Below are 72,089 nucleotides of genomic sequence, written 5' to 3' on the forward strand. Positions count from 1 at the left end.
TCTCTCTCTCTCTCTGTCTCTCTCTCTCTCTCTCTCTGTCTCTCTCTCTCTCTCTCTCACACACACACACACACACACACACACATTGTGATTTAAAGCACAGATTTTGGCATTATGAAATCTAAGGTTCAATTTCCAGTTGTGTAGTTTCTGGGCCACTTCACTTTAGGCAAGTAACCTAATGTCTCTGAACCTTGTTATTTTCATCTGTAAAATAGAAATTACAATTATATCAGACAATCCTCAAAACATCCGTAATGATTTTAGAGTTTCAGAGTCAGGTAAAAGCAGGCACTCAGTAAATGGCTAGTGCTTTTATTACTTTATTATTATTTAGGTCTTGGTTTTCCTTGAGTGTGTGAGTCCCCATGATGAAATGTAATTTCCAGTAGATTGAGTAACACCTGTTTTCACCAAAAATTTTAACTGAGTTCATTACTTTCTGTGCAACCCAGATTAGTTTTCTGCCTCCTTTTCTGTGCCGTATGTAGGTGTTCAGTAGATTTATTTAATAAATGTATGAATGCATGAACGCGTAGATGAATTTTTAAATGCTTCTTTTTGAGAAGGTAGAACAAATGTGACACAGTAGAACAGATAAGAAAATAATCCATGGAAAAAATGGCAAAGTCATGTATGTGTCCAGGGCCAGCCTAAGAGGAATTACTTTTTTTTTTTTTTTTTTTTAGGAAAAATGTGTTGAATAGCTTATTTTAATTATTTTTAAAAGTTAAGTACAGGGACTTCCCTGGCGGTCCAGTGGTTAAGACTTCGCCTTCCAATGCAGGGGGGTGTGGGTTCAATCCCTAGTCGGGGAGCTATGGTCCCACATGCCTCGCAGCCAAAAAACCAGAACATAAAACAGAAGCAGTATTGTAACAAATTCAATGAAGACTTTAACAAATGGTCCACATCCAAAAAAAAAGTTAAGTACAAAACTTTGCTGATGATTTACATATTTAGGACCAATAAAATAATGTGAGATTAGCTGTACTAAAACAGAATGTTGAGCTACATTCACATTAAGTGACATTATATAGTCTGAGTTTATGGAAAACTTCTGAGATGGTGAGTGACCTTTGAGCAGAAAAAGACAGAAGGAGAAATGGCCTTTTCTACATTCTATTGTGCCTCTAAGTAAAATGCTTGGTAATCTAGCTACAAAGCTCTATGTCATTGGCCTTAGGCACGTACTGTGATGTACCTTGTGAAGATCAGATTTTGCCATGGAGAGGATTTGTAAAAGTATCACACATTCCAGTACCGTTGGCAACCACAGCTACCAAAAACTCCAATTTAAATTGATGAGCCTAATATCAGATGATAGTATCATTTCCTTGTGGGTGTTCTGGGAAAAGGTGGGTAGGAAATGTATAAAAGTGAATACTTTATTGACTGAAATAACACTTGATCATTTTGAAAACATAAAATACATTAAAGTTGTTATAGCATCATACATGAATATTTCACTGTATTTTAGACCTTGCCTACAAGCAATGTTTTCTGCCCTTTGAAAGAGAACCATGCTTGTGGTATGCATTAATCATAGAAAAGATTAAACACTGAAAAGAAATTCAGCCTTTAAAGACAATTAGCTTTGATTTATTCAGTGGGTTCTCCTAAAAAGTTAATACCCAGAATTATTGCTTGTTAAATTGGAGTTACAAATTCTTTCAGAGTTACTTAGTATTTTCTTTAATATCAGTATCAAGGAAGGCAAAGCAAATTTACATATTTATTAGGAAATACAGGCACATAATCATAAAACAAGAAAACACAACGTTTTTATAGACTTTATTTTTTAGAAGTGTTTTAATTTTCCAGAAAAATTGAGAAGATAGTATAAAGTGTTTCCATATACACTATACCCATTTCCCTCTGTGACGATCAACTTATATTAGTATGTTACATTGTTACAATCAGTGAACAAATATTGATACATTATTGTTTACTATAGTCCATACATTAGTCCAGTTCCTTAGTTTTTACCTAATGTCCTTTTTCTATTCCAGGATTTCATCCAAAACATCACATTACATTTAGTTGCCATGTTTCCTTAGGCTCCTCTTGGGTTTGATAGCTTCTCAGATTTTCCTTGCATGACCTTGGCAATTTTGAGTAGTTAGGCTTGTGTAGGATGCCCGCTACTAGAATTTGTTTGATGCATGTTTCATTGATAATATTGGGATTATGTGTTTGGGGGAGGAAGACCACAAGAGTAGAAGGGTTATTTTGTCAGATCACATCAAGTGTACAAAGTATCAATATGCATTATGAATGCTGAGGTCGACCTTGATCACCAGGCTGAGGTAGTGTTTTTCAGGTTTCTCCATTGTAAAATTACTGTTTTCCCTTCTCCATATTGTACTTTTTGGAAGGAAGTCAATATGCTCAGCCCACAACTAAGGAATAGAGAGTTATGCTTACGATGGAGTACTACATAAACTATTTGGAATTCTTTTGCACTGGAGATTTATCTATTCTCCCGCATTTATTTATGTATCCAATTATTTATTTATATCAGAAGAACTCACGGATTTTTATTTTATACTTTGGGTCATAATCTAATTCTACGTTAGTTACTTTGTTCCTCAAATTGCTCTAGTCCTGACCCTTGTGAACTCTTTTCAGTTCAGTGGCTCGTGTGCCACTCTGAGGTATCCCCATCCTATATATTTTTTTGGAACTTCCTTACTTTCTGACACTATAAGATGGCCTTGTATATAAATCTTGTATATTTACTGCCCCAGTCCTAGAATCAGCTATTTCTTCAAGGATAACTAGGTCTTTTTAGTGGAGAACAGCATTAGACAGCAGGATCTGGGTGTGGGGTGTGCTAATTGCTGCCCGGATGTCATTGCTTCTAGATCTTCTCAGCTGACAGAGCAAAGAGATAACATGTGTGTACATTCCCCACGTATATGGACATATCTATAAGTATCTCTCTACATAACCATGTGTGTTAAGGTAATATGAAGCAATATTAAGCTAAGCATGAATGTATATTGATGTTTCCAACTTTAATCTGTTACCACATAGATCATCTTAGCCTCATCTCTTGCTTATCTTTAAATTTCAACTGCGGCAAAACACTTGACTTTTAGAAGTATGAAAATCAAATTGTAGCTACTTTGGGAAGCCACATCATCTAGCAGAAGAATTCTTAAAGGGCAAGGTGTATATCATCAAATTTTAATTTACAGTCAGCAGTACTTTGTAACATCCATAGGCCTCCAGACCTCTGCTTCCAAGAAGGTGAAGTAGCCCATTTCTCCCAGGTTCTTCCACTTAAAACTAAAACCCTGAACATAACAACAGACAAACATAGGAAGACACTGAAAGGTGGAAATGAGAAGGCAGACTTAACTAGGGACTTTGGGACTTGAGGAATAACATGGTGATGAGTCCCCTGTGTTTCCTGTTGCTTCCCATACATCCTGGAGAGGGTATTACAGGAACCCCCAATCAATAACCACCAACAGAACAACAGACAAAAAAGCTTCAAAAAAGAAAACACAAAACCCCCGTTCCCCCTAGCCAAGGTATGAGGAAAGGGGTTGTCAAAGACAGAAAACCATTTGGGCAATAATATACACACTACTCGAGCCAAGTGCCAGTGGAATATTGCACCCATCCCCTATGTCCTGTGGTTTCAGTTGGGCCAAGCTACGATTTGATCTTCCACACCACCCCACTCCTGCCCTCCAGAAGAGGCAGCGCTCTGATTCGCCACCAGGGCTGTTTCAGTGTGGTGCAGTGGTGAGCTGAGCCTCCACCCCTTTGCATTAGCAAAGAGACTTTCAAAGGTGGTGCCTGACAGGCTAGTTAACACTGGGCTGCCCTCACACAGTCGTGGGGTCCAATGGTGGGACCTAGCCTCCGTCTCTCCCTGACATCGATAAGAATAGGATGTTACAGGTTGGAGGGAGTAGGCACCCCACTAACCCCCAACACATGGTGTCCGTGAGACCCAATGGGGTGCTGAATCCCCATAACCGTCCTGAGGCAGTAAGACAGAATGAGATGGCACAAGCAGGGCTAGTTGGCAGTTCTCTTCCTCTTACCCTGGTGTCAGTGGGGCCAGCAGGTAGCTGACCCTCTACCCACACCCGGCATCAACAAGAAGGAATGAAGTGGGAGGAAGGACAGCAAACACAGCAAACACTTCACCTCTCCCCTCCCCTGGTGTCAAGAAATCTACTGGGGAGATGAACTTCCACTCCTACTAAAAGGCAACAGAATGATATTAATGTTCCCACTTTTGGGGGGAAGGTGTCAGAAGGGCCAGTAGGATAGCTGAACTTCTACTTGATCTGTCTGCAGTGAGAGAATGTAAGTGCCCACTTTTGCTGGGGTTTTGACAGTAGGGCCCAGTGGAAATCTGTACGTAACCCCCCAGTCCTCATACTCCACCTCCAATAGGATGACTTCCTTCTAAAAAGTAATAATAAAATTAAATGGGATACAGAGTCATATAATAACTCACAATGTTTAGAATCCAATTGAAAAATACTCATGGCACCAAGAAGCAGGAAATCACAGAATAAATGAGAAAAGACAATAGACCTACACCAGCACTGAGATAAAACATCTATTGAAATTATCAGACAGGGGTTTTAAATAAGCTGTCACATAAATGCTTCAATTAGCAATTATGTGTTCCTTGACGGAAATGGGAAAAATAGAAAATGTGAACAAAGAACTAGAAGTTATAAGAATAAAAACAAATGAGAACAGTAGAACTGAAAAATACAACAATCAAAAAACTTTGCTCAAGAGTAGAGTGGAGATTACAAAGCACAGAATCATGAACTTAGAAGAGATCAATACAATGTACCACATGTACAGAGAAAAATAGGCTGAGGGGTAGAGATGGGAGAAAGAACAGGATCTCAAGAACCTGTAAACAGTAACAAAAGCACTAACATTCATATCATCAAGGTTCCAGAATGAAAACAGAGAGCACGTAGGACTGACAAAGTATTCAGAGAAATAATGACTGAAACGTTCCCAATTTTTTAGAAGACATAAGCACACATCCAAGGATCTGAGCAAATCCAAAGAGGAAAAACACAAAGGTATCCTTGTCAAGACGCGTCATAATTAAACTTCTGAAAAGTAGAGACAAAACAAATCTCGAAAGTGGACAGGCAGAAACGATGCATCACTTATTGAGAAACCAATTCCAATGACAGCATATTTCTTGTCTAAAATTATGGAGTCAGAAGCATTGACATAACATTTTTCAAGTAGTAAAAGAAAAGAACTCTCAGCCACAAATTCACACTTTTTATATCCACTTTCTTGTTTGACTTATATTAATGGACTACCAACTCATCTTTCTATATCCGGGCCTGCCATCACACTTCTCCAAAAATCTAGTCACAGTATTTCCAGAGTGATCTTTCTGAAAAAGAAACAAATTTTTCTTATAAAAGTACCTGATTGTGTTATGAAACTTTTCTCTCTTCTAAGTTACCAGGTAAAATCCTTCAATGGATTCCCATCTTTCTTGGAGGAAAATCTCACATCCAAACTCTCTTTGTCCTTTTGGGCTGCTGTAAGATTATACTGCAGGTTGGGTGGCTCATAAACACCAGGAATTTTTTTTCTCACGGCTCCGGAGGCTGTGAGTTCAAGAATAGGTTGCCAGTATGGTCAGATGAGGGCCCTCTTCTGAATCACAGACTTCTCATTGTATCCTCACATGGCAGAAGAGCTTAGGGAGCTCTGTGGGGTCTCTTTTATAAGAGCACTAATACCATAATCATTTCCCAAAGGCCCCACCTACTAATACTATCAGCTACGGAAAGTAAGATTTCAACGTATGAATTTGGAGGGGAACACAAAGACTAGACCATAGCACTTACTATACATACATGGACCATGCATGATCTGGCTTCTACGCCCCTCTCCATTGTCTTCTTTTCCTACACGCCAGTGAGCATTTCTCTTTTTTTTTTTTTTTTTTTCTTTTTTTTTGCAGTACGCGGGCCTCTCACTGTTGTGGCCTCTCCCGTTGCGGAGCACAGGCTCCGGACGCGCAGGCTCAGTGTCCATGGCTCACGGGGCCTAGCCGCTCCGCGGCATGTGGGATCTTCCCGGACCGGGACACGAACCCGTGTCCCCTGCATCGGCAGGTGGACTCTCAACCACTGCGCCACCAGGGAAGCCCCAGTGAGCATTTCTTATACTGATTATGAATGGAACTCCTTTCTGGACTGATCCTTAACCATTCATTTTCTGGTAAGTGTGAATTTATCTTCTCTTTTCTTCAAAACTTCACCCTTCCTTCATGTTACATATCCATTTCAATTGCCTTCTACAGGAAGCCCTACTGATATCGCCCATATACTACTGTCCACAGCATGAATTAAGGTCTTACTGTGTCTTCCTATAGCACTCTGTAATATCTTTTACGGTAACTGTGGATTTTCTTACTTGAGTGTCACAATACATTGAATTCTAGGTGGCACTATAATGATTTTAGTAACAGTAACACTGGTGCCTACTTTATCCCATGACATACTTTAGGTGTTCAATAAATGTGTGTTGAATGAGTGAATGAATGAATGGTCAATTTGAAATCTTAATCATGTTACTTTTCAAAAATCTGTTACAAGATACCACAGTTTTCCAGAAGATTAGGGAGTTAGGACCTTAAACTTGATTTAACAGAGGAAATTTTTACTCATACATCCTGCTTAAATACCTCAAAGTAAAACCATAAACCCAGGAATTTAAGGTTATCCATTTGGACTTTCAAGCCAATAATTAATATCTCCTGCCCCGACTGTATTAGATGGTTTCGATGCTCCACTCATATCTCCCCAGCACTCATCATTCCAGTATATGCTGATAGAATCATGCTGCCGCCTGCAATTATCCACCTTAGGGCAGGCCAGAAGTGTACAGGAGTTAATGTATCTGGGTGTAGCTTTCAACCAAGGACAGAGGGGACTGGAAGATAAGTACTTCAAGTTTCTCACCGATTCTTGGGATAACTCTGAGACATGTTCTGTAGAGTTTCACAGAACTCGCCTGAAGTACTGGCAGCAGTTCCCTGCAGGAGTAATTTATTCGGTAATACACCTCTGTTGGCTTCCTTCCATGCCTCCATTCTCAATTCCCACTCCACTTCTGAGTTTTCTGGAAGCACCTCCCAGATGAGCAGTTTGCACTCAAATTATCGCCTCAAGTTCTGCTTCTAGGGGAACTCAGTTGATAGCCTCCTAACAACCCAGTGCTCCTTACAGAGCCGTCACTGGTACAAGTACCAAGGCACGGCACATTACGTATCACTCCTCCTAAATCCTAATATTTTTAAACAGATAGGAAAGAGCATGACCTTGAAGAGAAAAAGAGTTCATATGAGGATGGCCAATGGATAAAGGGAAGGAGGGACAGTGCCATTTGTTTTCCATTAATGATAGTGTGAAATGTATGGGCAGATGGTCTAACAGGTGTGACTATAATTTGAGGAGCCTGCTCCCTTGGTTACAGAAAACTGCTATTGTTATTATTTTGGAACCACAACCTCATGACTTTATAGTTTCACTTGATGTAACCTTCTCCTTTACCTTTAAATCTTCGTACATCACTGAATTGCAGCCAATAGATTTATTTTCTCCCTATGGCTCCATCACAGAAAAAGACACACACGTGCGCACACACACACACGCGCACACACACACACACACACACAGAGTTTTGTGTATGCCAGTGCTAGAAAAGACAAGCTCATGGTGCATGTATGCAATGGATATTGTACATTACAGGTCTCTGTGAAATAGTCTTCTGCAGGTTCCTATGTTTATTTTATGAATAATTAACTTTAGTAAAGTTAATTTCCTGAAGATCTTGTTGAAGACTGAAGAAAGGAAGTAAATTGTAAAGAAAAAGACTTCGAAACTTGCCCTTTTCGCCCTCTCTTTGTGTCTTAATGAACAAAGGATAACTGGGCCTTTTTTGAAGCCTTTGCTTGAGTTGAAGACACAAAATGCAACCTGTACTCTTATCATAATATGTTCAGTTTATGAGTACCCAAACTTATAAACCGTGAATTTCCCTAAATTTATTATACCATCTAGAAGATGTTTGCTTGGACGTTTACTTAAAACCAAACAATTGAGGTCTATGTGTCCAAATAATTTCCTTCTCTCTTGCTGTCTCCATTTCAGTTTCCTGAGTTTCTGGGAAGGCCTGGTTTCCCCAAAGGAAGGATTTCTGGTAGAAGTCTGAAGGTCTGACCCAAGAAGAAAAAAATCCAGTACAGCCAATGAATTGAGGACAAGAAGTTTTCCGATCAGGTAGGAACATTTAATCTCATACATTACGATCGCCTTAAGTAAGGTGTGCTGATAGCTGGATATGATTTAACTGCTTGGAAAAAGATGCATATATATTATATGACCTACCCCACAAGGAAGCTGTTCTCAATTCTCTTAGAGGTTGTGGTGTTTATCAGAGAGCGCCTTGGGGGAAAATGAATACAATAACAGTATGATGCTTTTTTTTATTATTAGCTCATTGTTGCCAAGTACACTTGGTGACCTTGGTGCCTGTGGTTTAATCCAGGGGGTTAGACATGTGGAACAGCACATTAACCCTCTTTAGTATTTTCTCCCAAGACAAATCATTTTTATAGGTTGTCTCCATGGTCTTCTAGTTGCTTATCAAAATTAAGCATCAAGCCTTCTAAGTGTGCAATAGCCCCAGTCAGTGTGAGGAAATCAGCTTGGTTCTTATTGGGGCACAGCTTCTTGGCCTTGGCACAAAGTGACTTCACATAGGGAGTTAGAAGGAGGAGAACGGGACATGAGAAAGGGGAGTTCTGTGTTCTCATTTACCTATGCATGTTGAAACTCCACTAACAGCTTTATTTTCATTAGCAATTTGTGATAAAAACTTAGGGTAAAGGGAATAATGAAGCTGTCCCATTATATGGCAGGACAAAAGATAGTAGTGACATCAAAATCAGGGCCTGTCCATCTCGTTTGCAGCTATATACTGAGTGTTTAGCATAGCATTTGACCCCTCATCAGTATTCAATAAGAAGATGCGTGTTGAATGATTTAGGGATGAATTGATGAATGAAAAAAGTTAATATGGTAGAAAATGTGTTTTATCCTTGTATTTTCGTGTGTTGACTTCTGTATTTCAAGACCCAGCACTGTAACTGACACATAGAATATAAGCAATAAAATGTGTTGAAAGAATGAATGAGTCCCCACTCTTCTAAGAATAATTTTAAGACCAACACAGACCCCATATCTGCCAGAGGTATCCAGAGGTGAAAGCCTGGATCTCAGCTAGTGGTAGAGCTGACAGGATTTATCTAGTTTTAATAATTTACAGCTCATCCCATTACATTTAGGCATAGTACCTACATGAGCCATACAATTAAATGTTGACTGAAAAACAATGCACAACCTAGAAGTTGAGAATTATGTTTTATGTGGAAGACATACTGAGGACTGAAATCAGGAGACAGCCTCTCAGATAGCTCTGAGGGACTGTTCTGAAGAGCTAAGGGAGGGCACAGGGTATTTAGAGGTTCTTGCAAAAAAAAAAAAAAAGACAGGTAGTTGGAACATCAAAAGATTACTGTTAATTAAAGAAACTAGACATCTTAAGTTAATAAATGTAGCACTTTTCTATATATGGTGAGATGCAAGAATCTGGTCTCCTGGAAATCATTCCCTTGATTTGCACTTGAATTATCTAGGGCCAGTATCCTGTTTTCTCCATCCTGAATCCCCTCAGGGTGCGGCTTTGGGTGTGGCTTCAGCGGCTGATGGCTTGATGGCTATAACATCCTGTGTTACTGATAAGGCTGGCTACATTCTTTCTCCACATAAATGACTTGAATATGGATAGTAAATCTGTGGATTTGCAAAACGTAATTCTTGGAGCATTTTTATAAGGACAAAGTTAAGGGCAATTTCAGAATCACTAGTGGCTAAAATTGCTATTTATACTTTTCCACTGGTAGGTAGTAATCTGCTGTTGCTGTCTTCAGTATTCCCAAGGGATAACAAAAGCCATTTAATTCAAGAAAGAAAGGTAAAATTTAGCACAATGCAGCTTCCACAAAACCAAACACACACCCAACTCTCTCAGATATGAAGTAGTAATCTAAAATAGAATCCTGGAACTAATTGCAAAACAAGAGCAAATGTACTCATATTGGATAATTTTATTCTTTTATTAATGTTTGATACATATATGTATTTATTATTAAAATTCAAAGTTGCTGTATGGAGAAATAGTTTTGTACCAATAGTGTCTTTGTATGTGTTTATCAATAATGTATGAGATTGCCTCCTATGCTCCTTTTCTTTTATTGGGGGGGGAGGGGGTGTGTCACGCTACGTCAAGGTCGGGAGTCAAACCCGCCACGACTGTCCATGAGGGGTTTTCCCGGGTCCCCACTTCAGGCCGGTGAGGGTGGCCAGGGGCAGCCGAAGACGTGCGTACGTGCGTGCGTGCGTGCGTGCGAGCCTGCGAGTCCACGGGGCGGGCCGCGCGCGCCGGGAGTGTTTCAGCCCGGCCCCCGGCTCATTGTGGTCGCCTCACGCCGGCCCGAGTTCGCAGCAGCGCTGGAGGCCCCGGGCCTGTGACCACAAAGAGGGAGCCGGGGGTCGGACGGGAGCGCTGCGGCGGCAGCTGAGGCCCAGACCAGGCCCCCCCTCAGCCTCCCGCCTGCCCGTCTGCCCCGCCCCCGCCGGCGGCGCCGCGCCCCTCCCCCAACCGCCAGACTAGCGCGGTGCGGGGCCCGCGCGCGAAGACATGGGGGAGAAGCTGGAGCTGAGGCTGGAGTCGCTCTTGGGGACCGAGCCCGCCGTCTACCCGTGGCCGCTGCCGGTCTACGTAAGTGCCGTCCGTCCCCTCCTCCCGGACCCCCGCTCCTGTTCCCCCACGGCGCGCGCTGAGCCCACCGAGAAACGGAGCGACTCGAGTCGCCAGACCCTCTTTGGAGCCCCCCTTCCCGCCCCGCCGTGGTTCTCCGCGGCAGTTTCCAGCCCCCGCGCGCAGGGTGGGCAGAGGGGAGCCGGCGCCGGCCGGGGGTCACAGACTCGGCCGCGGGGATCCCGCGCTTCCGAGGGGCGCCCGAGCCGGTCTGCGGTTGGCTCTGCAGGGCTGGGGACCCCGGTCCCCCCGGTCCTGGAATGTCGGCGGGCTTGCCCTTCTGTACTTTAGGATCTGACATGTAGGGTTTCTTTTTCCTGGTAGTTTATTCTTAGCGCTGTCAACGTGCTTAGTTTTTTTAATTTTTTTTTATTTTTCAGGGCACCCTTTCCTCCCTCTCTCCAGTTTTTTTGTGTTTCTCTTTTGTTTTGTTTTAGTGAGGCATTTTGTCCCTCTGATCTTGAGTGGGTGGGCTGGCAGGACACTTGGAGAGGAGGCGTTCTGTCCCCTGATCTTGAGTGGCCTTTGGAAAATGACAGGCCAGACGGAAATTTACACAGGCGTCCGGTGATTGCAGAAATGCAGGGTGTCCGGCTAGGTGGGCGCCCGGCCTGTCGTCCCCCGTGGCGGCGTGGTGCGCGTGTTCCTTGTCTCAGGGTTTACGCTTGGGCCCCGCAGCCCAGCTTCCAAAGGGAAAGCGCAGCGGGCGCCTTGGGCCGGCGCCTTTGGGGCGCCCTTTCGTGCGCTCGGCTTGCGGGGGACCGGCCTCCAGGCGACCCGGCGGGGAAGCCCGCGCGACCCGGCCCTCGCGCGGGCTCCGTGTGTGTCAGTTTGTGGAAAGTGTGTCGCGCGCGGCCGGGGTCGGGGTCGGGACGCTGGGACCACCTGGGAGCCGGTGTAGAGGGATATGATTTCCATTTTCAAGGCGCATTCATCCTGTGCAGGGAGACAGCCTAACATAAAATTTGCCTAACAAAAACTATATTAACAGGTGGAAAGACTATCTCCCAGTTGAACAGCGGATGCCTGGGACTCGTTTCATTGCTTTCAAAGTTCCTTTAAAAAAGGTGAGCAAAAGTTAATACCGTATTCTTCCAGAAATCTGAATTCACCATATAGAGAGCCCTGGCTCTCAACCCCGTCGTACTCCATTTTCCCTTTTTATAGCAAATACTTTTTAATACCTCTTTTACTATCCAGAAATGGGATTCATAGACAAATACAACCAACTTTTGTACTTAATTAAAAAACAAAAAAAAACAATGCAATGCCCTAACTATAAATAAAGAATAAAGTAATTTATAAGAAAGTAATATGTATCTCAGTATGTAAATGTTTGGGGATGACTATACTAGAAATAAAGAAATAGTCGGTTACTTGTACCATGAATGCAATAAACTGTGGACTTTGATTGATAACGATGTGTCAGTGTTGGTTCATGAATTCTAACAAATGAAGCACACTGGTATGGCATGTTGATAATGGGGAAGGCTGTGTGGGATGAAGGAGAGAGGGTGTAAGTGGGAACTGTGTACATTTTGCTCAGTTTTGCTGTGAATCTCAAACTGCTCTAAAACTAGTCTACCAATTAAGAAAAAAAGTGTGTGTTGCTGACACTTGAATAACCAAAGAGATCAATGGAACAGGGTACATGTATAAGCCAAATACATGAAAGAATATTTAGCAGTGAAAGCCATCCTTCCTATATGTAGATGTTCAAGAAGTATTTATTTCTGTGTCTATTTTCAGGCACTCCGCTTGGAGCTGGCAATACAGTGGTAGGCAAAATTGATGTGGTCCCTGCCTTCTGGGAGTTTAGAGTCAGGTTAGGAGACCAACATGAAATAAACAAACATAGAAATAACTATATAGAAGTGAGCTTATTTTCTTCGGTCTAATCTCTCTGGAAGAAAGGATTGTAATATCGCTTGTAAGCTGCAGAGGAGGAAACTTGACTTTGAATCTCATATGTTAGCATCCCAGGGTTTGAATAAATGGATAACATAGTAAAGGATTTTAAACATATGTTCTTCCTTATTTTATTCTTTCTGACAGAGTTTTGAAAAGAATCTTGCTCCAGAAGAACGTTTCTCCCCCTTGGATCTCTTAACAAAATCCAAGGACAGAATGAAGAACTTGGGCTGATTATTGACTTAGCAAATACTCGCCGCTCTTACAAGCCAGAGGTAAATGGAAGGCGTAATTGAAAATGACCTTCTTTCTGATACTGTAATAATTCATAGTAGTTCAGTAGTTATCATCTTATGCTAAGGTGAGTCCTGGCCTTCTCTCGTGGGTTCAAAAAGGGAAGCTAGTGGTTTCCTTAAATACACATTTGTAATTGCTGTTTCAAAATGAGATGAAAGATATGAATTGAACTGTAGTATTTGGCAGTAGGCTCTAGATATGCTTAAGAAATTCTATAAGCTTCCATGTTCTACATTTTGAAAATGAAGTAAACTTTTAGTAGTTACAGTAGTATCCTAAAAAGAAAGAAAGGTATGTCCATTATGTCTTTAGCACTTATGTTAAGCAGTTGCCTGAGCATGTTTAAGCATCAGTGTAAAAGACAATTGTTCTCTAAGTTTTATGCTTCCTTTTCCTGATGCCTTCTGATATAGTACAGAAACCCATCTATTCTCTTGGCCCATGTAGGACATTCCAGTGCAAAAGAATTATCCTCCTTCTGACCTGTTCCATGGCCTTGGGAGACAGTAACACCTAATGTCTTTTAATATTTGTAGAGCAGTTTGCCATTTAGAAAGTTCTTTCATATCCGTTGACTTAGTTAATCTTCACAGCAATCCTTTGCTCTTGAAGTGGAAGTAGTACTGATATCTCCTACTGAGTGCTTACCCTGCACTAAGCTCAGAGGATAGACAACTACAATTACTAATTTTACAGACGATGAAACTGACTCTCGGAAAAGGAAGAATTGAAATTTCAGCTCTGTTATTGCTTTTTTTTTATTGTGGTAAAATATAGAGAAATCATATTTCTTTTAACCGTTTATAAATATGCAGTTCAGTGGCATTAAGTACAGTCACAGTGCTGTGTAACCATCACCGCTGTCTAGAACCAAAACTTTTTCATCGTCCTCAACAAAAACTCTGTAACCATCAAACAGTAACAACCCCATTTTCCCTCCCACCAACCCTTGGTAACCTCTATTCTATTTTCTGTCTCTGTGAATTGGCCTATTCTAGGTACCTCGTGTAAGTGGAATCTGCAGTATTTGTCCTTCTGTGTCTGGCTTATTGCACTAAACGTCGTGTTTTCAAGGTTCATCCATGTTATAGCACGTAACGAAATGCCATTTCTTTTTTGGCTTAGAAAATCCCATTGTGTGTATATAGACCACAGTTTGTTATTCAACGGTTGATTGACACTTGGTTGTTTTCCACCTTGTAGGTATTGTGAATCATGCTGCTATGATCATTGGTGTACAGATATTTGTTCAAATCCCTGCTTTCAGTTCTGTTAGATGTGCAGCGTAGGTAGTAGCAGAGTTGTTGGATCATAGCCTACTGCCAAATACGAAGCTCTACGCTTAACCTGTGAGAAAGTGCCAAACTGTTTTCTACAGTGTCGTCTTGTTTTTAAACAATTATCACAAATTTTAAGCATATACAAAAGTATAAAACTACTGTGAGTGTTCCTTGTATACCCAGGAACTCATCCAGCTTTCTTATTTACCAACTGATGGCTGTCATGTTTTATCTATACCCCCACCTGTTTCACCCCATTCCGTATTATCTTGAAGCAGCTCCGAGACAACATGTAAATTACACCTGTACGTTTTTGGTACGTGCATTTAAAATATAGGACTTTTATTCCTTAATATCATTTTTTAATATTAAATACCCAGGGAGTGCTCAAATTTGCAGTTGTCTCCTAAACGTCATAAAAAATTGTCTATAAGAATTTTGAATTAGATCCAAATAAGGTCCACACTTTGCCGTGGATTGTTAGGTCTCTGAAGTCTTGTTTAATCTATAGGTTCTCCCTCCATGTCTCTCTCACTTTTTTTTTCCTCCTTGAATTTTGTTTTTAAAGAAACCAGGTGATTTGTCCCATCTAGATGCCGATGATTACATTCCATGTGTTGGTAACATATCCTTCAGTCCTTTTATTTCCTGTAAATCGGTAGTTGATCTGAATGAAGCTTGCATGTTTTGTTTTGGCAAGACAGTTTCATGGGTGATGATGTGTTCTTCCGTGGAGACGTATATAGTTGTGTCTTTCTGTGGTATTAGCAGTCACTGATGATTCATACCTACATCCATTAATTCAGTTGAGGCTTCAAAGAATGGTGGATTCTGTTGTTCTTTTTTTCACTTATTAGCTGGGTATATTTGTACGAGGAGAAGATTCCCCTCATCAGCTGTTTGGTTGCTCAGTTGTAGAGGCATGATTCTCTTCTTTTATTTAACAGTTTTCAAAATAATGAGTTGATTCACAAATATCCTCCAGTGTTGACCAGTTTTGTAAAATTTTATTTATTCCTATCACCGTGGACTCCGTTACAGTTATTATTCTAACTGAGGCCCTATCTTTGGCCAGTTGGAGCTTCTCGGTGACTCCTGAGTCCTTTTGACATGACATCAGTTGTTTCTAGACTTTTTCAGTGGTCAGAGCTAGGAAATATGTACGTTTGTTTTTAATATTTTTAAAATATGTCATAGGTTCCTACTGCTACTTTCCATTTAAATTCAGAACTAGAGAATTTTCACTTATCCTTTTCTGTCTTCTATTGATAGTCTACTTTCTCCCACCTCAAGAATACCAGTTCTCAACAATGCCTGAAATTGCCTCTGTTTCCTAATTCGAATCCAAGTTCTTCTGACTCTATTCTACTACTCTCCTTAAATCACAGCCGCTTTATGGCCCTTGAAATGTAAGATAGAACATAAATGTAGGCAGAACTGTTTATGTCATTTTGAGTTACATGTGCATTCATTCACATAGATTTGCTTTTCCTTTTGCATGCCTGGTAACTGTCCGTTCTGCAGTTTGAATGAAAATCAAGTGATAATTACTGGTTAAAGCAGCTTTGGAAAAAATGGCTCTCATCAGAATGACTGACATACAAAGTTTAATGTACTCTCCTGGTTTATATTCTGCCTTCTCTAATTAATTTTTTATTCTTTCCCTACAAAGGAAATAATACATATTTTCATGGTTTTGCCTTATAGGACTTACCAGAAACTCTTCCTTATTTAAAAATGTGTACAATTGGGCATCAGGTGTCAGATGACGACACTAGTTTTAAATTCCAGTGTGCTGTTAATGGGTTTCTGAAAGAACATAAAGATAACGGTGAGTTGCTTTTGTGTTTGTTTTTGTTTTTCCTTTACCTGAACTTTGGTATGCATTTTGAGTGGGGTTGGGGATTTTTAACATTTTTAATAGTTCTGACATTAGTGTCAAGTTGTGTTTGGTAACATTACGGTGGAAATGTCAGATGGTGCTACTAGAGTACGGTGTTTTTCCTGTTTATGGTCACAAACAATTGAGTTTAGTTTGGAAAGTGATCTTTGTGAGAAATATGAACTGAGCTAGCTTACTTATCTCTTTTTTAAAAATTTGAATGGAAAATACATAAAAACATAAAAATGTTCTTTTGTCCTGTTTATTGGTTGAGAGGTGGAAGAAAAGGTTTAGACTCTCAGGTTCTTAGCGTACATAAAAGAGAAAACAAAAAGCAAAGGTTCAGAGTGAGACAGATCCCTAGAAGCAAAACAAAACAGAGTGGACCAGGTAGAGTGGCTTCCTCATCATATATGTGTTTAAGATATTTTTGCTGCTTTTACCCTTCGGGTGCAAGTGAGGAAGAACACTACCACCTCTTACTCTTATCTTCAGACAGGAAGAACTTAAAAGGCTGGTGTTTTCTTGTTTCCGCTTTAAGATCTACTCTGTTGATAGTAGGTGTTAATAGCGTGTGAATTTTAAGGATCCACTTGCCTTTTTCTAGCATCTAACTATCAGAAGGAACATGGTGTTTGCCATGTTTTAAGACTGAGGAATCTTTTGTCTTTGGAACACCACTGACGCCCATGTGAAAGTGTTCATTTTGTCCTCTTTCTAAATTTAGCCTGAGGAGTGTGCACTTTATTAAATCAATGTAACAGACAGTAAATATTCCGTGTATATATAAAATGATGCACGTATATACATAAAACAGGGAGTAGGGGAGAGGGGATAGAGATGGAGGTGGGAAGATAGGGGATAGGAGGCGAGAGAGAGAGGGAGAGACTGGAATTTCAAGATAAATGTTCATTCTATAACCTGGTTGCTTAATGCAGGTACTAGCTCTTAAATATCTTCAGCCCTATTCACAGATCTTCTGTGTACTTTAGCTTTAAAACTTGAGAGGCTTGGCCTGTCCTGTGATAACCAGGGTGTCTAGAAAGGAGGCAAATTATCTGATGTGTTTAAACTGTAGTCACAGAAATGTTACCTCTTAAGACGTTAGGGCGCAGCTGCCGGCCTACTCACTTCCTCCAGGCTCCTTTGTGTGTGTTCTGTCTGTTCCGCGTGGGCTAGAAGATCCTTACAAGTGCATGAGAACACGTTTGTAAACCTTGATTGTTCACATGTTATACCAAGTGTAGTCCATTGCATATGCCGACTCCTCTGTGGGTCTTCTGCATGCAGTGGGCTAACTTCACCATGCTGTCTGCCATTGCAGTCTCAGGACCTTAGTTATGATCCATTGGTGACTTCCTCTGCTGTAAGGCCCTCCCACAGATGCCAGGCTCACTGATAACGAGGAGGAGACTATACTACGCACTCCCTAGAATTGGTAGAGACTCAGAAAATGAATTGTTTCAGTAAACACCGAGAGCCTTATAGGTTTGTTGTTAGGGCACGGGGATACAGAGGTGAGTAGAAGTCTTTGTTCAGTAGCAACTTCCAGTTGTCTAGGAAGAGAAACATGTAGTGAGTCTAAGTGGGTTAATTATGATAAAAGAATCAAGTGCAGCAGGAATATAGAGGAGAAATTGAGGAAGGCCTGACTGAGGAGACAGCGTTTGAGCTGGGCTTGGGGGAAGAGGATTTTGCCGGAATGAGGAAAGGACAGCCCAGGTATTGGGGACAGGTACAAAAGGCCCAGGGCTTGAACTTGTGCTCTGGAGGGGCAGCCTCTGGTGTGACTAGAGGGTAGTGTGAAAGGGCAAAGAAGTCATACATTCATTTTCAGCAAATATTTGTATAACACCTTCTAAGTTGAAGGCACTGTTCTAGGAAGTAGGAAGAGAACAAAGTTCTTGCCCTTACGTACTTTCCATTCTAGTGGGGGAGAGAGATGAATAAATAAGTCAATATGTGGAGTGTCAAGCGGTGGTAAATGCTTTGGAGAATAACAAAAGAAGATGAAGAGGTGAGGGCATGTGGTAGGTGATCAGGGAAGTCCCCTCTATTAAGATGTCGATTGAGCAGAGCCTTGCAGTGAGAAACAAGCCATTGGATATCTGGGAGAGTGGAGATGGGGTGGGAGGGTGTGTTCTGGGAGAGTGGAGATGGGGTGGGAGGGTGTGTTCTGAAGCAGAAGGAATAGTAGGTGCAAAGTCCCTGAGGCACGCCTGTGCTTGGCATGTTTGAGGAATAGTAAGGAAGCCAGTGTGGCTGGACAGGGGAAAGTGAGTGAGGGCAGGGCAGTAGAGAATGAGATCAGGGGAGGCTGGCAGGGCAAAGGAGGGAGGTGGATGATGTAGGTCCTTGTAAGTCATAGTTTGAACTTATAATTCAGTTGGAGAGACAGACTGATATCTGTTTATAAAGAGTTCTCAATGCTGTGCTAACAACCTGGGCTGTATTCTGTGCTAAGTGAAGATGTTCAAGCGACAGAGCAATCCAGCCAAGTTTATATTTTAGAAAGATAACAGCGTCACTATCCAAGACACATTGTAGACTATGTATGTAGTACGTGTATAGTGTGCTGCTCTTCTATAAACTACAGGATACCTGTTACGTGCAAATACTTACATACAAGATACAAGTGTGAATGTAAGCACTTGGGAAATATCTGAAAGAACCACACAAGAAACTGGGAGAGTCGGACAACTTTCCATGTCCCGTATGATTGGAATGCTGAAGGGTACACACACGAACTAATGGACGTGTGCTACCAGCCTCCGGCTAAGGAGGGAAATTGCAGGCATCAGAATCCTCTTTACGGATCAAGCGCGTTAATCCGCCTGCGTGATGACAGTCATCTCGACACGCCACGCGGTGGCGCATGCGCGGTAGAAGGAGGTCCGCGAGCTGCGTGGGCTTGTGCCTAGGCGCCTGTGGTTCGTGGCCTTGTGCTGGCACCGGGGATGCCGGGTTGGCGACTTTGGCACTCCTGGCGGGGGTGACATGAGCCAGTTCGTCGGCCACGAGGAAGGGCGGAAAGCACATCCCGGAAAGGTAATGCGCCTTGGCCCCTGGGCGTTGCCGGTGGAGCTCGGAGCCCCTGGGCCTGGGCTTCCGTCTCTTGTGCTGTCGCCTGTCACAGTGGCCCCCGGCGCTGTGCTAGGGGGTGCTGGTCGTCTCGCGGCTCAGTTCATAGTAGCTGAAAGGGACAGTGTGTGATGTTCTGATTTCTCCCCATCGTTTTAAAAGGGAGGCTCTGGCCATTGCTCCTTGGGTAAAATGCAGCGGGACTGCTTTTTAAGATGGGACTGTCAGTGTTGGGGACCCTCCTTAATTACCAGGATGGAATCCCCTTCAGTTCCTCAAGCTGTGTTGTTTAGGCACAGAAAATGTGAGTAATAGGCACTGGAACTAAGTTTGAGTGAAAAAACGCACCGGTACCGCCGAGTTTTCCATCGAGACAGTTGATCCGTGTTGTCTCTTGGAATTATAAAGGGCGTACTGTTGCTTCCTAACCAGTGTCCTTTGAGAGCTCTACCTCTGTACGTTCAAATGATGAATTTTGAGGCTTTGCTCATACGTGGAGTAAACCCTTAAATTCCCTAAGACCTTCCTTTCCTCCGTCTCATACCCCATTAAGCCCGCTTCAGTTTATCTCCTGAATTTCTTCTGAATCTGTCAACTCTTCCTCAACATCCTAATACTGAACTTGCCTGTCTGTTGCAATGAGGTCCTAACTAGTGTCCATATATCTTGTTTCCTTCCAATCCATTCTTCACACAAGAAACCTTAGAAGCAAGTTGGGACATTGCTCATCAACATGGCTCAAAAACATTGTTTTGAGAATAGAAAACAAACTGTTGGCCTTTAACACTCTGCGTGGTCTAGAATCCTGTCTGCTTCTCTGCTACGTGGACTCCAGCTTGGTGCCTCTCCAACTTTAATATGGGTATGCCTCTCCTGTGGATCTTGTTAAATGCAGGCTGTAATTCAGTAGTTCTGGGTGGGGCCTGGATTCTGTGTTTCTAACGAGCTCCTAGGTGACGGTGACCCTGAGAGCAAGGGTCCAGCTCCTGCCTTTCTCCCTTCTTTCTGGAAGAGCAGGACGTCTGCCCCCCCGGGAGGAGAAAACATCTGCAACGTGACTACTAGCAACCAGCTTCCCTCACAGGCAAGGGACCTTTACCACTGCTCCCTACCATTTTGTCTGAGGCGCAGCAAGCCAAAACACTGACATGCTGAGGTTTGCAGCAAAGAGGAGGTTTATTCACAAGGCAGCCAAGCGAGGAAGTGACGTGACAATAGCTCTCAAATCCGCCTCCCCAAAGGCAAGGGGCTTGGGGTATCTATGGGATAAAGAATAAAGAAGCAGGGCAGTATGAGGCACGGGGAGCATGAGGAAAGGTGATTGGGAAAAGGTGTGCTCATCATTGTCCTGAGCTGGCGTAACTAGGCTGCGGGGCTCAGCACATTCTCAGGCTGTAGTTTTCGGCCCTCTGATGGCAGGAGGTCAAAAGGCACTGGGCCAGGTGGAAGATCGGTGGTCCTCTCCAGTCTTAACCAGCTCAGCCTAACTAGACACAGCTGATTCCAAGTTCCTGGACAATACCCGGGGCAAACATCTTATTGCTTATGCTACGTGCTACTTGGAGGACGTGCAAGTGTTCAAGCTACCTTGAGGAGTGAAGACAGGATTTGACTAATCCTTACACATGGTTTCACCTCCAGATGAGCAGAAGAGGCCTGTAGGCTGAATCTGGCTCCTGGCACCTGGAATTGGAGGCAGATGGTTTAAAAACAGGCTCTCCCGCCCTCTGTGTTATCTTAGGTAGATAGACTATTGAACCTTCCTGTGCCTGTTTCTCCACCAGCAGCATGGGGACACTCAGAGTCCCTCTCTTGGGGGCTGTTATGGGGGTTCAGTGAGCTATAGATGCATGCACAGGCACACGGGAGACACCCAGTGTGTGTTAGCTTCATGCTTACTTTTTATTAGGAGACCAGTATTGTTAGAAGATTTCTGGTTTGGACAACAGATTAGATAGGTGGTCATTACTATAGTTTATGCAACAGCAATTCACATTACCATTTGCAAAAAAGCAGTTGGTTGTCCAACGGGGATTATAAACATCCATTTACCGTGAGCTACTGAACAGATACTTTACACAGTAACTACTTCAAGTACTATTTAAGATCAATTCTCTATGTTGTCTTAAGCAGTTGTTAACCCCCAATTTCGTGAATAGTACCAAGTAAGTCACTTGAACATCAGCTAGAGCAATCTGTTATCACTTAGCAAGCCTAAAGCTATAGTTCAACAATTTTATTTACTGTTCTATGACAAAAATGACTCTCAACAGCTATGCCCTGGATAAGTAATCAGCTAAAGCTAGTTTGACTGACCAAATCTGATTTCCTGAGTTAATAAGCCAGTTGATTTAGAAAGGTCTAATGCATATTTCTCATCCATTCAGCATTCAACTGTTTCCCATGCCTAAAATGTCTTTTTTCCCATTCGTACATATCCAGATTCCTACTTCTGTGCCGTAGGGCTTGGCTGAACTACAACTGCCTTTAGTGACACTTTTCTCACCTGCACAACTGGAGATAATTTTAGTCTCCTCAAGACTCCCACGGGGTTACCTCTGTTGTGACACTTGACGATTTGGTGGCATATTTTACTTTATTTTATTTTAAATAGCCTTCCATTACTCCGTGCACATCAAACGGTAAATGCTTTCTCCTAGTAAACGTGTATAACGATTTTCTGAACTCTTCTGCTCTGGGCAAGATTCATAAATACACCAGGCAAACATAGTGAAAGAGGAGACAGTACTTGTGTTATATTCAGTTGGGTCTTGATACCTAAGTGTGACTCTTAACCAAGGAGTATGCAGTAATTAAGGACACAGGTTAAAGTTGTTTAGAGTGTGTCCTAAAGTCTCCCTGGCAGAATTTAAATCTCTCCTCTGGAAATTGTAGACCTGAGACAAATTACTTCCCTAAACTTCATTTCCTACATCTGAGAAAGCTAATAGTATCTACCTTGTAGTAGACTGAATAGTACCATTGCCCCCAAATGTCCACCTTCTAATCCCCAGAACCTATGAATGTCACCTTAAATGGCAGAAGGGACTTTGCCAATGGGATGAAAGTAAGGGTTTTGAGATGGGGAGATTCTTCTGGACTACCTGGATGGACCCAGATGTAACCACTGGTGTTCTCGTAAGAGAGAGGCAGAGGGAGTGTTTACTCCAAAGAGAATGTGATGATGAAGTTGGGGTTGGATTGATGTGGCCAGAAGTCAAGGAATGCTGTCAAGGAAACAGATTCTCCCTTAGAGCCTCTAGAAGGTGGATGGACGGCCTTGTCAACTCCTGGTTCCAGCCCAGGGAAACTGGTTTTGGACCTCCGCCTTCCAGAACCATAAGAGAATGAGTGTGTTTTGTTTTACGCAAGCTCATTGGTAGTCATTTGTTACAGCAGCCATAGGGAACTAATGCGTACCTCATAGGAACTATTTCTCCAATGAAAATGTGTGACTGGAAACACACTTGGTGGCATGTCTGACACACGGTAGGTATGCTACTGTGGGTAGTTCTTGGAAAGTAAAGCCTTGGTTTTTGAGGAATCATCAAAACCAGTACAATGGTTGCCATGTTTCTCCTTGTTCATCCTGGTGACAAAGCTGTAGAGAGAGCTCCATCCTTTCCCACAGGACGCCCACCCCTAGTACTTACAGGGAAGAGGTTATGTCTCACTTCAGGCACCTTCCTCTTTCCCTTTCTGCTTTTTGTTTCATTAATCTTCATCCAGCTGGCCTTTCTAAGTTAAAAAAACAAAACAAAACAAAACCATTTCTCAATGGATTCAGATACTACCCCAAGTTAATATTCCAACCATGTTCTTGTTCTTCTGGGTCTCACCACCAGAAATTTCTGAGCTGAAATCCTCTCTAGTTTCTAGGATCAGTCACTTTCTAATTTCTCCCTTCTCAAGTTCAGAGTCTTGTCAGTTTAGTCCCTTCCCTAACCACAACATCTATTAAGGTGACACAGCAAAGTGATGAAAGTCTAGACGGTCTGGTTTTCATCCTGGGTTTCTGCCCGCTACTTACTGTGTGGCATTAGGCAAGCTATTCAACCCCCCCTGGGCCTCAGTTTCCCCCCAAAAAGGTGAATATTATGAACATTACCTACCTATAGGGTTGCCATTATGAGGATTAAGTGAGTTAATATTTGCTAAGCACTTAGAATATTACTTGTTATAGTCTAAGCACTACAGTTGTGCTTGTTAGTAATAATAAATGCAATTCCAAGCGTATAACTTACTCAACTTTCTGTCATAACTTTGAAGTGTTGGTCTATCTGTTGGCCAGCGTTGCAGGGAAATGAGTCGAGGCATGGGCTGAGGCATTGCTACCAGTGCGTGGTGTGTTCCCAGAACTAGGAACAGCCGTGTGAAATAGGTAGTGGTTCTACTTGGAGACGGGGCAGACTGGAAAATGACAGCCCTGGAGGTGTGTCCATAGGTTTGGTGTCAGAGCTGCTGCCTGCTGAAGCACTGATGCCAGCCTAAGCCGTAAATGGGGGGGGGGGCGCTGGGGAAAACAGGGGCAGAATGGAAAGGGAAAATAGGGGAAGAACGGAAAAAGATAGCCTAGGGAGGAGGTGTGGTGTCCATAGCTTCGGGGTCAGAGGTGCTGCCTGCTGCAGCACCGATGACACCCGAAGCCGTAGATGGGGGGCTGGGGAAAAGAGGGGCAGAATGGAAAGGGAAAACAGGGGAAGAACGGAAAACGAAAGCCCGGGAAGGTGGTGTGGTGTCCATAGCTTCGGGGTCAGAGGTGCTGCCGGGAGCAGCACCAATGACACCCGAAGCCGTAGATGGGGGGCTGGGGAAAAGAGGGGCAGAATGGAAAGGGACAACAGGGGCAGAACGGAAAACGAAAGCCCGGGAAGGTGGTGTGGTGTCCATAGCTTCGGGGTCAGAGGTGCTGCCTGCAGCAGCACCAATGACACCCGAAGCCGTAGATGGGGTGCTGGGGAAAAGAGGGGCAGAATGGAAAGGGACAACAGGGGCAGAACGGAAAACGAAAGCCCGGGAAGGTGGTGTGGTGTCCATAGCTTCGGGGTCAGAGGTGCTGCCGGGAGCAGCACCAATGACACCCGAAGCCGTAGATGGGGTGCTGGGGAAAAGAGGGGCAGAATGGAAAGGGAAAACAGGGGCAGAATGGAAAACGAAAGCCCGGGAAGGTGGTGTGGTGTCCATAGCTTCGGGGTCAGAGGTGCTGCCGGGAGCAGCACCAATGACACCCGAAGCCGTAAATGGGGTGCTGGGGAAAAGAGGGGCAGAATGGAAAGGGACAACAGGGGCAGAACGGAAAACGAAAGCCCGGGAAGGTGGTGTGGTGTCCATAGCTTCGGGGTCAGAGGTGCTGCCTGCTGCAGCACCGATGACACCCGAAGCCGTAGATGGGGTGCTGGGGAAAAGAGGGGCAGAATGGAAAGGGACAACAGGGGCAGAACGGAAAACGAAAGCCCGGGAAGGTGGTGTGGTGTCCATAGCTTCGGGGTCAGAGGTGCTGCCTGCTGCAGCACCGATGACACCCGAAGCCGTAGATGGGGTGCTGGGGAAAAGAGGGGCAGAATGGAAAGGGAAAACAGGGGCAGAACGGAAAACGATAGCCTGGGAAGGAGGTGTGGTGTCCATCGCTTTGGGGTGAGATGGGCTGCCTGGCTGATCTGAGAAAAGCGAGTGAAAGTGGGAGAGCTTCTCCCTAGCTGCTAACTCTTCTCAAGGTCTAGCACGCACTGAACACTGGCCTGCCGGCTCAGCCTGGGTGTTGCCATTGCATTGTACGTGTCACAGAGCAAGGGCGGGCGGGTCAGGGGGTGGGCTGGGGGCCCCACACAAGCCCAGCCCCTGGAGAAACCCGGCCCGAGGGCAAAGAGCCCGAGCCCTTCTGGACTTTCTAGCGGCTGGGACTTGTCGCTGTGGGTGGCAGGTGTTTGGCACCGGATGGGCCACCATGCGGAGACTGTTGGGGACTGTGGAAGCCTTGTCCTCCAGAGCTCACGCTGCCTGGGCACCGGCTCTGCAGACCCCTCAGCCCTGGGTATGTATCGGCCAGCCCTTCCCCGCAACGGGGCCCAGAGGCCAGAGCCTGCCCAGAGCTGAGTGCAGGAGGCACCCAGAGCTTGCCAGGCTGTGGCCCGCCTCCTCCGTGGACCTCCCCAGCTTGTCCGCGAGCCCTGGAGACAGGAGCAGGAGCACCTTCTCCAGGGCTGCTGAGCTGCCAGCATCACCGTGAGCCAGGCGGTGAAGGTTTCTGAGCAGGGGATGCAGAGCCCTGACCCGACTGGATGCTGCACCCCACGATGTCCCTTCCTGGCAGGTAGGTTCTTTCTTCACTTGTTTTTCGAAATTTGGTAAAAGAACATTTCAACCTTCGACTGTTCTTCAGGGTATACAGATGGTAGTGGCTTAGCCGGGATTCGAAGCAAGCCTGTGTGATTCCAGAGCTCGTGCTCTGGACTCTGGCGCCTCCTTATCATATATGCTTCATGTGTTACTTTTTCTTTTGTTTCTTGAAGTCCTTATGATACTTAGCCCTAAGTGCCATACCTGTAATGAACACATCCACTGCCCTGTAGGAGGTGTTCTTTTGTTCAACGCGTGAATTGGTCATCCACCACACTGGGTTCTAATCTCAGAAGATAGGTCAGGGACCACCAGTTGTCAGCATAGCACCATCCCACATTTCTAATTGAGGCTTGGAGCCTAGATTTTTCCCTTTGGTCTAGTTTGAAGGATCCAGGTATGTAAAGCTTATATTCTAGATAAATCATGGGCTATCCTGAAAGGAATTCATCAATGAATTATTCTGTATGGATTAGAAGCCAGTTTCTCTGGCCTTCCTGGAGTATATCCAGTAAGGCATCTCATTCATGTCTAGAAAGCAAATATATGATTTATTGCAACTTCAGCGTGGAGCGATGTATTGGTTTAAAATAAAGTACGAGCAACACAATTTGGTCATTGTGAGTATGCCGGCTGGGTCCACTCTTTACTACACATATGTAACTCTAGAGCTTCTTATGCCCCATAGAGGAGACATACTCTTGTGTGTCTAGGACAAGGGAAACATGTGTTGTTATTCAGGAGCTGGAAGCTACAGCATGACAGGAAAGAATTGAAAAATCCTGGTCTTGGTCTACACGTCACTTTACCTTGTCCGAATCTTGTTCCTTTGGCTTGCTTCATTGGAGTGTTTTCTCTCTCCTGGGACTGACATTGTGTGTTCTGTATCAGGCATGTGACATGTAGAAGTTTCAGAACCCAGAATCATATAGATCAGTAAAAATCTATATATTTTTGTTTAAAATCTATTTAAAATCACACTGGGCATAATTCATATATTCCAAAAGTAGTTTGACCCTCTGCTCATGAGATTCTTTTTATGGTATGTCGAAGCAAATTTGGACTTCCATCCCCAATAAACTTTGAGGTTGGAGGACACAAAAGCTTTTGCTCAGACCTAAATTCTGTCTGAAAAAAAAAGGGTAACTATTATAAGCCCTTTCTAACCTCTCCAGGAGCAGAAATGATTTACAGCTATGGCATTGAACCATAATTTCTTGATCTCGTTTGAGAAGAGTTCAGTAAGAAACAGTGTCTTGAGTTTTGTTCGTTGGTTCCCTGTTTTCTTGTCTTGCGTGCCAACAATCCACTGTAATACGTGAGTGAGTATGGCAGCAGGCTGAGTGTTCCCTGGAGCTCATTAAATGAACGTGTTTTCCTGAAATGACTTTTGTCTCCTTGTTTTCAGCCCCTCTTCTTTCCTCTGTCCTTTACTATAACCAGGGCTCAGCAAAAGCTGACTGGCTTTGTGCAGACCCTACTTAGGGTAGTCTTTTCTTCATTATTTTATTCATGGCCCCTCCATTTCATTGTTTGCCTTCTCGAAATGTGTTGAAATCTTTCTGTGGTTGATGACTTCCACAATGTCTTGGCTCTTATTGGTTGATTAATTTGGGTATTTCTACAGTTTTATTTAAACCTGGTTTCAGGAGGACCAGAAAGTAAATATATTTCCTAGTCTGCCATCTTGAGCTGAAAATCCCTGTGGATTTTAGCATCCAATGTTCCCATGGGTAAAAAACCCAACCTTGGCATCAATAGATGTACACTCAAGATTTCAGCTTTTCTTGAGCAATCACTAAGGATTTAATATGCGGTCACTTCTAATGGGAAAATAGTAACTATCTCATGGCGTTGATTTGAGGATTAACTTAGATAATGGACAAGAAAATGCTTGGTAAGGTTTTAAAATCTATAAAAAATGTTTTTTGTTATTATTTGATTTGTTGCTATTTCAACTTTAGCTGACAGTTGTTTGTGACCTTGCTTATGTGAGAAAATGCCTTCTGGTTTATTGTTTTGAAAGCCAGATTATATTTTTCAATAGCTCAATGGAAATGGCATCATTTGTGAAGTTGAAGGGTGAAGGCATAAATGTTTCTTGACATTTGAATCAACTATTGGTCTTCTGGGGCTTGTCCTTATTCTCCTGCAGTCTCTAATCAACATGGCATCCAGAGAGATCCTGTTAAAACGTAAGTCAGATCATGTCACTCCAGGCTCTTCAGTGGCTTCTTCACAGGAAAAGCAAAGTCCTCAAAGTGCCTCCACAGCCCTAGAAATCTGGGCCTCTGTTTCCTCTCTGACGGTTTCCTTCTCCTCTCCACTTTGCTCCCTCTGTTTTCCACACACTGACATCCTTTCTGCTCCTTGGATACTCCAAGCCCACTCTTGCCTCATTGCCTTTCCATCTGACTGTTCCCTCTGCTTGTACTATTCACTTCCCAGATATGCACCTTGCTCCCTCTCACAACCTTAGGTTCCCTCTTAAATTTTATCTTCCCCAGAAAGCCCTCAGTGATCACTTAGTTTCAGATCGCAGCCTCCTCCTACCAGCTAACAATCTCCATCCCCCTTCCCTGCTTGCTGTTTTTCTCCAGCACTTACCTGATATACTAGTTATTCTACCCATTTATTCAATTTTTATTTACACTTACGATTTTATATTTGCTTCTTTACTTTTGTCTCTCCCCTCAGCTCGAGAGAGGCTATATTCATCTGTGTTAATCACTGCTGTGTTTCCTGAACATGCCTAGAAAACATACTGAAGAAGGGTGCCTGAAATTTGGTAAGGGAGCCATCAGTTTTCTTGGCTGAATGAAGAAATATGCTCATAAATTAATGAACAAATCTCTGGGGTTTCTGAATTAAGGACTAATGGGAAGAGGAAGGCAAATGGTTGGGACAGGGTACTGCAAGAAGTAGTATTTGGAGTACTCTGATAGCTCTCCTAATAGATAACATTTTGTTCATTTAAATAGTTTTAACGAGAGAGCTGGGAACTAGGGACACACAGCATCGAGGTTTTATAATGCATTCTGTAGAGTTCTTTTCGAGTGTGTTCAAATATCATTGAAAATATATGCATGCATATAAACCTCTGTTACTTTATTTAGTGCTTTACAAGAGCCCCTCAAGGAAGGGGTAGTAGCAACTATCAGTATCCTTCCTTTATGATGAGCTTAATTTATTCAAAATTACATCCTAATTTATTTGTAACTGTGAAACTAGACTTAGTTATTTAGTAGACCCTCCCTAGAAACCTATGACGTTAATAAAACCAACAAAAATGTGTTCAGGTTCCAGTGATACACACACTACAGACTCAATTATGTGTCATCCATTTTAATGAAGGGAAGAAGTGATTTAACAAACACAGAGCAAACAAACAGAATATGAAGGTTTGTCCTCCATTAATATTAGTAATGGATAAAGTGGGCTCCAACGCCTTCAACGTAGCTTGAGACCCATCATCTCTGTGTCATGGGAAGGGGGATGCTCGGCCAGGATGTCTTTCTGTGTCACTGAGAAAATTTTCCGTAATGTATAACGATACTTACTGAAACGGATATGGGGCATTTGGGTAATTAGGAATCCGTTAGCATATTTTTCCGGAAGCCTTGACTACGAAACGAAGATAGTAGATTTGGACACTTGCAGCTATGCAGAAGTTGTTTGGGTATTCATCTTTATGCCGAATGAAGTAAGCTTATTTCATCTCTGCAGCTTCCCATATGCCATTTTCCCACCTCTGTTTTGTGTTTGGAAAGACTTTTAGAAATTAAAACTCAAGTTAAAAAGTGAGTGACGGGCTTCCCTGGTGGCTCAGTGGTTGAGAGTCCGCCTGCCGATGCAGGGGACACGGGTTCGTGCTCCGGTCCGCGAAGATCCCACATGCCGCGGAGCGGCTAGGCCCGTGAGCCGTGGCCGCTGAGCCTGCGCTCCGCAACGGGAGAGGCCACAGCAGTGAGAGGCCCGTGTACCGCAAAAAAAAAAAAAAAAAGAAAAAGAAAGAAAAGAAAAGAGAGTGAGTGACAACTTAACTGATATATGGAATATTTTGCTGACTTAGAAGAGCATGCAGAATTAAATATGACCCAGTTGAAATGTTAATTTTATTTTAATGTGTATATTGGGGTGGAGTCTTAAAGGTGCCAGAAAACAAGCATTCACCCATCCTGTTTGGAAGTGCAGCACACAGGCACCTTCAGTTACCAGTTCTGTTCATTCCACAGAATCATCTTGGGAAAACATACTGTTTTTTAGGTACCTGGTGTATATCTTAACCAGTTTGAAGAATTTCCCAAATACCTGTTAATATGTAGTTCTCCGATTCCAATCTTGCCACGTCCTGTACCAGTGACACAGCACATAGGAGTTTTATTTCTCTTTCTTTCTCTGGGTTGTTGAGAACCCAACGAAAGAACAATGGAATGGCATCAAAGAGATCAGGGTTCTTGACTCAGATTTACCATAAAATAATAGTGTCCTCTTGGGAAAATTATAGTTGTTCTAGGCCCCTTTCCTTTTCTTTACTTTGACAGAGCTGCACTAGATGACCCCAAGTAACACTGCGCTCTTTGCAGTAGTAGCTTAGACGTTATTGGTTTTCTGAAACAAATGAAGACAGTGACACAGGAAACTGTGCAACATCTCTGTAACTATGTTTTCTTAGAGTTGCCTCCATTTTTCAGATGATAAGATGGCTGAGCACAGAAGTAGGTGTTTTGACCAGAGGTTCCAGAGTAGAGGGAACTGAACCACAAGTTTCCTTCATTCCTGAAGCTCACTTAGCCGAAACATAGGCTTCTGAATATTAAGCTGTAAAGCATATTATCAGTGTGCTTTAAAAGAAGCGGTTCTTCTAGGATTTCTAATTAATAGCAGGCGGTTTTGAAATTCTTAGAAGATCATCGAATTTTGTGAGATTTACAGCTCTATTTTCCTGTCAAGCAAGTTGTATCAGTGCCAGACAATCATCTGAGCTTCTGGATGCTTCTCTGAACCTCTTGAATTTTTCTTCTTGCTATCTGAAATTCATGCCAGATAAGCCTTTTTGTAGAGAGCGTGTACAGACTTGTCTATTTTCATATACGAAAGCGATGCAGTGAGCCAGGTCGGGGGTTAAGCCCTCATTCTCAGAGTGGTATTGAGCTCCTGGTGAAATGTAATCCTCATTTCCTCAGAATAGAAAAGCAGTTATCTCACGTTTTTAATGCCATTAACTCTTTATACATTTATGTATAATACATATATTTATTGTACCTACGAGGTGTGCTCTCTTTGGGAAGTACAAAGCTATTTGAGACGTAAGTTGTTCATTTTTTTGTTTTCCCACAAATACTGTGACCCTTTGAGCAGGAAGGTCTATGTTTTATTAACATCTAGAACAAGCAGCTAACACGGTGTCTAAGATGTAGTCAATAAATATGAAATAGGTAAATGAACACATTTTTAAGGAAGGGCCAGGGCATGAACAAATAGAAAATTTTCGTTTTCGGTCACAAAGCCACAACAGACATAAAAATAAATGATACAGACAACAAGTGCTACGGTCGTTCAAAGAAGGCATAGAATTGATACAACAAGGATCTCCCCTATGGCACAGGGAACTGTACTCAATATTTTGTAATAACTTATAAGGGAAAAGAATCTGAAAACGGAATCACTGCGCCGTACACCTGAAACGGACACGACATTGTAAATCAACTATATTTCAATTAAAAAACAAACAAACAGACAACAGCAACAACAAAAAACCAAAGAGGTCATAGAAGTTCTTATGAGATTCCAGAAGAGAAGAGAAGCCAAATGAGGACGGGAGAGGCGGCTTTTGAATCCGTTCAGAGGAGAAGTCACAGAGGAACTAGTCATTGATCTGAATTTGAGATTAAGATTAAGATGAATTAATCTGAATTAATTAAGATTGCAACACAGGGATATTACAGATGAAGGTAATCACATAAACTTACTATACTGAAACTTGCAGAGGTTATGAGTGTTGCTCAAGATCCCAAAGCAAGTGCATTGTGGAATCAGAATTTTAAGTGAGGCCTAATGAACTAAAAACAAACCAGCACAGAAACAAGCCCTTCCTGTGACACCACGTTGCCTTTGAAGTCGTTTTTTTTGGTGGGTTGGCAGAAACTGGTTCCAGTGTTTCTTGCAGGAATGACTGGCCACAGGACTGGGCGTCGTAGCTTCCTGCCAGGCGACCGAAGGTCGCAGGCAGGTGGGTCACTGGGACACACGCGGAGGGGCTCCTGGCCGGCCCCCTGGCCGCTCAGCGCCCCTGCCCCAGAGCGGGGGTGGGGGCCTCAAAGCAGCCTTGTCTGAGTCCCCTGCCACTAGAGAGAGTATTGGCCCAACACTTGTAGAAAACGGGGACCTTGCTGGCAGTTCAGTGGAGGGACACAAATAAATCTTTGCCGACTTTCTGCTGAAGCTCACGAGGGTTCACTCCTAAGCCTCTTACAGGGTCAGCTGCCGAGGCTGCGAGAGATGAGTCAGGGCTCTCCCTCCACCACGGGGAGATCGCTGGTTAAAGCGCTCACGAGGGAGTGAACCGCGTGTCCGCACCGACACGCATGGGCAGACCTCGTCGATGCCTTCTGTCCGGGGTACGAAGCCCTCTCCTGCCTCTTCCAGGCTCTCTAGAAAGCATGTGCAGAGGCTCCCACTCCACCCTCGGACTCCGTGGGCCACAGCTGGAGGGACCAGCCAAGGAGCCGTGGCAGGAGGAGGCCAGAGGGCAGCGGGCCTCGGCCGGAGCCCGTCAGTCGGTCCCCATTCACACACCACCAGACGATCCTCTTGACCTGGGCAGTAGCCGCCAACCGACCGCTAAGGTGAGCCCGGCGCGCGCTTGGCTACCTGGCATGGCTGGGAACCCCAGGATCTCCTGGCAGAGGCGGGCATTCTCCTGGGCCGGGTCCGCGGGCGTCTGCGTGTGCAGGGCCTGAACCACCTTGGCCAGGACGATCTGGCACAGGTTGAAGGAGACGGGGGGCTGGCACCGTGTCCAGGCCGCACTTGCCAGCCGGGCAGACCGGAAGCCCCCTTCCCTTCCCTCGGTCCGGCCGCATCTGGGTTGGCCTCCCGGGACTTGATGAGCTTGTCCAGCAGCTCCTGAGGGACGGTGCTGCCCGTGCCCCACCAAGACTGGCAGCAGCGCCAGGGCCTCACAGGGCACGGCGCCCCCGGCCCCAGAGCCTTCCCTCTGGTTCTCATCACCGGCTGTCACCAGACTTGCATGCAACGTGCTTTTCTTTTCTCTTGTCTTCTTTACGTCCCTCAGCCACGCAATGCGGTGAAGCCCTGACGCTCGCTGCCGCGTCGGTACACCCTGAGAACACGATGCTCAGCGAGCAAAGTCATACACAGAAGGACACACAGGGCGTGACCCCACTGAGGAGAAACGTCCAGAGCAGGTAGATCCACAGAGTCAGCGAGTGGGTTCCTGGTTGTCAGGGGCTGGCGAGGGGACGGAGTGATAGCTAAGGGCGTGAGGGACATTTTCGGGATGATGGAAATGGTCCAAAGCAGTAGTGACGTCTGTACGGCTCAGTAAACTGTCCCCACACGCCCCGGTGCAGCCTGTGAGAGCATCGCTCTCAGGATGAAGGGCTGACCACAGGAAGACTGAACGAGCAGTGGGTCCTGGGCCCAGACTCTCAGCTGGCGCCCCCCCACGTGGGGAAGTCACTGGGACTTGCTGAGCCTCCACGGAGACTGGCAGCAGCCCCCGAGCTCACAGGGCACTGCGCCCCCGGCCCCAGAGCCTTCCCTCTGGTTCTCATCACCGGCTGTCAGCAGACTTGCAGGCAACGTTCCTTTCTTTTCTTTTGTCTTTTTTAAAGGCAACTCTTGAGTACATGTATTTAACATGCAGGGAACCAGCCCTGACTCCTTGATCTGGGTCTTCCAGCCTCTAGAGCCTCGAGGACATCCATTTCCGTTATTTACGCGCCCAGTGCCTGGGGTTTGATGATGGAAGCTGACACCGAGGGCGTCACCACGTGTGGGGTGATGTCAGTGAAAGAATCCCGTGGCGAGGGCCTGCCTGAGGACCACGCATGCCCGGGCCCTCCCCGCCCCCGCCTGCAGCCCTGCGCCTGGGAGCGGAGCTGGTGCATCGCATGCCCGACGTCGTGGAAGTTGGTCTCCCGCTCATCATGCCGCAGCAGGGAGGGCAGGTTGGGCGTAGGCTTGGCGAAGTTGGCCACCGTGGCCGCGATGGCGATCTGGCAGCTCCCATCGTGCTGTAGGCAGGCCGAAGCAGGCCGCGTGCCCGGACTTCCCCACCCTGCGGAGGGACGTGGATGGGGCCCCGCTTCCACAGAGGAGCCCCGGCCCACGGCCGACAGGTTCCCCCACCACGCACGCACCGAGGATAGAGGTCAGGGAGAACTTGCCGATGGATGACCTTGCCCGAGGCCACGTCCCAGACCGTTTAGAGCCTCACGTCTTCGTGACACGTGCTCGTGCCCTCCTCCAGGTCGAAGGTCAGCCCCAGCAGCTCCTGGGAGATGCCCAGCAGCCCGCGTGTGACCGCCTGCACGGGGAAAGACTCCTTGAGCAGGTACTGGTCCACGTGGTAGCGCGTCTCCTCCCCCTGGTTCACGTAGTAGCGCAGGTCCCAGGCGTTGATGGGGCCGTCAAAGTGCAGGCCCCGCCTCTGGCACTCGGCCTTCTTTAGCTCCAGGATCACGGCCGCTCCTACTCCCCGAGGGGCTTCAGCTTCTGGGCCAGCTCACCTGCGGGCGGAGGGGAGAGGCTCGGCTACGTCCCTGGGGCGGCCCCCCAGCCACCCCCGACCCTGCGCCCCTCGAGGCAGAATGAAGGGTCTGGGATGGTGACCCCCAAGGGCTGACACAGTGGGGTCTCAGGCAGCACCACGTCCGGTCAAGGTCCGCCTGACCCCGTCCCCACTGGGACTCAGGGGGAGGCGGTGTTACCTAGGACAGTGGCCACCACCTGGCTGGTCTTGTCCGTGTTCATCTCCAGCACAGAGTCGGCATGGTGCGGAACCCCAGCAGGCGGGACTTCAGGGCCTGCAGCCTCACCAGCTCCCTGAGGATCACGCAGTTCTCCTGGAAGCCAGAGACGGAAGGCGCTGGGGACCGAGGGCCACGCCCTCCCCACGGGCCCCGGGCCAGGTCTCTGCAGGCGGGCAGGGCTCCCAGGCCACTGGCGGGCACAGCCAATCCCCCTCCCTCCTCCTCCTGGCCCGGATTTCTAGACACTTTGCTGCTGTCCTAACACGTGGCCTTTATTAACACAGGTCCTTTTGGAAGCAGAAACGGCATGAACGTGATGGGCTCTAAGGCCAAGGGCAGGAAGAAATGCGGCCAGGCTCTCCAGGAGCCACCAAGGGGCCTCCCCGGGCTCAACAAGACAAACACGGCTGCCGTGCAGACAGTAGCTCAACCCCACGGCGCCCGAACACCCAGCCCCTGGACGGTGAGACACCTGTTGCTGCAGGTGGCCCGTGGCTCACTGATGAGGCCCGGCCCCAGGCGTACGCCACCTTCTCGGGGGCCACCTCTCCGGTCTGCAGTGGGGTTCTCCTGGGAGCCCCCCGTCACCACAGCACCAGCGTGGCCTGTCTGTAGCCCAAGAAGGTGGGGACGCAAGACTGTCCCCCGTGCCCCCCGCATCCCCCGCGAGGCCGAGCGAGCACCAGTGGTGTCTGCGGGGAAGGTGAAGGGCTCACGCACAGCCCCCATCTACAGAAGCACAGACTGCAGCCACATGCGCTATGGAACAAACACAAGTGTCCATGCAGGACCCGATGTCTGAATGTCAAGGCCATGCCCGGGCCACAGTGAGAAGGTGCATCCCCCATGCAAGCCACAGAGAGGGGATGGGGGGGTCCATCTGCGATTCTGAGCTCATCGGGCATCACCCCAGAGGGAGAGGGAGAGGGAGAGGGAGAGGGAGAGAGGTAGACAGAAGTACAGAGGGAGAGAAAGAGAGAGGGAGGGAGAGACGTCTCTCCCTTCCCTGGGGGTTCTCTAGTGCAGCCAAGGCTGAAAACCACGGCATTTTGGGAGATGGGTCCTCGTGGAAGAGTTAAATAGTCGCTCATGGCATTATCGACACATACTAAAAAAGGCCCCAAATCTTGGGGAGTCAGGGAGGGGAGTGTCGGCTGCCTCGTAAACGAGGAGAGATTGGGCATCAGAGGAGGTGCCTGTGCAGCCTGCGCCCAGGGCCCCGCAGACTTCATCTCCCAGCGGTGGTCCTGGGCTGGAAGTCAGCGGGGAGGTCAGGCTGTCCAAGCATCAACGTTGACTTCAGGGCTGATCTAAAAGGCGCCTGGTGTTTGTTGAAGCAGAAAAAGGAGAAAGCAGTAGGGAGTGGATGGGAGTGGGAGGGGGAGGGAGCCCCCCTCCTCAGCACTTCTACCGCTCTCCCTCTCTCTCTCTCTCTCTCTCTCTCTCCCTTTCTCCCTCTCTCCCTCTACCTCGCTGCCTCTCACTCTCCCTCTCCCTCCATCTCTCCCTCTGCCTCTCTCCCTCCCTCTCTCCCTGTCCCTCTCTCTCTCTCCCTCTTTCCCTCCCCCTCTCCCTCTCCCCCTTTCCCTCTCCCTCTCCCCTTCTCCCTCTCTCCCTTCCTCTCTCCCTGTCCCTGTTCCCCTGTTCCGCACGCTCTGGCTCTACCTCTTTCCCTCTTCCTCTCCCTCCACCTCCTTCCCTCTCTGGAGAGGGAAGGAGGTGGAGGGAGAGGGAGAGAGAGATGGAGAGGGAGGGGGGGAGAGGGAGAGAGAGGGTGGAGAGGGAGAGAGTGATGGAGGGAGCGAAAGATGTCTCTCCCTCCCTCCCTCTCTCCCTCCCTCTCTCCCTCTCCCTCCCTCCTTCTCCTCCCTCTCCCTCTGGCTCCAACTCTCCTCCCTCCATCTCTCCCTCTCCCTCACTCCCTCCCAGAGAGGCAGAGATAAGGCAGAGGGAGAGAGGAAGAGGGAGAGATGGAGGGAGAGGGAGAGGGAGGGAGAGGGAGAGAGGGAGAGGGAGAGAGGGAGAGGGAGAGAGGGAGAGGGAGAGAGGGAGAGGGAACTAGGTCTCTTCCTCCCTACCTCTCCCTCTCTCCTCCTCCTCTCCCTCTCTCCCTCTCCCTCTCTCTCTCCCTGTCCCTGTTTCCCTGTTCCAGTCTCCCTCTGCCTCTCTCCCTCTCCCTTGTCTCTGCCTCTCCCTCCATCTCTCCCTCTCTGAGAGGGAGTGAGGGCGAGGGAGAGATGGAGGGAGAGGGAGTGAGGGCGAGGGAGAGAGGGAGGGAGAGGGAGGAAGAGGAAGAGTGGAAGGGAAAGGGCGAGGGAAGGAGAGGGGGAGACGGAGGAGAGAGGGAGAGGGAGGGAAGAAGAGACCATTTTCCCTCTCCCGCTCTCCCTCTCTATCTCTCTCTCCCTCTGTCCCTCTCTCTCTTCTTCTCTCCCTCTCCCTCCATCTCTCCCTCTCCCTCTCTGTCTCTCCCTCCATCTCTCCCTTTCTGGGAAAGAGTGAGGGAGATGGAGACATGGAGGGAGAGGGAGGAGAAGGAGAGAGGGAGGGAGAGAGGTGTAGAGGGAGAGAGGGAGAGACGTCTTCGCTCCCTCCCTCTATCCCTCTCTCCCTTTCCCCCCTCTCTCTCCCTCTCCCCCTCCCTCTCCTGCTCTCCCTCTCCCTCTTTCCCTCTCCCTCTCCCTCCACCTCCTTCCCTCTCTGGAGAGGGAAGGAGGTGGAGGGAGAGGGAGAGCGGAACAGGGAAACAGGGACAGGGAGAGAGGGAGGGAGGAAGAGACCTCTTTCCATCTCCCTCTCACCCCCCCTCTCCCTCTCCTCTCCATATCTCTCTCCCTCCCTCTCCCTCTCCCTCCCTCTCTCCCTCTCCCTCTCTCCCTCTCCCTTGTCTCTGCCTCTCTATCTCTCCCTCTCTGGGAGGGAGTGAGGGAGTGGGAGAGTTGGAGGGAGGGAGAGGGAGAGAGGGAGGGAGGGAGGGAGAGAGGGATAGAGGGAGGGAGCGAGAGAGGGATAGAGGGAGGGAGGGAGAGGGATAGAGGGAGGGAGGGAGAGAGGGATGGAGGGAGGGAGGGAGAGGGAGGGAGGGAGGGAGGGAGGGAGGGAGAGACGGTCTTTCGCTCCCTCCCTCTCTCCCTCTCACCCCTCTCTCTCCCTCTCCCCCCTCCCTCTCCTGCTCTCTCTCCCTGTCCCTCCACCTCCTTCCCTCTCCGGAGAGGGAAGGAGGTGGAGGGACAGGGAGAGGGAAAGAGGTAGAGGGAGAGCGTGCGGAACAGGGAAACAGGGACAGGGAGAGAGGAAAGAAGAGAGGGAGAGGGAAGAGGGACGGGGGAGGCAGGAAGAGGGAGGGGGAGGAGGGAGAGAGACGGGGGAGAGCGAGGAGGTAGAGGGAGAGGGAGGGGAGAGGGAGAGGGATGGGGAGAGCAAGGGGGAGACGGAGGTGGAGAGGGAGTTGGGAGAGGGACAGGGAGAGGGACGGGGAGGGGGGAGAGGGAGGGGGGAGGGAGAGAGGGAAAGAGAGAGACGCAGAGGAAAGAGGGAGAGGGAAGAGAGAGAGGGACAGAGGGAGAGGGAGAGAGGGAGGAGGAGAGGGACGAGAGGAAGCAGGGAGAAAAGAGAGAAAGAACACACCATCTACATTTCTGTCAAATGACACCGGGGATCCTTACACAACCAGGAGAAAATAACACAGCGAGGCTCTTTCTCAGCTGGAACTGGAACTGCAGATGGGGCCAAACACCACCAGGGTGGCCACACATGTCCAGCTGCCGCCCCAGCCCCCTGAGTCTGGTCACCAGGGCTCTGAGTGTTTGCTCCAGGGACCTGGGGTTCACCCTGTCACCCTGGAGGTCGGGCCTAGACAGCATGGCCCCGGGCTGGACACATAGGGAGAAAAGCATCCCCACAGGCCAGCTTGTGCGAGCCGATTCAGCTGCCAGGTTTTAGAGGCCCGGGATCACCCTGTGGCCCATGAAAGCCAGGAGCCAGGAGGGTCTTGCATCGGGATTCCTGTCCGTTGGACTGGAACGTTTATGTAAGGAGTCTTGGAAACAGTGGTAACAAGACTGAATTCGAAGGAGCTTTAGGATATTATGGACCACTCCGAAGTGTGTGGGTTGCTAAAAACCCTCCCGGCTTCACTCTTGTTGAAAATGAAGATCCCCGAGATGCAGCGGATGCTGTCTGAGAAGTAGACGGGAGAACACTCTGTGGCTGCCGAGTAAGAGTGGACCTGTCGAATGGGGAAGGGAGAAGTCGAAATCGTGGCCGCCTCCTTCTTGGGGTCGTCGCCCTCGAGATGATTATCGGAGGAGGAGTCCTCCCCCTCACCACAGATCTCCAAGACGGAGAAGCTTCTCCCGCAGCCGGAGCAGGTCCCTTTAGTAGATATAGGAGAAGAGAGAGATCACTGTCCCAGGAGAGAAATCGCAAGCCGTCCCGATCTTTCTCTAGGTCTCCTAGCCGATCCAGGTCAAATGAAAGGAAATAGCAGACCACTTTGCAAGAGGAGTGGTGCACAGGAAATACCTTCATTTGACAGGAGTATGTACAGAAAATTCAAGTTTCGTTTGAGACTTCCGAAGCTTGATGCACTTTTTAAATGTTTTAGCTGTTCCCGTTTGTCTGTCTCTTGGGACAGTGACACATAAAGGTGTCATTCTCTGTGGTTTGAAATGGGTCATATGAGGCATGTAATATGAAGAATTGTTTCTTTACAATGTTCTCTTAAGCAGAATTGAATTTGCTTTGAATTTTTGGTCTTGCCTAGACTGATAATAAAACTCTAACTCCTGCCCACCTAAAGTGTGATGTTTATTATTATGGAAACAACACTGGCAAACATTAAAAAGACTTTCTGTAGCTGGGATACGGTATGCAGCTGTAGTCAAGCAAGCAGTCTTTAAAAGGTACTGTGAACACAAGCCAGCAGGTAGAAATGAAAGCCGCACCCTTACCCTAGATGAGAGGTTTAAGAATTCCACTAGTCTTCACACTGGACAAGAGGTTGTCCAGTGAGTTTAGCATCTAAGAAGTTTCAAGGAAGTTAGTTAACCTTTGAGTTAGGTCATAAGTCCCCTCTGTGATTGCTGTACATGAATACATAGCTCTTTGTAAAGTTTTTTGGAAGTTGAGATTATCAAGACACCAATGTCCTGCCAGATTAAGAGTATATTGTAGAGCTGAACTTTGAGTTACTGTGCAATTTTTTTTTCATGCTGTCATCTGTAATATGTTTTGTGAGACTCCTTGGGATTAAAGTTTTGGTTCCAAACGGAACAAAGAAAACAAAAAAAGGATCCACCTGCCAATGCAGGGGACCCGGGTTCGAGCCCTGGCCCGGGAAGATCCCATGTGCCGCAGATCAACTAAGCCCGTGGGCCACAACTATTGAGCCTGCGCTCTAGATCCTGGGAGCCACAACTACTGAGCCCCCATGCCACAACTACAGAAGCCCGCACATCTAGAGTCCGTGCTCCGAAACAAAAGAAGCCACTGTAATGAGAAGCACATGCCCGCAACAAAGAGGAGCCCCTGCTCGCCGCAACTAGAGAAAGCCCGTGTGCAGCAATGAAGACCCAACGCAGCAAAAAAAAAAAAAAAAAAAGACGCTACTGGCCAGGTGATCAAGGGTAAAATTGTTTGTCACAAGTCCCGTTGATGGTGTGTATCCTTGATGTGTGTATCCTTGATGGTGTGTATCCTTGACGATGTGACCTGAGGAGAATGACATTTTTATCTCTGTCTGGATCTTCCGCCCCAAACCCCATAACTCCAGCCCAACCATAAGAAAAACATCAGAAAACCAACAGACAAACAAATTGAGGGACAAAATACCTGACCAGTCCTCCTCAAAACTTTCAAGGTATCAAAACCCAGGGACGTCTGAGAAATGTCACAGCCCAGAGGAGACTGGGACAGAAAAAGGGTGTTAGGGGAAAGCTAGGGAAATTCTAATAAAGTGTGGACTTTAGTTAATAATAACGTATCCATCTCGGTTCCTTAGTTGGATAAGCATGTCGTACTAACGTACTAAAGTACTAACGTGTTGGAAATAGGGGTACTGGGTCGGGGGTCCACAGCACTCTGTACACTCTGTACAGATCTTTGCAACTTTTTTGTAACTCTAAGCTATTCTAAAATTAAGCAACTACTAAACAGAGATAAGAATGTTATTTCCCTGATTTGAACATGGCTGAGTTTGTTTTCATGGTCACATTTGTGCTATCTGGATGTGTCTTGGAATCAGTAGCAAAGGAGAGTTGCCAGCCCCTGGGAAGATGCGGCTGGTTTGCAGGTGGCTTGCTCTGGAGCTGAAGACCAGGGTGGGAAGTCTGCAGCCTCGGGCTGCACTTAGAACCATGGGAGGGGATGGGCCAGCTCAGTTAGGGATGGAACCTATAAATAAAACTTTTTCTTTTCCATTATGGCTTATCACAGGATATTGAATATAGTTCCCTGTGCTAGACAGTAGGACCTTGTAGCTTATCCATCCTATATTTAATAGTTTGCGTCTGCTAACCCCAAACTCCCAATCCAACCCTCCCTCACTCTTTCTCCCCCTTGGCAACCACAAGTCTGTTCTCTATGTCTGTGAGTCTGTTTTTGTTTCGTAGACAAGTTCATTTGTGTCGTATTTTAGATTTCACATATAAGAGAGATCATATATGTGTCTTTCTCTTCTGACTTACTTCACTTAGTATGATAATCTCTAGGTCCATCCACGACGTTGCTGCAAATAGCATTATTTCATTCTTTTTATGGCTGAATATATTCCATTGTATATATGTACCACATCTTCTTTATCCACTCACCCATCAGTGGACATTTAGGCAGCTTCCACATCTTGCCTATTATAAATAGTGATGCAATGAACACTGGGGTACATGTATCTTTTCTTTCTTTTTCTTTCTTTTTTTCTTTCTTTTTTCTTTCTTTTTCTTTCTTTCTTTCTTTTTCTTTCTTTCTTTCTCTCTCTCTTTCTTTATTTTTTTGTTACACAGCATGTGGGATCTTAGTTCCCTGGCCAGAGATGGAACCCATGCTCCCTGCACTGGAAGCACAGAGTCTTAACCGCTAGACCACCAGGGAAATCCCAGGGGTGTATGTATATTTTTGAATTAGAGTTTTCTCCAGATCTATGCCCAGGAGTGGAATTGCGGGACCCTATGGCAGCTGTATCTGTTCTCTGCACGTCTCACATCAACCACGTGCGCTCCAATCCTTGCTCTCAACGTCATCTTCGGGGAACACAACCTGCGACAGGGACCTTGACAAGAAGAAATGGCTCAGGGAAAAGCTAGCTGCACAGGGAGGAGATAGAGGCCATCGACCCTGGGGTGTGGCGGGGAGAGTGGGCACAGAGATTGGTCATTTCATCCCTGATACTCAGCCCTCCTGGCTGCCCCACTCTAGGTCACCTCGGGATACAGAGGTGACCCGGTTAGAGTCCCAGCCTGTGCAGGAATCTCGGGGCACCAGCGGGTCTGAATAATATTAGTGCAGGGTCTCCCCCATGGCACTGGGGTTATTTGGGGCGGGTCATTCTCTGCTGGGGGCCCCTCTTGGGCACTGTGTGGGGTTCAGCAGCATCCCTGTCCCCACCCATTTGATTCCAGGGTCCCCTCCCCCCCAGTTGTGACAACCACAGATTTTCCCCAGACATCACTGAAGACCTGGGGGAGGCGGAAGCAGGATGGCCCTGGGTGAGGACAGCTGTGTTGAAGCAAGCAGCCTGGCTTAGGGCAAGGTCTGCCCCAATCCCGTCAGAGCCTGCATTTAGAACTGCCCCTTCCCTCTCCCACCTCCCATGCCCTGCAGTGGTCTCCGAGACATCATCCCCACGTAAGAAATCACACCTTCTCAGTTTACTGTCCCCAGCACCTAGAAGAGTGTCTGCTATGTAGTAGATGCTTCATAAATACTTGCTGAATAAAGGAGTTGAATAAAGGGATGAGTGGATGAATGAATGAAGGTTACCATGGAAGGAGGGGGGAGATTCCCTTTCTGGCTCTCGGGGATTGGGATATCAAGTGAAAGATCCATCCTAAATAGGCTGACCAGCCTTCTGGGTTCCCCAGAAATGAGGGTTTCCCCATAGTTCCAGCGCTCAAACCTGAGCGGTCCTGGGCAAAGTGGGGGCGGGTGTTGGTCACCCTGTGTAAACACAGTAACAATTCCAACTGCAATAGCAATGGCCAAGGACCTCTACGGTCTTACTGACCAGGCACAGTTCTTCACCTGGCGGGGAAGGGTGGGCCAGGATTGGAATTCCGGTGATCCAGGGTGGGCGGGTGAGGGCACACCCCGGGCTTGTGTAGGGGAGTCCAGGAAGGTTCTGGAGGAAGTGACAGTGACACAGGAGGGAGGGAGGAGTCTAAGGAAGAACGTCCCACACGACAACGTGTGCCAATGGCCCTGGGCCCAAGGTCACACCTGACCAGGGCTTGCTTGTTTTCTTTTTTTCTAATTTACTTTTCCCCACATGGATATGCAATTGTCCTAATGCCATTTATTGAAAACTCCTTAATTTCCTCACTTTCTGTCATATCAAGTTCTCATCTATCTGTTTCTGGACCTTTATTCTCTACCATAGAGCTATACGTCCCATCCTTGCACCACTAGGGCTGTTTCATCACTATAACTTTATTTTTTACTCATTTATTTCTTTGGCCGTGCTGGGCGGCATGTGGGATCTTATTTCCCTGACCAGGCTTTGAACCCGCACCCCTTGCAGTGGAAGCTCGGAGTCTTAATCGCTGGACCTCCAGGGAAGTCCCCAGGGCTTGCTTTGACATCCATCGAATGGTGGCGGGTGGGCACGGGGAGCAGCTGTCTGTGAGCCACCCTGTGTAGAAATGCAGGGTGGAGGGCAGGACAGCTGGAGCGGGAGGGGAAAAGGCGGAGGAGGGAGGGAGGGAGGGATGGCGGGCGGGCGAGAGACAGACAGAGAGTTTCCGGAGACAATAGCTCTGGCCGTGTCCTAGGGCATGAAAGCTGAAAATAGCTCCTAGTGCCGGGAGCCCTGGAGCCGGAGCCTGGGAGCCATTGTGACTGGCACTCCTCCCTGGTGTGTGTGTGTGTGCGGGGGCGGGGGGCTCTGGACTTCTCAGGCTGGGAATGGGGTGCACGGAGCAAGGACGGAGCAGGGACGGAGCAGGGACCCTTCTCTCTGGGACCTCGCAGGCCATCCTTAGCTCACAAAGCTGAGCCACTCCCGGCCCTACGAGGGGGGGGCTTATCCTCCCTGTCCCCTGGATCACACCCCCTCACACACGACTTCCCCTTGTGTGCTCCCAGCAACCAAGAGAACCTGTTTTTAAAAGATTTGGGGGAGGGAGGTAAACATACAAACAAGAGCAGAATGGATACTTTTTCCGAATGGGAATGGCTCTGTGTAACCTCATCCCCAGGGTAACCAGAGTCCTGACCTCTAACACCCTTGACGAGTCAGCCTTGGTCTGGGCTTGCAGACCCACGGAAGCTTCCTCATCCCCTCCTTCAGACCCCGTCTCTCCCTCGGCGTCTTTGTGAGAGGCACCCGGGGAAGTGGGACTGCTAGGCTGTACTGCTGCTAGAACTGCACCTGGGCTCCACCAGGCTCCAGTCCCCCGCCCTGTGCACCTCTCTGTCCCTGAGGCACCTCAACTGGTAGGAGCGGCATCACCTTCCCTCCCGGGACTTGTGACACTTAAGGGAGACACAGAAAGGACAAGCGTTTGGCTCCCTGGCTGGCAAAGAGCAGGTGCTCAATTGTCATAAGTGGCCGTATCAGTGAGGGTTCTCCAGACAAACAGAATCCATAGGGTGTGTGTGTATATACACACACACGTACATATGTACACGCATACAAAAATATACAGCTGTGTTTATATGCAGTACGCATACAGACATATACACATATAGTATATACAATACGCAAATACATATATACACACACATATATAAAATGCATAGTTTGTATACATACAGTATGTATACACACATATACACGTAATATATACAATAGACACATACAGATACACTATACATACACACATATGAAATGCATCGTTTGTGTATATACAGTATGTACACATACGTATAACATATGCAATGTACACACCTAGGTACGTCTATATCATACATATATACACACATAGAAAGATATTTAGGTGTGTATATATACAGTATACATACATACACATATAATATATGCAATACATACACGTACATACATATAGACACGCATATACACCTACATAGAAAAGCATGTAGAATAAAAATATATATGTACTGCATATATAAATTCCTTGTATTCGTTCCTCCTTTACGCAAAGTGGACCAATTTCAGTGTTAATCTCTTCTGAAAAATCCCTTCCTGGCCACATCTGGAATAATGTTTGTGGTTGCCGGGGCCCCACGCAGTGCGCACATGAGATTAACCATCCCCGTGGCGATGATGACACTTTATTTTCTCCCTTGACCACTGTCACTACTATTCCAATTAAAATGGCAGTGCTATGAGGGCAGGGCATTTCCTTTTTGGCCAGTACTGAGCGTCCGCGGTCTGGTGCCTAGCATAGGCTAAATACACGGCAATTTTGTGAACAGAAGCCGGGATTCCAGCTGTCATATTTAATAGGAATTATAGTCTTATTATTGGGGGGGAGGGGTTGTGTCACGGTACGTCGAGGTCGGGAGTCGAACTCGCCACCACTGGCCCTGAGAGGTTTTGCCGGGTCCCCGCTTCGGGCCGGTGGGTGTGGCCAGGGGCAGCCGATGACGTGCGTATGTGCGTGCGTACGTGCGTGCGTGCGTGGGAGCGTGCGTGCGTGAGAGCGTGCGAGTCCACGGGGCGAGCCGCGCGCGCCGGGAGTGTTTCAGCCCGGCCCCCGGCTCATTGTGGCCGCCTCACGCCGGCCCGAGTTCGCAGCAGCGCTGGAGGCCCCGGGCCTGTGAGCACAAAGAGGGAGCCGGGGGCCGGACGGGAGCGCTGTGGCGGCAGGTGAGGCCCAGGCCAGGCCCCCCTCAGCCTCCCGCCTGCCCGTCTGCCCCGCCCCCGCCGGCGGCGCCGCGCCCCTCCCCCAACCGCCAGACTAGCGCGGTGCGGGGCCCGCGCGCGAAGACATGGGGGAGAAGCTGGAGCTGAGGCTGGAGTCGCTCTTGGGGACCGAGCCCGCCGTCTACCCGTGGCCGCTGCCGGTCTACGTAAGTGCCACCCGTCCCCTCCTCCCGGACCCCCGCTCCTGTTCCCCCACGGCGCGCGCTGAGCCCACCGAGAAACGGAGCGACTCGAGTCGCCAGACCCTCTTTGGAGCCCCCCTTCCCGCCCCGCCGTGGTTCTCCGCGGCAGTTTCCAGCCCCCGCGCGCAGGGTGGGCAGAGGGGAGCCGGCGCCGGCCGGGGGCGCCGACTCGGCCGCGGGAACCCCGCGCTTCCGAGGGGCGCCTGAGCCGGTCTGCGGTTGGCTCTGCAGGGCTGGGGACCCCGGTCCCCCCGGGCCTGGACTGCCGGCGGGCTTGCCCTTCTGTACTTTAGGATCTGACACGTAGGGTTTCTTTTTCCTGGTAGCTTATTCTTAGCTCTGTCAACGTACTTAGTTTTTAAAATTTGTTTTTATTTTTCAGGGCACCCTTTCCTCCCTCTCTCCAGTTTTTTTGTGTTTCTCTTTTGTTTTGTTTTAGTGAGGCATTTTGTCCCTCTGATCTTGAGTGGGTGGGCTGGCAGGACACTTGGAGAGGAGGCGTTCTGTCCCCTGATCTTGAGTGGCCTTTGGAAAATGACGGGCCAGACGGAAATTAAATTTAATTGATATATAATATTGTATCCGTCCAAGGTGTACAATGTGATGATTAATATATATAGTGTGTGTGTGAAATGATTACCACAATAAGTTTAGTTAACCTTAATTCACATAATTACAAATGTTATCTTTGTGATGAGAACTTTCAAGATCTACTCTCTTAGCAACTTTCAAACATAAAATACGGTATTGTTAACTGTAGTGACCGAGCTGTACATTACATCACCATTACTCACTTGTCTTATAACTAGAAGTTTTTACCTTTTGATCATCTTCCCTCATTTTCGTCACCTCCAACCCCCAGCTCTGGCAACCGTCATTCCATTCTTTCTATCATGAGTTCAGTATTTTAGATTTCACATATGAGATCATAAAGTATTTATCTTTCTCTGTCTGACATTTCATTTAGCATAATGCCCCCCAAACCCACCCATGTGGTCACAAATAGCCAGATTTCCTTCTTTATCATGGCTGACTAATAGTAGGTTGTATGCACCCCCATTTTCTTCATCCATTCATCCACAAGAAAACACTGAGGTTGTTTCCATGTCTTGGCTACTGTATTGGGTTGGCCAGAAAGTTCATACAGTTAATGAATACACTGTTCAGTCAAACTTGGTGAAAATGAGTCTTTTATTTTTACTTAAAATAAATCTTTGACAAAGCCAGCTAGGCATCCCTTTGAGTAACGACTTATATCACATTGAAATATTTTAAACATATGAACAGTAATAGCTGAAATGACAAATGTTACTAATATGGACACAATTTATCAAGGAGAATATGTTAGAATATGTTAAAATGCAGATGGACAGTGAAAGAACAACTATAACTTTTAACTAAATATTGTCTTGATATTTAGACCATTGGTTAAAATCATGATAACAGGTTTCATCCGTTTCAAGAAAGCAGAATATTTGCAGATCACTTAACATTTACTAGGTATGTTCTCAGCCTGGAAGGATATATTTCACTTACATGTGTCATTTAATTTAACCACATCCCTCTGTAATAGATAGTGGTATCCCTATTTGCAGATAGGAGACAGGCTCAGAAAGATTAAGAATGTTACCTAATTCTAGTAAGTAGCCAAACCTAAACTGATCTAATTCCAGGGCAAAGCTCTTTCTGGCACATCAGTGTGGGTCTTTATCTCTTTGAGAATTGTTGAACATTAAAAGCCTTCTTCCAGGTAAATGCATAAAGAAACAACATGAGCAATGATATAACAATACAAGTCTCACTAAATAATTGGTGTGTTTGGCCTTGCTTTTGCTGATAGATCTTTTGCAAAATTGCTTTTCTCTGAGATATTTAAAGTGGACTTTAACTATTTTCTTGGAAGGCTTTCCTAAATTATACCTATCAGAAAGCTGCTTTGCTTTAAGGCCGAAGAAAAATGAAAGCTTACTTAACTACACTTAGGTGCCAGGGTCATACTATGAGCTCTACACCTGCCAGGATTCACGCTAAGATAGATAGGGTGGCTCAGCAAACTGTCCATAGTCCTGTGATTTCTTTCTGATATTCGGAAGTAGAAATAATTTAATAACTGTTCACAAAAGAGAGAAACACTGTTTCTTGGTCCTCAATATCATACTGCTGTAGGCTAATTCTTTCTCTCTTCTGTTGCCCCTTAGTATAGAGAGTGTGTTTTGGGGACCCTCCTTCACGATCTTCTCCATTCCAAGAGCATCTTACATAAATCCAGGACTTCTCAAGCAGCCAGTTTTGCCAGATGGTCTTAGGGTTGGTTGTACCCATATATGTATAATCTGAACTTCTCAAGTAAGGTCCTTAGAGAGCATAATGGCTAAGAGAATTGGTGCTGATACCAGACCTGAGTCCAAATACTGCCTATGCCCCTAACTAGCTGTGTAACCTTGGAGAAGTAACTTAAGCCCCTTAAAGGGATTAGATTTCTCACCTGGAAAATGGTATAATAAATGCATCTACCTCATATGGTTAGTGTGTAAATTAATGTAACTTGAGATGGTGCGTGTTAAGCATTAGCACAGTGCCTGTCTCTTGTTAGTAATACCTGCTTTTCTTATTAATTATTCTCTTTATATTCCCAGTTCCAGCTGGGTGCCTAACATATAATAGTTGTTCAGCAAATAGTTACTGGATTGAACCAGCTCTGAAATTGAAGCATTGGGTCAACAGCAAAGTAGTCACCCCACCATCATTTCTCCCAGAGAAAGGGAGAATAGATGGAAGCCAGCCATCATACTTTCCTTTCTTATTCTAAACTTCCCATCCAGCCCCAGCAATAAAATAATCTTCCTGGACCCTAACAATTTCAAGGATTCTTCAAATCACACTATTTGAAAATAGCTGGGTTGCCCTAATCTAATATGTCCCAGGACCCCAAGGTCACCAAGCTTCTATTAATGAAGTCTAGTTAAGATAAACGATAACAGTTAGTCAACCAACTGCTTATGAGCTCATTGGGCTTTTTAAAATTTACTATCTGCACTTCATAGAGACACAGGTATTTTGCTTTTGTAGGACATTCAACAGTCAAAGTAGTCTTTTAAAAAGCACAAATCAGACGCTATTATTGCACTGCTTCTAACCTCTAAAGGCTATCTATTGTAAAGAGATGAAATTTTCAACTACTTAGCCAGGCTCACAGGGACCATGTGCTCTGGTCACTTACTACATCTTTCCCTGACCTTCATGGGGCTCGAGGCACAGTTGTCCTTTTCAGTCCCTCAGATGCAACAAGCTCTACTTCTTGCTCTCCCAGCTTTAGATTGGCTAATCCATCTACCCAGACCAATTTCCCTCTTATCGTTAAGGTCTCGGTTCAAACGCCACCACTACTATCTTGACCAAAGAGACCTGCCTCCTCAGTGCCTCTCCATCCCTTTGTCCAGTCGTATTTCTGTCACTGTACAACATTTATTTACACGTTGACTCTGTCTTCCTCCACCACTGGACATTTGCTTAAGAGCAGGGACTTTGTAATTTTTTGCTTCCAAGGCTTGCAGCGGACACTGGCACGTAGGTGTGTAGGAAATGTGTGTCTAATAAAGAATAAATATGTGAATGAAAAAAAAAACTGTGAAACACTAACACAAGATTATTCTTCTTTCAAAAGAATAATGAAAAATAATTTCATTCAATAAGAGTCATTCTTAGTTACTGATCCATGACTTAGTAGATCCCATTCAATTTAAAATGTCCCCTTTTTTTCTGATACTTTCACAAGTCATTAATTAAGTGTTGCTCACTTTTAAGGCCAATCTGTGAGACATTATTTAACTTGTCTCCTCTAAAGTTCCAGCATGAACTCAGGCGGGGCTTCACCAAGTACTGATCATGTGACCTTGGCCTCTCATTGCCTCCGTTTTCTCATTTGTAACATGGGTATAATAATCGGCTTATTTCATACGCCTATGAGGAGGAAAACTTCATGTGTGTGTGTGTGTGTGTGTGTGTGTGTGTGTGTGTGTGTGTGTCTATATATATGTATTTAAACAGTGTCTTAGAATAGTGTCTGGCACATGATAAGCATTATAGAAGTATTGACTGCTGCTACTAGTACTGTTATTATGAGAACTAACTGTTGAGAATAATCCTTCATATAGTGGTTTATTCCACTGAAGATAAAGGAAACTCATAGAATATTAGAAATCAGATTAAACACGGAAAGCCAGTAAAATATACCAGGACAGAAGATGATGAGAGTGTGAAAGGATAGAGGAAAAAAAATGGTTTTTGTTTTTCTTTTTCTTTTTTAAAAAAGGAAAGAGCCTAGAAATAGGACAAAAACTATTCATTGGCTATACTGACATGGAGATCGCTGGTGACCTTCATAAGTAAAATTTCAGGACAGTGGGCAGAGAGATTACGGTGAGGGAAGTCAGATGGATGTAAATTATAGAGTAGATGGGACGTGAGGAAATGGAAACAATATATGATGATAACAATTTTGAAAAGTTCAGACATGAATTGGCTAAAGAAGATATGCAGGGATTAGAGGAGGAGGGAGGCTTTCGTGTTACACGTATAGTTTTTAACATTTTAAGTTGGCGTTACTAGTCTAGAATGAGGTTGAATTTTGGCAAGAATCATTCATAAGGAGTAGATGGGTTGTAGAAAATGCAGTGCTGTGAAGTACTTGAGAAGATGAGAGAAAATGAAATGCTATCTGTAGTGCACGTGGCCTTTGAACTTGAACTCCTGTAGTGCAAGGGAATACAAAGATCAATGCAAATGCTAATGAATTAACGGATTTGGCAGTGGACTATTTACTGACTTCTGTGTTCCTAATGAGTTAGGAAGCGCCTCACCAGCCCAGAGTGAAGGAAGTAGAGAGGATGGAGGAAAATTTGAGGAGGGTAGGGAAAGCTTCTAAGAAAATAGTCCTTAAGGAGAATTAGAAAGAACTTACTGTAAGTCAGAGCAATATTTCCAGTCTTGAAAATCCATTTGAAGTTGGTGTTTATTAATTTATTGGAATACCAATTTTCCCTGCCACATGATGTTTCTCCAGCTACCTGGATATAAGTTACACAGAGGCAGAAAAGAATGAGAGATAACAATCGAGGGAAAATACAATTAGTATTTTTTTTTTACCTTTTTCCACTTCCCCGCTCCAACTCTGGGGAGCCTTCATGGACATGGCTGCCCTCGCAGCCTGCAGCAGCACGCTGTTATCAAAGAATTCAAAGAAATGGAACATAGGTTTCCAACTTAATAATTCAGCAAAATCAAAAATTGTATATAATGTTTTCTGTTGGCAAAGATTTTTGCAATATAATTTGGTTCCATCTTTTGACAAGTAATTTGGCAATGTCTAGCAAGATAAAAATGTTAATAGCTTTTTACACATTAATTCTAATTGTGGAAGCTTATGCCGATAAATAATTTATAATCCAGAAAATTATTATATAAAGATGCTCATTGTCATGTCATTTGTAATAACAAAACATTGGAAACACCTTTAATTGTTAAGAATAGGAAAACAGTTTAGGAAATTATATCCACTTAGTAGAAAGTGACACAGTTACTATATTATAATTACAAGATGATGGAGCAAAATAAAATAATGCTTAATAAAGAAAGAATGAAGAAAGCTGACCTAAAATTGTGTCTTCCTTATGACAGTAATTATGTAAACATATCAATATTTATTAAAGCTTAAAACCAAGATAAAGTTTTAAAAGCTCTGTACCAGTAATGGGGATTTTATGTTCGTTTCAAAATATTTTTTGACACAACTCTTAGAATTTTGTTTTGTCTACTCCTTTTCTTAAGAATTTCTGATTATTACCTCACTTTTCATTTCATAGTTTCAAATAAAGCCAGCAATTTTATCATCAGAGAAGATTAGACTTATTGGACAGTCCATAATTCCAAGTTATTTGGTATAAAAAGACCATATACACTTGTAGGTGCTTTCAAAATAAAATTTCGAGAAGTTTTTTCTTTTTGCTTAGTCTTTCCTAGTATGGAGATGAAGCAAACTACCTAAAATTGCTAGCCATTCTTTTTTCATTTTTCTCATTTTATTGATTTATCTTGCCCTTCACAGAAATGATAAGAAATGAGTCTGCAGTTGCATCTGCCAATTTCTTAAATCCTCTATTATCCACATTATGAAATCATACTAGTATGAATGCTTCCAGTATTTTCAGAACTCTTTAGTTAGTATACTTTAGCATTCTGTATGAAGTATCTTATGTAAGTGTAAAATTTAGACTCAACTTCTGGAAGCTTTTGATTTCTTAGTTCAAAAGTGAGAGATCCTTAGTTCAGCCATATGATTAACAATTACTTGTATAGTAAGAAGCTCCTAAATTATTGTTTTATGGGTACCTGGCAGTTTTCTTGCCATTTCTCAGAAGTTCTCTATTAAACACATTCTCTCTCTTTCTCTCTCTCTATCTCTCTGTCTCTCTCTGTCTCTCTCTCTCTCTCTCTGTCTCTCTCTCTCTCTCTCTGTCTCTCTCTCTCTCTCTCTCACACACACACACACACACACACACACACATTGTGATTAAAAGCACAGATTTTGGCATTATGAAATCTAAGGTTCAATTTCCAGTTGTGTAGTTTCTGGGCCACTTCACTTTAGGCAAGTAACCTAATGTCTCTGAACCTTGTTATTTTCATCTGTAAAATAGAAATTGCAATTATATCAGACAATCCTCAAAACATCCGTAATGATTTTAGAGTTTCAGAGTCAGGTAAAAGCAGGCACTCAGTAAATGGCTAGTGCTTTTATTACTTTATTATTATTTAGGTCTTGGTTTTCCTTGAGTGTGTGAGTCCCCATAATGAAATGTAATTTCCAGTAGATTGAGTAACACCTGTTTTCACCAAAAATTTTAACTGAGTTCATTACTTTCTGTGCAACCCAGATTAGTTTTCTGCCTCCTTTTCTGTGCCGTATGTAGGTGTTCAGTAGATTTATTTAATAAATGTATGAATGCATGAACGCGTAGATGAATTTTTAAATGCTTCTTTTTGAGAAGGTAGAACAAATGTGACACAGTAGAACAGATAAGAAAATAATCCATGGAAAAAATGGCAAAGTCATGTATGTGTCCAGGGCCAGCCTAAGAAGAATTACTTTTTTTTTTTTTTTTTAGGAAAAATGTGTTGAATAGCTTATTTTAATTATTCTTAAAAGTTAAGTACAGGGACTTCCCTGCGGTCCAGTGGTTAAGACTTCGCCTTCCAATGCAGGGGGGTGTGGGTTCAATCCCTAGTCGGGGAGCTATGGTCCCACATGCCTCGCAGCCAAAAAACCAGAACATAAAACAGAAGCAGTATTGTAACAAATTCAATGAAGACTTTAACAAATGGTCCACATCCAAAAAAAAAGTTAAGTACAAAACTTTGCTGATGATTTACATATTTAGGACCAATAAAATAATGTGAGATTAGCTGTACTAAAACAGAATGTTGAGCTACATTCACATTAAGTGACATTATATAGTCTGAGTTTATGGAAAACTTCTGAGATGGTGAGTGACCTTTGAGCAGAAAAAGACAGAAGGAGAAATGGCCTTTTCTACATTCTATTGTGCCTCTAAGTAAAATGCTTGGTAATCTAGCTACAAAGCTCTATGTCATTGGCCTTAGGCACGTACTGTGATGTACCTTGTGAAGATCAGATTTTGCCATGGAGAGGATTTGTAAAAGTATCACACATTCCAGTACCGTTGGCAACCACAGCTACCAAAAACTCCAATTTAAATTGATGAGCCTAATATCAGATGATAGTATCATTTCCTTGTGGGTGTTCTGGGAAAAGGTGGGTAGGAAATGTATAAAAGTGAATACTTTATTGACTGAAATAACACTTCATCATTTTGAAAACATAAAATACATTAAAGTTGTTATAGCATCATACATGAATATTTCACTGTATTTTAGACCTTGCCTACAAGCAATGTTTTCTGCCCTTTGAAAGAGAACCATGCTTGTGGTATGCATTAATCATAGAAAAGATTAAACACTGAAAAGAAATTCAGCCTTTAAAGACAATTTGCTTTGATTGATTCAGTGGGTTCTCCTAAAAAGTTAATACCCAGAATTATTGCTTGTTAAATTGGAGTTACAAATTCTTTCAGAGTTACTTAGTATTTTCTTTAATATCAGTATCAAGGAAGGCAAAGCAAATTTACATATTTATTAGGAAATACAGGCACATAATCATAAAACAAGAAAACACAACGTTTTTATAGACTTTATTTTTTAGAAGTGTTTTAATTTTACAGAAAAATTGAGAAGATAGTATAAAGTGTTTCCATATACACTATACCCATTTCCCTCTGTGACGATCAACTTATATTAGTATGTTACATTGTTACAATCAGTGAACAAATATTGATACATTATTGTTTACTATAGTCCATACATTAGTCCAGTTCCTTAGTTTTTACCTAATGTCCTTTTTCTATTCCAGGATTTCATCCAAAACATCACATTACATTTAGTTGCCATGTTTCCTTAGGCTCCTCTTGGGTTTGATAGCTTCTCAGATTTTCCTTGCATGACCTTGGCAATTTTGAGTAGTTAGGCTTGTGTAGGATGCCCGCTACTAGAATTTGTTTGATGCATGTTTCATGATAATATTGGGATTATGTGTTTGGGGGAGGAAGACCACAAGAGTAGAAGGGTTATTTTGTCAGATCACATCAAGTGTACAAAGTATCAATATGCATTATGAATGCTGAGGTCGACCTTGATCACCAGGCTGAGGTAGTGTTTTTCAGGTTTCTCCATTGTAAAATTACTGTTTTCCCTTCTCCATATTGTACTTTTTGGAAGGAAGTCAATATGCTCAGCCCACAACTAAGGAATAGAGAGTTATGCTTAAGATGGAGTACTACATAAACTATTTGGAATTCTTTTGCACTGGAGATTTATCTATTCTCCCGCATTTATTTATGTATCCAATTATTTATTTATATCAGAAGAACTCACGGATTTTTATTTTATACTTTGGGTCATAATCTAATTCTACGTTAGTTACTTTGTTCCTCAAATTGCTCTAGTCCTGACCCTTGTGAACTCTTTTCAGTTCAGTGGCTCGTGCGCCACTCTGAGGTATCCCCATCCTATATATTTTTTTGGAACTTCCTTACTTTCTGACACTATAAGATGGCCTTGTATATAAATCTTGTATATTTACTGCCCCAGTCCTAGAATCAGCTATTTCTTCAAGGATAACTAGGTCTTTTTAGTGGAGAACAGCATTAGACAGCAGGATCTGGGTGTGGGGTGTGCTAATTGCTGCCCGGATGTCATTGCTTCTAGATCTTCTCAGCTGACAGAGCAAAGAGATAACATGTGTGTACATTCCCCACGTATATGGACATATCTATAAGTATCTCTCTACATAACCATGTGTGTTAAGGTAATATGAAGCAATATTAAGCTAAGCATGAATGTATATTGATGTTTCCAACTTTAATCTGTTACCACATAGATCATCTTAGCCTCATCTCTTGCTTATCTTTAAATTTCAACTGCGGCAAAACACTTGACTTTTAGAAGTATGAAAATCAAATTGTAGCTACTTTGGGAAGCCACATCATCTAGCAGAAGAATTCTTAAAGGGCAAGGTGTATATCATCAAATTTTAATTTACAGTCAGCAGTACTTTGTAACATCCATAGGCCTCCAGACCTCTGCTTCCAAGAAGATGAAGTAGCCCATTTCTCCCAGGTTCTTCCACTTAAAACTAAAACCCTGAACATAACAACAGACAAACATAGGAAGACACTGAAAGGTGGAAATGAGAAGGCAGACTTAACTAGGGACTTTGGGACTTGAGGAATAACATGGTGATGAGTCCCCTGTGTTTCCTGTTGCTTCCCATACATCCTGGAGAGGGTATTACAGGAACCCCCAATCAATAACCACCAACAGAACAACAGACAAAAAAGCTTCAAAAAAGAAAACACAAAACCCCCGTTCCCCCTAGCCAAGGTATGAGGAAAGGGGTTGTCAAAGACAGAAAACCATTTGGGCAATAATATACACACTACTCGAGCCAAGTGCCAGTGGAATATTGCACCCATCCCCTATGTCCTGTGGTTTCAGTTGGGCCAAGCTACGATTTGATCTTCCACACCACCCCACTCCTGCCCTCCAGAAGAGGCAGTGCTCTGATTCGCCACCAGGGCTGTTTCAGTGTGGTGCAGTGGTGAGCTGAGCCTCCACCCCTTTGCATTAGCAAAGAGACTTTCAAAGGTGGTGCCTGACAGGCTAGTTAACACTGGGCTGCCCTCACACAGTCGTGGGGTCCAATGGTGGGACCTAGCCTCCGTCTCTCCCTGACATCGATAAGAATAGGATGTTACAGGTTGGAGGGAGTAGGCACCCCACTAACCCCCAACACATGGTGTCAGTGAGACCCAATGGGGTGCTGAATCCCCATAACCGTCCTGAGGCAGTAAGACAGAATGAGATGGCACAAGCAGGGCTAGTTGGCAGTTCTCTTCCTCTTACCCTGGTGTCAGTGGGGCCAGCAGGTAGCTGACCCTCTACCCACACCCGGCATCAACAAGAAGGAATGAAGTGGGAGGAAGGACAGCAAACACAGCAAACACTTCACCTCTCCCCTCCCCTGGTGTCAAGAAATCTACTGGGGAGATGAACTTCCACTCCTACTAAAAGGCAACAGAATGATATTAATGTTCCCACTTTTGGGGGGAAGGTGTCAGAAGGGTCAGTAGGATAGCTGAACTTCTACTTGATCTGTCTGCAGTGAGAGAATGTAAGTGCCCACTTTTGCTGGGGTTTTGACAGTAGGGCCCAGTGGAAATCTGTACGTAACCCCCCAGTCCTCATACTCCACCTCCAATAGGATGACTTCCTTCTAAAAAGTAATAATAAAATTAAATGGGATACAGAGTCATATAATAACTCACAATGTTTAGAATCCAATTGAAAAATACTCATGGCACCAAGAAGCAGGAAATCACAGAATAAATGAGAAAAGACAATAGACCTACACCAGCACTGAGATAAAACATCTATTGAAATTATCAGACAGGGGTTTTAAATAAGCTGTCACATAAATGCTTCAATTAGCAATTATGTGTTCCTTGACGGAAATGGGAAAAATAGAAAATGTGAACAAAGAACTAGAAGTTATAAGAATAAAAACAAATGAGAACAGTAGAACTGAAAAATACAACAATCCAAAAACTTTGCTCAAGAGTAGAGTGGAGATTACAAAGCACAGAATCATGAACTTAGAAGAGATCAATACAATGTACCACATGTACAGAGAAAAATAGGCTGAGGGGTAGAGATGGGAGAAAGAACAGGATCTCAAGAACCTGTAAACAGTAACGAAAGCACTAACATTCATATCATCAAGGTTCCAGAATGAAAAAAGAGAGCACGTAGGACTGACAAAGTATTCAGAGAAATAATGACTAAAACGTTCCCAATTTTTTAGAAGACATAAGCACACATCCAAGGATCTGAGCAAATCCAAAGAGGAAAAACACAAAGGTATCCTTGTCAAGACGCGTCATAATTAAACTTCTGAAAAGTAGAGACAAAACAAATCTCGAAAGTGGACAGGCAGAAACGATGCATCACTTATTGAGAAACCAATTCCAATGACAGCATATTTCTTGTCTAAAATTATGGAGTCAGAAGCATTGACATAACATTTTTCAAGTAGTAAAAGAAAAGAACTCTCAGCCACAAATTCACACTTTTTATATCCACTTTCTTGTTTGACTTATATTAATGGACTACCAACTCATCTTTCTATATCCGGGCCTGCCATCAGACTTCTCCAAAAATCTAGTCACAGTATTTCCAGAGTGATCTTTCTGAAAAAGAAACAGATTTTTCTTATAAAAGTACCTGATTGTGTTATGAAACTTTTCTCTCTTCTAAGTTACCAGGTAAAATCCTTCAATGGATTCCCATCTTTCTTGGAGTAAAATCTCACATCCAAACTCTCTTTGTCCTTTTGGGCTGCTGTAAGATTATACTGCAGGTTGGGTGGCTCACAAACACCAGGAATTTTTTTTCTCACGGCTCCGGAGGCTGCGAGTTCAAGAATAGGGTGCCAGTATGGTCAGATGAGGGCCCTCTTCTGAATCACAGACTTCTCATTGTATCCTCACATGGCAGAAGAGCTTAGGGAGCTCTGTGGGGTCTCTTTTATAAGAGCACTAATACCATAATCATTTCCCAAAGGCCCCACCTACTAATACTATCAGCTACGGAAATTAAGATTTCAACGTATGAATTTGGAGGGGAACACAAAGACTAGACCATAGCACTTACTATACATACATGGACTATGCATGATCTGGCTTCTACCCCCCTCTCCATTGTCTTCTTTTTCTACACGCCAGTGAGCATTTCTCTTTTTTTTTTTTTTCTTTTTTTTTGCGGTACGCGGGCCTCTCACTGTTGTGGCCTCTCCCGTTGCGGAGCACAGGCTCCGGACGCGCAGGCTCAGTGTCCATGGCTCACGGGGCCTAGCCGCTCCGCGGCATGTGGGATCTTCCCGGACCGGGACACGAACCCGTGTCCCCTGCATCGGCAGGTGGCCTCTCAACCACTGCGCCACGAGGGAAGCCCTAGTGAGCATTTCTTATACTGATTATGAATGGAACTCCTTTCTGGACTGATCCTTAACCATTCATTTTCTGGCAACTGTGAATTTATCTTCTCTTTTCCTCAAAACTTCACCCTTCCTTCATGTTACATATCCATTTCAATTGCCTTCTACAGGAAGCCCTACTGATATCGCCCATATACTACTGTCCACAGCATGAATTAAGGTCTTACTGTGTCTTCCTATAGCACTCTGTAATATCTTTTACGGTAACTATGGATTTTCTTACTTGAGTGTCACAATACATTGAATTGTAGGTGGCACTATAATGATTTTAGTAACAGTAACACTGGTGCCTAGTTTATCCCATGACATACTTTAGGTGTTCAATAAATGTGTGGTGAATGAATGAATGGTCAATTTGAAATCTTAATCATGTTACTTTTCAAAAATCTGTTAAAAGATACCACAGTTTTCCAGAAGATTAGGGAGTTAGGACCTGAAACTTGATTTAACAGAGGAAATTTTTACTCATACATCATGCTTAAATACCTCAAAGTAAAACCATAAACCCAGGAATTTAAGGTTATCCATTTGGACTTTCAAGCCAATAGTTAATATCTCCTGCCCCGACTGTATTAGATGGTTTCGATGCTCCACTCATATCTCCCCAGCACTCATCATTCCAGTATATGCTGATAGAATCATGCTGCCGCCTGCAATTATCCACCTTAGGGCAGGCCAGAAGTGTACAGGAGTTAATGTATCTGGGTGTAGCTTTCAACCAAGGACAGAGGGGACTGGAAGATAAGTACTTCAAGTTTCTCACCGATTCTTGGGATAACTCTGAGACATGTTCTGTAGAGTTTCACAGAACTCGCCTGAAGTACTGGCAGCAGTTCCCTGCAGGAGTAATTTATTTGGTAATACACCTCTGTTGGCTTCCTTCCATGCCTCCATTCTCAATTCCCACTCCACTTCTGAGTTTTCTGGAAGCACCTCCCAGATGAGCAGTTTGCACTCAAATTATCGCCTCAAGTTCTGCTTCTAGGGGAACTCAGTTGATAGCCTCCTAACAACCCAGTGCTCCTTACAGAGCCGTCACTGGTACAAGTACCAAGGCACGGCACATTACGTATCACTCCTCCTAAATCCTAATATTTTTAAACAGATAGGAAAGAGCATGACCTTGAAGAGAAAAAGAGTTCATATGAGGATGGCCAATGGATAAAGGGAAGGAGAGACAGTGCCATTTGTTTTCCATTAATGATAGTGTGAAATGTATGGGCAGATGGTCTAACAGGTGTGACTATAATTTGAGGAGCCTGCTCCCTTGGTTACAGAAGACTGCTATTGTTATTATTTTGGAACCACAACCTCATGACTTTATAGTTTCACTTGATGTAACCTTCTCCTTTACCTTTAAATCTTCGTACATCACTGAATTGCAGCCAATAGATTTATTTTCTCCCTATGGCTCCATCACAGAAAAAGACACACACGTGTACACACACACACACGCGCACGCACACACACACACACACACACAGAGTTTTGTGTATGCCAGTGCTAGAAAAGACAAGCTCATGGTGCATGTATGCAATGGATATTGTACATTACAGGTCTCTGTGAAATAGTCTTCTGCAGGTTCCTATGTTTATTTTATGAATAATTAACTTTAGTAAAGTTAATTTCCTGAAGATCTTGTTGAAGACTGAAGAAAGGAAGTAAATTGTAAAGAAAAAGACTTCGAAACTTGCCCTTTTCGCCCTCTCTTTGTGTCTTAATGAACAAAGGATAACTGGGCCTTTTTTGAAGCCTTTGCTTGAGTTGAAGACACAAAATGCAACCTGTACTCTTATCATAATATGTTCAGTTTATGAGTACCCAAACTTATAAACCGTGAATTTCCCTAAAGTTATTATACCATCTAGAAGATGTTTGCTTGGACGTTTACTTAAAACCAAACAATTGAGGTCTATGTGTCCAAATAATTTCCTTCTCTCTTGCTGTCTCCCTTTCAGTTTCCTGAGTTTCTGGGAAGGCCTGGTTTCCCCAAAGGAACGATTTCTGGTAGAAGTCTGAAGGTCTGACCCAAGAAGAAAAAATCCAGTACAGCCAATGAATTGAGGACAAGAAGTTTTCCGATCAGGTAGGAACATTTAATCTCATACATTACGATCGCCTTAAGTAAGGTGTGCTGATAGCTGGATATGATTTAACTGCTTGGAAAAAGATGCATATATATTATATGACCTACCCCACAAGGAAGCTGTTCTCAGTTCTCTTAGAGGTTGTGGTGTTTATCAGAGAGCGCCTTGGGGGAAAATGAATACAATAACAGTATGATGCTTTTTTTTATTATTAGCTCATTGTTGCCAAGTACACTTGGTGACCTTGGTGCCTGTGGTTTAATCCAGGGGGTTAGACATGTGGAACAGCACATTAACCCTCTTTAGTATTTTCTCCCAAGACAAATCATTTTTATAGGTTGTCTCCATGGTCTTCTAGTTGCTTATCAAAATTAAGCATCAAGCCTTCTAAGTGTGCAATAGCCCCAGTCAGTGTGAGGAAATCAGCTTGGTTCTTATTGGGGCACAGCTTCTTGGCCTTGGCACAAAGTGACTTCACATAGGGAGTTAGAAGGAGGAGAACGGGACATGAGAAAGGGGAGTTCTGTGTTCTCATTTACCTATGCATGTTGAAACTCCACTAACAGCTTTATTTTCATTAGCAATTTGTGATAAAAACTTAGGGTAAAGGGAATAATGAAGCTGTCCCATTATATGGCAGGACAAAAGATAGTAGTGACATCAAAATCAGGGCCTGTCCATCTCGTTTGCAGCTATATACTGAGTGTTTAGCATAGCATTTGACCCCTCATCAGTATTCAATAAGAAGATGCGTGTTGAATGATTTAGGGATGAATTGATGAATGAAAAAAGTTAATATGGTAGAAAATGTGTTTTATCCTTGTATTTTCGTGTGTTGACTTCTGTATTTCAAGACCCAGCACTGTAACTGACACATAGAATATAAGCAATAAAATGTGTTGAAAGAATGAATGAGTCCCCACTATTCTAAGAATAATTTTAAGACCAACACAGACCCCGTATCTGCCAGAGGTATCCAGAGGTGAAAGCCTGGATCTCAGCTAGTGGTAGAGCTGACAGGATTTATCTAGTTTTAATAATTTACAGCTCATCCCATTACATTTAGGCATAGTACCTACATGAGCCATACAATTAAATGTTGACTGAAAAACAGTGCACAACCTAGAAGTTGAGAATTATGTTTTATGTGGAAGACATACTGAGGACTGAAATCAGGAGACAGCCTCTCAGATAGCTCTGAGGGACTGTTCTGAAGAGCTAAGGGAGGGCACAGGGTATTTAGAGGTTCTTGCAAAAAAAAAAAAAGACAGGTAGTTGGAACATCAAAAGATTACTGTTAATTAAAGAAACTAGACATCTTAAGTTAATAAATGTAGCACTTTTCCATATATGGTGAGATGCAAGAATCTGGTCTCCTGGAAATCATTCCCTTGATTTGCACTTTAATTATCTAGGGCCAGTATCCTGTTTTCTCCATCCTGAATCCCCTCAGGGTGCGGCTTTGGGTGTGGCTTCAGTGGCTGATGGCTTGATGGCTGTAACATCCTGTGTTACTGATAAGGCTGGCTACATTCTTTCTCCACATAAATGACTTGAATATGGATAGTAAATCTGTGGATTTGCAAAACGTAATTCTTGGAGCATTTTTATAAGGACAAAGTTAAGGGCAATTTCAGAATCACTAGTGGCTAAAATTGCTATTTATACTTTTCCACTGGTAGGTAGTAATCTGCTGTTGCTGTCTTCAGTATTCCCAAGGGATAACAAAAGCCATTTAATTCAAGAAAGAAAGGTAAAATTTAGCACAGTGCAGCTTCCACAAAACCAAACACACACCCAACTCTCTCAGATATGAAGTAGTAATCTAAAATAGAATCCTGGAACTAATTGCAAAACAAGAGCAAATGTACTCATATTGGATAATTTTATTCTTTTATTAATGTTTGATACATATATGTATTTATTATTAAAATTCAAAGTTGCTGTATGGAGAAATAGTTTTGTACCAATAGTGTCTTTGTATGTGTTTATCAATAATGTATGAGATTGCCTCCTATGCTCCTTTTCTTTTATTGGGGGGGGGAGGGGGTGTGTCACGCTACGTCAAGGTCGGGAGTCAAACCCGCCACGACTGTCCATGAGGGGTTTTCCCGGGTCCCCACTTCAGGCCGGTGAGGGTGGCCAGGGGCAGCCGAAGACGTGCGTGCGTACGTGCGTGCGTGCGTGCGTGCGAGCCTGCGAGTCCACGGGGCGGATCGCGCGTGCCGGGAGTGTTTCAGCCCGGCCCCCGGCTCATTGTGGTCGCCTCACGCCGGCCCGAGTTCGCAGCAGCGCTGGAGGCCCCGGGCCTGTGACCACAAAGAGGGAGCCGGGGGTCGGACGGGAGCGCTGCGGCGGCAGCTGAGGCCCAGACCAGGCCCCCCTCAGCCTCCCGCCTGCCCGCCTGCCCCGCCCCCGCCGGCGGCGCCGCGCCCCTCCCCCAACCGCCAGACTAGCGCGGTGCGGGGCCCGCGCGCGAAGACATGGGGGAGAAGCTGGAGCTGAGGCTGGAGTCGCTCTTGGGGACCGAGCCCGCCGTCTACCCGTGGCCGCTGCCGGTCTACGTAAGTGCCGTCCGTCCCCTCCTCCCGGACCCCCGCTCCTGTTCCCCCACGGCGCGCGCTGAGCCCACCGAGAAACGGAGCGACTCGAGTCGCCAGACCCTCTTTGGAGCCCCCCTTCCCGCCCCGCCGTGGTTCTCCGCGGCAGTTTCCAGCCCCCGCGCGCAGGGTGGGCAGAGGGGAGCCGGCGCCGGCCGGGGGTCACAGACTCGGCCGCGGGGATCCCGCGCTTCCGAGGGGCGCCCGAGCCGGTCTGCGGTTGGCTCTGCAGGGCTGGGGACCCCGGTCCCCCCGGTCCTGGAATGTCGGCGGGCTTGCCCTTCTGTACTTTAGGATCTGACATGTAGGGTTTCTTTTTCCTGGTAGTTTATTCTTAGCGCTGTCAACGTGCTTAGTTTTTTTAATTTTTTTTTATTTTTCAGGGCACCCTTTCCTCCCTCTCTCCAGTTTTTTTGTGTTTCTGTTTCTGTTTTGTTTTAGTCAGGCATTTTGTCCCTCTGATCTTGAGTGGGTGGGCTGGCAGGACACTTGGAGAGGAGGCGTTCTGTCCCCTGATCTTGAGTGGCCTTTGGAAAATGACAGGCCAGACGGAAATTTACACAGGCGTCCGGTGATTGCAGAAATGCAGGGTGTCTGGCTAGGTGGGCGCCCGGCCTGTCGTCCCCCGTGGCGGCGTGGTGCGCGTGTTCCTTGTCTCAGGGTTTACGCTTGGGCCCCGCAGCCCAGCTTCCAAAGGGAAAGCGCAGCGGGCGCCTTGGGCCGGCGCCTTTGGGGCGCCCTTTCGTGCGCTCGGCTTGCGGGGGACCGGCCTCCAGGCGACCCGGCGGGGAAGCCCGCGCGACCCGGCCCTCGCGCGGGCTCCGTGTGTGTCAGTTTGTGGAAAGTGTGTCGCGCGCGGCCGGGGTCGGGGTCGGGACGCTGGGACCACCTGGGAGCCGATGTAGAGGGATATGATTTCCATTTTCAAGGCGCATTCATCCTGTGCAGGGAGACAGCCTAACATAAAATTTGCCTAACAAAAACTATATTAACAGGTGGAAAGACTATCTCCCAGTTGAACAGCGGATGCCTGGGACTCGTTTCATTGCTTTCAAAGTTCCTTTAAAAAAGGTGAGCAAAAGTTAATACCGTATTCTTCCAGAAATCTGAATTCACCATATAGAGCCCTGGCTCTCAACCCCGTCGTACTCCATTTTCCCTTTTTATAGCAAATACTTTTTAATACCTCTTTTACTATCCAGAAATGGGATTCATAGACAAATACAACCAACTTTTGTACTTAATTAAAAAACAAAAAAAAAACAATGCAATGCCCTAACTATAAATAAAGAATAAAGTAATTTATAAGAAAGTAATATGTATCTCAGTATGTAAATGTTTGGGGATGACTATACTAGAAATAAAGAAATAGTCGGTTACTTGTACCATGAATGCAATAAACTGTGGACTTTGATTGATAACGATGTGTCAGTGTTGGTTCATGAATTCTAACAAATGAAGCACACTGGTATGGCATGTTGATAATGGGGAAGGCTGTGTGGGATGAAGGAGAGAGGGTGTAAGTGGGAACTGTGTACATTTTGCTCAGTTTTGCTGTGAATCTCAAACTGCTCTAAAACTAGTCTACCAATTAAGAAAAAAAGTGTGTGTTGCTGACACTTGAATAACCAAAGAGATCAATGGAACAGGGTACATGTATAAGCCAAATACATGAAAGAATATTTAGCAGTGAAAGCCATCCTTCCTATATGTAGATGTTCAAGAAGTATTTATTTCTGTGTCTATTTTCAGGCACTCCGCTTGGAGCTGGCAATACAGTGGTAGGCAAAATTGATGTGGTCCCTGCCTTCTGGGAGTTTAGAGTCAGGTTAGGAGACCAACATGAAATAAACAAACATAGAAATAACTATATAGAAGTGAGCTTATTTTCTTCGGTCTAATCTCTCTGGAAGAAAGGATTGTAATATCGCTTGTAAGCTGCAGAGGAGGAAACTTGACTTTGAATCTCATATGTTAGCATCCCAGGGTTTGAATAAATGGATAACATAGTAAAGGATTTTAAACATATGTTCTTCCTTATTTTATTCTTTCTGACAGAGTTTTGAAAAGAATCTTGCTCCAGAAGAACGTTTCTCCCCCTTGGATCTCTTAACAAAATCCAAGGACAGAATGAAGAACTTGGGCTGATTATTGACTTAGCAAATACTCGCCGCTCTTACAAGCCAGAGGTAAATGGAAGGCGTAATTGAAAATGACCTTCTTTCTGATACTGTAATAATTCATAGTAGTTCAGTAGTTATCATCTTATGCTAAGGTGAGTCCTGGCCTTCTCTCGTGGGTTCAAAAAGGGAAGCTAGTGGTTTCCTTAAATACACATTTGTAATTGCTGTTTCAAAATGAGATGAAAGATATGAATTGAACTGTAGTATTTGGCAGTAGGCTCTAGATATGCTTAAGAAATTCTATAAGCTTCCATGTTCTACATTTTGAAAATGAAGTAAACTTTTAGTAGTTACAGTAGTATCCTAAAAAGAAAGAAAGGTATGTCCATTATGTCTTTAGCACTTATGTTAAGCAGTTGCCTGAGCATGTTTAAGCATCAGTGTAAAAGACAATTGTTCTCTAAGTTTTATGCTTCCTTTTCCTGATGCCTTCTGATATAGTACAGAAACCCATCTATTCTCTTGGCCCATGTAGGACATTCCAGTGCAAAAGAATTATCCTCCTTCTGACCTGTTCCATGGCCTTGGGAGACAGTAACACCTAATGTCTTTTAATATTTGTAGAGCAGTTTGCCATTTAGAAAGTTCTTTCATATCCGTTGACTTAGTTAATCTTCACAGCAATCCTTTGCTCTTGAAGTGGAAGTAGTACTGATATCTCCTACTGAGTGCTTACCCTGCACTAAGCTCAGAGGATAGACAACTACAATTACTAATTTTACAGACGATGAAACTGACTCTCGGAAAAGGAAGAATTGAAATTTCAGCTCTGTTATTGCTTTTTTTTTATTGTGGTAAAATATAGAGAAATCATATTTCTTTTAACCGTTTATAAATATGCAGTTCAGTGGCATTAAGTACAGTCACAGTGTTGTGTAACCATCACCGCTGTCTAGAACCAAAACTTTTTCATCGTCCTCAACAAAAACTCTGTAACCATCAAACAGTAACAACCCCATTTTCCCTCCCACCAACCCTTGGTAACCTCTATTCTATTTTCTGTCTCTGTGAATTGGCCTATTCTAGGTACCTCGTGTAAGTGGAATCTGCAGTATTTGTCCTTCTGTGTCTGGCTTATTGCACTAAACGTCGTGTTTTCAAGGTTCATCCATGTTATAGCACGTAACGAAATGCCATTTCTTTTTTGGCTTAGAAAGTCCCATTGTGTGTATATAGACCACAGTTTGTTATTCAACGGTTGATTGACACTTGGTTGTTTTCCACCTTGTAGGTATTGTGAATCATGCTGCTATGATCATTGGTGTACAGATATTTGTTCAAATCCCTGCTTTCAGTTCTGTTAGATGTGCAGCGTAGGTAGTAGCAGAGTTGTTGGATCATAGCCTACTGCCAAATACTAAGCTCTATGCTTAACCTGTGAGAAAGTGCCAAACTGTTTTCTACAGTGTCGTCTTGTTTTTAAACAATTATCACAAATTTTAAGCATATACAAAAGTATAAAACTACTGTGAGTGTTCCTTGTATACCCAGGAACTCATCCAGCTTTCTTATTTACCAACTGATGGCTGTCATGTTTTATCTATACCCCCACCTGTTTCACCCCATTCCGTATTATCTTGAAGCAGCTCCGAGACAACATGTAAATTACACCTGTACGTTTTTGGTACGTGCATTTAAAATATAGGACTTTTATTCCTTAATATCATTTTTTAATATTAAATACCCAGGGAGTGCTCAAATTTGCAGTTGTCTCCTAAACGTCATAAAAAATTGTCTATAAGAATTTTGAATTAGATCCAAATAAGGTCCACACTTTGCCGTGGATTGTTAGGTCTCTGAAGTCTTGTTTAATCTATAGGTTCTCCCTCCATGTCTCTCTCACTTTTTTTTTCCTCCTTGAATTTTGTTTTTAAAGAAACCAGGTGATTTGTCCCATCTAGATGCCGATGATTACATTCCATGTGTTGGTAACATATTCTTCAGTCCTTTTATTTCCTGTAAATCGGTAGTTGATCTGAATGAAGCTTGCATGTTTTGTTTTGGCAAGACAGTTTCATGGGTGATGATGTGTTCTTCCATGGAGACGTATATAGTTGTGTCTTTCTGTGGTATTAGCAGTCACTGATGATTCATACCTACATCCATTAATTCAGTTGAGGCTTCAAAGAATGGTGGATTCTGTTGTTCTTTTTTTCACTTATTAGCTGGGTATATTTGTACGAGGAGAAGATTCCCCTCATCAGCTGTTTGGTTGCTCAGTTGTAGAGGCATGATTCTCTTCTTTTATTTAACAGTTTTCAAAATAATGAGTTGATTCACAAATATCCTCCAGTGTTGACCAGTTTTGTAAAATTTTATTTATTCCTATCACCGTGGACTCCGTTACAGTTATTATTCTAACTGAGGCCCTATCTTTGGCCAGTTGGAGCTTCTCGGTGACTCCTGAGTCCTTTTGACATGACATCAGTTGTTTCTAGACTTTTTCAGTGGTCAGAGCTAGGAAATATGTACGTTTGTTTTTAATATTTTTAAAATATGTCATAGGTTCCTACTGCTACTTTCCATTTAAATTCAGAACTAGAGAATTTTCACTTATCCTTTTCTGTCTTCTATTGATAGTCTACTTTCTCCCACCTCAAGAATACCAGTTCTCAACAATGCCTGAAATTGCCTCTGTTTCCTAATTCGAATCCAAGTTCTTCTGACTCTATTCTACTACTCTCCTTAAATCACAGCCGCTTTATGGCCCTTGAAATGTAAGATAGAACATAAATGTAGGCAGAACTGTTTATGTCATTTTGAGTTACATGTGCATTCATTCACATAGATTTGCTTTTCCTTTTGCATGCCTGGTAACTGTCCGTTCTGCAGTTTGAATGAAAATCAAGTGATAATTACTGGTTAAAGCAGCTTTGGAAAAAATGGCTCTCATCAGAATGACTGACATACAAAGTTTAATGTACTCTCCTGGTTTATATTCTGCCTTCTCTAATTAATTTTTTATTCTTTCCCTACAAAGGAAATAATACATATTTTCATGGTTTTGCCTTATAGGACTTACCAGAAACTCTTCCTTATTTAAAAATGTGTACAATTGGGCATCAGGTGTCAGATGACGACACTAGTTTTAAATTCCAGTGTGCTGTTAATGGGTTTCTGAAAGAACATAAAGATAACGGTGAGTTGCTTTTGTGTTTGTTTTTGTTTTTCCTTTACCTGAACTTTGGTATGCATTTTGAGTGGGGTTGGGGATTTTTAACATTTTTAATAGTTCTGACATTAGTGTCAAGTTGTGTTTGGTAACATTAAGGTGGAAATGTCAGATGGTGCTACTAGAGTACGGTGTTTTTCCTGTTTATGGTCACAAACAATTTAGTTTAGTTTGGAAAGTGATCTTTGTGAGAAATATGAACTGAGCTAGCTTACTTATCTCTTTTTTAAAAATTTGAATGGAAAATACATAAAAACATAAAAATGTTCTTTTGTCCTGTTTATTGGTTGAGAGGTGGAAGAAAAGGTTTAGACTCTCAGGTTCTTAGCGTACATAAAAGAGAAAACAAAAAGCAAAGGTTCAGAGTGAGACAGATCCCTAGAAGCAAAACAAAACAGAGTGGACCAGGTAGAGTGGCTTCCTCATCATATATGTGTTTAAGATATTTTTGCTGCTTTTACCCTTCGGGTGCAAGTGAGGAAGAACACTACCACCTCTTACTCTTATCTTCAGACAGGAAGAACTTAAAAGGCTGGTGTTTTCTTGTTTCCGCTTTAAGATCTACTCTGTTGATAGTAGGTGTTAATAGCGTGTGAATTTTAAGGATCCACTTGCCTTTTTCTAGCATCTAACTATCAGAAGGAACATGGTGTTTGCCATGTTTTAAGACTGAGGAATCTTTTGTCTTTGGAACACCACTGACGCCCATGTGAAAGTGTTCATTTTGTCCTCTTTCTAAATTTAGCCTGAGGAGTGTGCACTTTATTAAATCAATGTAACAGACAGTAAATATTCCGTGTATATATAAAATGATGCACGTATATACATAAAACAGGGAGTAGGGGAGAGGGAATAGAGATGGAGGTGGGAAGATAGGGGATAGGAGGCGAGAGAGAGAGGGAGAGACTGGAATTTCAAGATAAATGTTCATTCTATAACCTGGTTGCTTAATGCAGGTACTAGCTCTTAAATATCTTCAGCCCTATTCACAGATCTTCCGTGTACTTTAGCTTTAAAACTTGAGAGGCTTGGCCTGTCCTGTGATAACCAGGGTGTCTAGAAAGGAGGCAAATTATCTGATGTGTTTAAACTGTAGTCACAGAAATGTTACCTCTTAAGACACTAGGGCGCAGCTGCCGGCCTACTCACTTCCTCCAGGCTCCTTTGTGTGTGTTCTGTCTGTTCCGCGTGGGCTAGAAGATCCTTACAAGTGCATGAGAACACGTTTGTAAACCTTGATTGTTCACATGTTATACCAAGTGTAGTCCATTGCATATGCTGACTCCTCTGTGGGTCTTCTGCATGCAGTGGGCTAACTTCACCATGCTGTCTGCCATTGCAGTCTCAGGACCTTAGTTATGATCCATTGGTGACTTCCTCTGCTGTAAGGCCCTCCCACAGATGCCAGGCTCACTGATAATGAGGAGGAGACTATACTACGCACTCCCTAGAATGGGTAGAGACTCAGAAAATGAATTGTTTCAGTAAACACCGAGAGCCTTATAGGTTTGTTGTTAGGGCACGGGGATACAGAGGTGAGTAGAAGTCTTTGTTCAGTAGCAACTTACAGTTGTCTAGAAAGAGAAACATGTAGTGAGTCTAAGTGGGTTAATTATGATAAAAGAATCAAGTGCAGCAGGAATATAGAGGAGAAATTGAGGAAGGCCTGACTGAGGAGACAGCGTTTGAGCTGGGCTTGGGGGAAGAGGATTTTGCCGGAATGAGGAAAGGACAGCCCAGGTATTGGGGACAGGTACAAAAGGCCCAGGGCTTGAACTTGTGCTCTGGAGGGGCAGCCTCTGGTGTGACTAGAGGGTAGTGTGAAAGGGCAAAGAAGTCATACATTCATTTTCAGCAAATATTTGTATAACACCTTCTAAGTTGAAGGCACTGTTCTAGGAAGTAGGAAGAGAACAAAGTTCTTGCCCTTACGTACTTTCCATTCTAGTGGGGGAGAGAGATGAATAAATAAGTCAATATGTGGAGTGTCAAGCGGTGGTAAATGCTTTGGAGGATAACAAAAGAAGATGAAGAGGTGAGGGAATGTGGTAGGTGATCAGGGAAGTCCCCTCTATTAAGATGTCGATTGAGCAGAGCCTTGCAGTGAGAAACAAGCCATTGGATATCTGGGAGAGTGGAGATGGGGTGGGAGGGTGTGTCCTGGGAGAGTGGAGATGGGGTGGGAGGGTGTGTTCTGAAGCAGAAGGAATAGTAGGTGCAAAGTCCCTGAGGCACGCCTGTGCTTGGCATGTTTGAGGAATAGTAAGGAAGCCAGTGTGGCTGGACAGGGGAAAGTGAGTGAGGGCAGGGCAGTAGAGAATGAGATCAGGGGAGGCTGGCAGGGCAAAGGAGGGAGGTGGATGATGTAGGTCCTTGTAAGTCATAGTTTGAACTTATAATTCAGTTGGAGAGACAGACTGATATTTGTTTATAAAGAGTTCTCAATGCTGTGCTAACAACCTGGGCTGTATTCTGTGCTAAGTGAAGATGTTCAAGCGACAGAGCAATCCAGCCAAGTTTATATTTTAGAAAGATAACAGCGTCACTATCCAAGACACATTGTAGACTATGTATGTAGTACGTGTATAGTGTGCTGCTCTTCTATAAACTACAGGATACCTGTTACGTACAAATACTTACATACAAGATACAAGTGTGAATGTAAGCACTTGGGAAATATCTGAAAGAACCACACAAGAAACTGGGAGAGTCGGACAACTTTCCATGTCCCGTATGATTGGAATGCTGAAGGGTACACACACGAACTAATGGACGTGTGCTACCAGCCTCCGGCTAAGGAGGGAAATTGCAGGCATCAGAATCCTCTTTACCGATCAAGCGCGTTAATCCGCCTGCGTGATGACAGTCATCTCGACACGCCACGCGGTGGCGCATGCGCGGTAGAAGGAGGTCCGCGAGCTGCGTGGGCTTGTGCCTAGGCGCCTGTGGTTCGTGGCCTTGTGCTGGCACCGGGGATGCCGGGTTGGCGACTTTGGCACTCCTGGCGGGGGTGACATGAGCCAGTTCGTCGGCCACGAGGAAGGGCGGAAAGCACATCCCGGAAAGGTAATACGCCTTGGCCCCTGGGCGTTGCCGGTGGAGCTCGGAGCCCCTGGGCCTGGGCTTCCGTCTCTTGTGCTGTCGCCTGTCACAGTGGCCCCCGTGCGCTGGCCCGTCCGCGCTGTGCTAGGGGGTGCTGGTCGTCTCGCGGCTCAGTTCATAGTAGCTGAAAGGGACAGTGTGTGATGTTCTGATTTCTCCCCATCGTTTTAAAAGGGAGGCTCTGGCCATTGCTCCTTGGGTAAAATGCAGCGGGACTGCTTTTTAAGATGGGACTGTCAGTGTTGGGGACCCTCCTTAATTACCAGGATGGAATCCCCTTCAGTTCCTCAAGCCGTGTTGTTTAGGCACAGAAAATGTGAGTAATAGGCACTGGAACTAAGTT

Source organism: Delphinapterus leucas, unplaced genomic scaffold, assembly GCF_059928025.1.
Source record: "Delphinapterus leucas isolate spDelLeu-1000000601 "Yukka" unplaced genomic scaffold, BTC_Dleu_Yukka2 spDelLeu_asBTCV2_sq40, whole genome shotgun sequence".
Lineage (NCBI taxonomy): Eukaryota > Metazoa > Chordata > Mammalia > Artiodactyla > Monodontidae > Delphinapterus > Delphinapterus leucas.